This window comes from Camelus dromedarius, unplaced genomic scaffold (genome assembly GCF_036321535.1).
Source record: "Camelus dromedarius isolate mCamDro1 unplaced genomic scaffold, mCamDro1.pat HAP1_SCAFFOLD_37, whole genome shotgun sequence".
NCBI lineage: Eukaryota > Metazoa > Chordata > Mammalia > Artiodactyla > Camelidae > Camelus > Camelus dromedarius.
In genome coordinates this window covers 1,028,904-1,100,992 of record NW_026989785.1, presented here as the reverse complement: position 1 = coordinate 1,100,992, position 72,089 = coordinate 1,028,904, and the positions used below count along the sequence as shown (strand labels likewise).

Here is a 72,089-nt window from a genome sequence, read left to right as displayed (position 1 = left end):
CCTGGGTTCACATTATGTTTCCTAGTGCCGCTTGGAAATTAATGCAGTTTCCCTGTAAAACCGAGTTGGAGCTATACCTCCCCACATGTATGCATGTAGTGTAGATACCCAATGAAATCAAAATGTGTTCCAAACAAGTAAGGTTTTTGATGGCTTGCAAAATCATTTATGTCTCAGAATAGAGCATGTGGTGAGACGATGTTTCATCTAGCAATAATGGAATGGATTGTAGCAGAAAAAATTACACTGGTTTCTCAGAATCTTTCCCTAATGCCCTTTAGAAATTCATGAAGTTTACTCTGTAAAGCCGAGTTGGAGATAGTAATTCCACATATGTATTTATGCAGTGCATTTACCCACTGAAAAGAAAATGTGTTCCAAAAGAGCTAGAATATAGAAGACTTCCCACACACTTAACACTGAGTATTAAACATATAGACAGACGTTCGTTCATTTAGCTTAAAGGGAGTGGTTTCTAGAAGAAAGAAATATTCTGGTTTCTCAGTCTGTCTCCTAGTGCCTGTTTGAAGTTCATGCGATTTTCAATGTAAAACCGAGTTGGAGCTAGTACCTCCCCATATATATCTATGGAGAATAGATTGCAAGTGTAAAGAATCTTTGTGTTTCCACCAAGCTATGGGAAGGACGGCTTTCACACACCATTATCTGAGAAATGAGCATGTGGAGAGAAGTTCTTTCATCTAGAACAAAGGGGACGGATTGCAGGACAAACAACTACTCTGGTTTCTCAGACTGTTTTGTAGTGCCGGAATGAAATTCCTGCAGATTTCACTGTAAATCTGAGTTTGAGCTATTAACTCCCCATATATATGTATGTAGTGTAGTTTCCAACTAAAAAGAACCTTTGTGTTACCGACAAGCTAGGTGAAGGACGGCTTTCCCATACACTTATCTCTCAGAAATGAGCATTTGGAGAGACGTTCGTTCATCTAGCACAAAGGGAAGTGGATGCAGGAGGAACACTTACTCTGCTTTCTCAGTCTGTTTCCTAGTTCCGGTTTGATGTTCCTGCAGTTTTCACTGTAAATCCGAGTTTGAGCTATTACATCCCCATATATATGTATGTAGTGTATTCTCCAACTGAAAAGAATATTTGTCTTCCCAACAAGCTAGGTGAAGGATGGATTACACACACAAATATCTCTCAGAAATGAGCATGTCGAGAGACCTTATTTCATATAGTACAAACAGGACAGGTGCACAAGAAACACCCACTGTGGATTGTCAGTCAGTTTCCTAGTGCCGGTTTGAGGTTCCTGCAGTATTCACTGTAAAACCGAGTTGGAGCTAGTGCCTCAAGATATATATGTATATAGTGTAGTTTCCGAATGAAAGGAAACATTAAGTTCCCAACAAGTTATGTGAAGGACGGCTTCCACACACAATTATCTCTCACAACTGAGCATGTGGAGAGATGTTCTTTCACCGAGAACAAAGGGAAAGGTTTGCAGGTGAAACACTTTCTCTGGTTTCTCAGTTTCCTAGTGCCTGTTTCAAGTTCCTGCAGTTTTCACTGAAAACAGAGTTGAAGCTAGTACCTCCACAAATATAAATATATGTAGTGTAATTTCTAACTGTAAAGAACCTTTGTCTTCCCAACAACTTATGTAAAGTGCGCATTTCACACATACTTATCTCACAGAACTGAGCATTTTGAGAGACTTTCGTTCATCTAGCACGAAGGGAACGTGTTATAGGAGAAACACTTTGCTTTCTAAGTTTTTTCATTCTGTCAGTTTGAAATTCCTGCAGTTTTCACTGTAAAACCGAGTTGGAACTACTACCTCCCCATATATGTGTAAGTAGTGTAGTTTTCAAATGAAAAGAAACATTGTGTTGCCAACAAGTTATGTGAAGGGCGGCTTTCACATGCACTTATCTCTACGAAAAGACCATGTGGAGAGACGTTCGTTCATCTAGCACAAAGGGAACCATTTACAGAAGAAATAATTACTCTGGTATCTCAGTCTGTTTCATATTGTCGGTTTAAAATCCCTGCAGTTTTCACTTTAAAACTGAGTTGGGTGTAGTACTTCCTCATATATATGTGTATAGTGTATTTAGCAACTGAAAAGAAACTTTGTGTTCCCAACAAGATAGATGAAGGACGGCTTTCACACACAGTTATCTTTCAGAACTGAGCATGTGGAGAGACGTTCGCTCATGTAGTAGAAATGGAACTGTTTTCAGGATAAACACTTACTCTGTTTTCTCAGTCTGTTTCCTACTGCCGGTTTGATGTTCCTGCAGTTTTCACTGTAAACCCGTGTTGGAGCTAATACAACATATTTATGTATATAATGTAGTTTCTTACTGAAATAAACTTTATGTTCCCAACAAGATAGTTGAAGGACGGCTTTCACCCACAATTATCTCTCAGAACTGAGTATGTTGAGAGACTTTCTTTCATGTAGCACAATGCGAACGGTTTGCAGGAGAAGGAAATACTCTGGTTTCTCAGGCTGTTTCCTAGTGCCGGTTTGAATTTCCTGCAGTTTTCACTGTAAAACAGAGATCTAGCTAGTACCTCCCCATATATATGTATGGATTGGAATTTGCAACTGAAAAGAATCTGTGTGTTCCCACCAAGCTAGGTGAAGTTCGGCTTTCACACACACTTAACTCTTACAAGTGAGCATGTGTAGAAACGTTCGTTCATCTAGCACAGAGGGAACGGTTTGATTGAGAAACACTTACTCTGGTTACTCAGTCTGTTTCCTATTTCCGGTTTGAACTTTAAATTTTTCACTGTAATACCGTGTTGGAGGTAGAAACACCCCATATATAGCTATGGAGTGTAATTTCCAACTGAAATGGAGCTGTATGTTCCCTATAGTCTACGTGAAGGACGGCTTTCACACAAATTTACCTTTCGAAACTGAGCTTGTGGAGTGACGTTCGATAATTTAGCTGAAATGGAAGTGGTTGCCATAGAAACACTTACTCTGCTTTCTCAGTATGTTTCCTAGTGCTGGTTTGAAATTAATGCAGTTTTCACCTTAAAACCCTGTTGGATCTTGTACCTCCGCACATATATATATTTTGTTTTTTCCAACTGAAAAGAAACTTTTTTTTTCCATCCAACTATGTGAATGTCGTCTTTCACACATACTTATCTCTTAGAACTGATCATGTGGCGAGACGTTCTTTCATCTAGCTCAAAGGAAATGGGTTGCTGTAAAATCACTTACTGTGGTTTCTCAGTATTTTTCCTAGTGCCGTTTTGAAGTTCATGCAGTTTTCAGTGTAAAACCGAGTTGGAGCTTGCACCTCCCCACATATATCTCTGTCGTGTAGCTTCCAAATTAAAGAAAAATTATGTTCCCAACAAGCTAGATGATGGACGGCGACACACACAATTATACCTGAGAACTGAGCATTTGTAGAGATGTTCTTTCATGTAGCACAAACGGAATTGGATGCTGTAGGATCACTTACTCTATTTTCTCATTCTGTTTCCAAATTCCGTTTCTTAATTCATGCAATTTTCACTGTAAACCCGAGTTCGAGGTAGTAACGATAAATATATGTTTATGTAGTGTAGAATCCAACTGAAAAGAAATTTGTGTTCCTAACGAGCTAAGTGAATATCGGCTTTCACACACACTTATATCTCAGACCATAGCATGTGGAGAGACATTCGTTCATCTAGCTGAAATGAAGTGAGATTCAGTAGAATCACTTACACTGGTTTCAGTATGTTTCCTAGTGCCTGTTGGAAGTTCATGCAGTTTTTACTGTAAAACAGATTTCCAGCTAGAACTTCCTCATATATATGTATGTAGTGTATTTTCCCACTGAAAAGAAGCTGTGTTCCCAACAAGCTACGTGATTGACTTTTTTCACACACACTTAAATCTCAGAATTGATCATGTGGAAAGACGTTCGTTCATCTAGCTTAAGGGAAGTGGGTTGCAGTTAAAACACTTACTCTGGATTCTCAGTATGTTTCCTCTGCCGATTTTAAGTTCCTGCAGTTTTCACTGTAATTCCCAGTTGGAACTTGTCCCTCCCCATATGTATGTATGTAGTGTTGTTTCCCACTTAAATGAAACTGTGTTTTCCCAATAAGGTAGGTGACTGACGGCTTTCACACACACTTAACTCTCAGAATTGAGCATGTGGGGAGACGTTCGTTCATCTAGCATAAATGGAATTTGAAAGTGATGATCATGACCTGTGCTTGTAAAAAAACAATTAAGGGAGCATTAATTTAGAGCTTTTATAGTTATGGCCATGAGACATTACAGAATTTCGTTTTCAGCAGTTGATTTCTTTTTTTTTAAACCTCAGAAAACTTAAGTCTTTCCTGTAACTGGATATAGATATTGAATATCTTAAAATCTTTAGTGACCGCTTCAAAGTAGACTAGTTACTTTGCTTTTGGTCTTTAACCTAAAGGAATATCCAGAAGTCCAGTGGCAGTTCGTAAGCAAGGGCATTATCCTTGCCTTTTCATTTTTTATGTGGAATAGGTATAACTGTATACTAGGGTACAGTGTTTATCTCAAGAGCTGCTTGGATATGTATATGTAAGTTATATTTTGAAAAATTATAATATTATGAAAATCAATTAACCTTGGAGATATATTGCATATATTTTATTCTTTAATAATATAGATTTAGATAGCCCCATTTTATGTAACACTTATGAAAATAAGTTGGCTTTATATAACTCCTTTTTCGATAAATCATTTAAAAATTGTGTATTTTTTATCATTTGCTTCTTAAAAATAAGATATTAATTGCACAATATGTATTTTCCTTCGTTTATACTTTTTCTCTATACTATCTTGAGTTGCTTAGATAATTTTTCCCATAGTATTATTTATTTTAAACACTCAGTATGTGCTTCTGTCTGTTGCTTTATTAGAGAGCAAGAATTCTTTATTATTTTTAATAAAATATACTTTCAGGAAACTATACTGGGATTCTTTCATTCACAGTGTTGAGCAATGATACCTGTTCTGTTATATCAATTGTCTAAGCCTCTCAACTTCCAAAAGATTACATGGACAAAGTATAAAACGTCATAAATGATCGACTAAAAAAGTTTATTGTGTTCCTTGATTAAAAGTACAAGTATGGGTCAGTCTTAAATTCGGAAGTAAACATCTTATAAATTACATGAGTCTTCTCCAAAATTCTTTAATTTGGGCTTTAAACCCTCCAGTAAAAAACTGGTTTGAAGAAGAAGGAAGTCGAGAATAGATTCAATCCAAATTCTATGGGAATAAACAAAGCTAAATGTTTCAGTCATCTTTTGAAGCAGAATAGATATGTTTTCTGCACCATATGATTTTAATAGTACTCATCTTAACATACGGTTTTGACACCATGAGACCACAAGCCAACAAACAAGATCTCAGGCAAAGCAAGAAAAACAACTGAGGGGATTTTCTGCTGCAAAATTTCCCCTAACTAAAACTGTAATTGAGAACAAATCTGACGCCATATTGGATCTGTTCCTTCAGTTTGAAGCCCTGTGACCTGTTTTCCAGGCTTAATCTTGCTGGCTCTGAACCTTTTGTAAAACAACGTTTCCTTTAGCCTAAAACCTACAGGAAAGCCTATTCTCGGGGCTCTGACCCTTAAGGATGTTAGCACTTCTGCACTTACGCAGAGATGGCAAGTTGCAAAATAGAGAATAACCTTTGTTTTGTTGCAGGCTTACAGGGACACAATAGCCTGAGCCACATGGATGGCTGCAAGAACAAAGAATGTCGGCAGCAAGAAGTTTGCACAACCAACCACACCCCTTCCCCTTTTTAGTTCAAAAGGAGCCTTAATTCTGACTTGGGAAAGATGATTCTCCAGGATATTAGTCCCCCATCTTCTTGGTCTGCCAGTTTTCTGAATAAAGTTACTATTCCTTGCCCCAAAACCTTGTCTCCGGATTTATTTATTTATCACTGTTGTGCAGTGAGCAGAACAAGTTTGGCCTCGGTAACAGAACCAGCTTTGTTATTCCCTCTGATGTGAAATCTCTCTGGGTGTACAAGTGCTTGCCTGGTGGTGGTGGTTGTAGTGGTGGTGGTAGGCAAAAACATTTCACTTCTCCTGATTTCAATAGGCTAAAATTTCCTGCTATTTAAGTCAACTCTAGACTTTTACAGAATCACCTGCTGATGTGCTTCTGGAAGCTACAATAATTCCAAAAATGAAAATAATTCGATTGTCTCCAGAAAAGATAATTTTCCTCAAAATTGAGCAGCTCTGAAACACACTTCAGGAGTACAGATAGATGCAGTGTTCTTCATTTCCCATGCTGTTCTGACACAATTTTCCACTTATATCAAAGTAAATTAAAATTGGTCTTCAATTTCAGATGCTCTTCCATGATACAACAATGTCAATTCCACTTATTTATTGAGCCAGAGCAGCTTTAGAATAAATGACTTTATACCAAACTCCTGCTTGATAACCTGTCTTCTCCCTGGTGGCTAATTCCTTCTTCTTACTTCCTAAAAGTTCTCCTGTTATGGGAAGTTAGCCTTTACTGTGCACATTCAATTGGGAAGGCACAAATTAAATATGTGAGGGGATGACATACATATTTAATTCTTACTTATACATATATACAAACACATAGGACCTGTGTCTTGGAAGATGTCAATTCCTAATGTGGGCAAGAGGATGGTCTATAGTTCAATCAATGATCTAAAAGCAGTTTTCTAGGATATAATAAAGCAATGCTTGAGTTATAAGACAGAACAACTCCTGGATATGAATCAGTGGCACCATTCAGTGGGTGCACATGTGTGCACTCACACGCCCATGCACACGGAGCAGCCTTGGAGACACTCCATCTGTGCTGATGGAGCCAAATCATGCTGGGGAGATGAGGAAAAAGTGCCTAATACAATCAAACCAGGACATCTGAGTAATGGGTAATAGGAGTCAATTGAATATTCTGGTTGGCTGAAGGTCAAACAAAAACACTTTTAGTTTCAAACGTCATTGTTAAAAACTTTCTTAAAGCACAGGAGCCTGTTTTCCTGCCTTGCTTAGTGTCACATGGCATATTAAACATGACAGATTCGTAGTTCTCTGACTGTGGAACGGGAAAGGCCTTGCTGTCATATTTCTGAACATTAGTCTATGTTTTGCAGCACAGTGGATACTGAAAATGGGGCAATTTGAGTGAATGGGAATGGACATAACCTAGCAGCCATTGACTGTGATTTGCCAACTTTCTCCAAAATGTAGGGGTAGCAAGCAAATCAGATAAATTGAGGGATCCTGGGGTGGGGAGTCGGGTGGGCTGACAGCTGGGTGGTCCCAGGTAGCTTGTTTCACTGTGTAAAATTGTGACTATGATCCAGACAGTAAAACATTGTCAAATTCCTGTGCCTGTAGCTTTGATACCTGGCCGAGTCTGTGAGCCAAATTTATCGATGGTGCATAATGAAGATAACTAACATTTCCTGAGGACCAGGTTATGTGACTTCTATGCATTGACTCACTGAATTCCCTAAGCACCCTTTGTGGTACATAACAGTCTTAAAATATGCAGCAGGGAATTATTCTGTTTGCAGATGATAAAATGAAACTCTGAACTGTTGAAGCCTGGCCCGAAATAATGCAGATGGGAAGACGCCGTGCTGGGAGCTCAGCTCGGGCCAGGCTACAGAACCAAGTCCCCTCACCCAGGAACCTGGCCCACAGCCACTGCCAGGCCCTGTTCTATTTCTATGAGTGCTCATGTGAAAATGCCAGGTACTCAGGGTCAATGCGACTTGATTAAGAAATTCAAACTGGGATAGCCTTTTGTTGGGGACTGTAACTTGGGAGTGAAACTGGCAGTGAAGTAAGGGAGGAAACAGCCCTGGTTGTAAGAATATTTCTAGGGAAAAAGGTTCCCTGATGGGCTGGCATGGGAATCGCTGTGGTTGTGAGCCCCCTGTTGCCCTGTGGGGTTGTGGGCAGGGAAGGAGAGAGGCTGTTCAGACTATTTATAGTCAATAGAGTTTGTAAACAGCTGAGTTCTGTTCCCTCAGAGCTCAGACACATGCAGAACATGAGGATGCTTAGCTAATGACCAACAGTGGGTAGCAAAGGCCAAGAGTGGGGTGGGGAGGAGAGATGGGGCCACCTTATGGAAGAAACTCTGCCCCAGGGGACAGGAAGGTAATGAACGATTGGGGAGGCACAAAGGGTTTCTATGGCCTCATCAGGTAGTTCCTACTTTAAACTGATAGTCTGGAATATATGGTCAAATGCGGTGGAATGACTGCTCTTATTTTAGGTTCTACAAACAATTAAACGGATAGATTTCTATCTCCATTATACAAGCACTGCTGGGTGACTTTTAGAGTCATGTGAGGATCAAAAGAGTGAGTACTTATTAATGCTATTACCATGCTTCTACTGAATTAACACTTCAGCAAGAGTATAACGGCCACGCTCCTTAACAACTTCCTCTGTAAGGGTCTTGTAAGTCACAAATAATAATTATAAAGAAAATATATTAAAAATAATAACAATTACAGTTACAACAACTATGTTGTTTATAACGATGATAGTGTTAGCATCTCCCTCTCATATTAAACAGTACCCAACACTGGATTCCGTAGGAAGCAACGCCAATGCATTTTTCGACTTTTCTAAGTCTTCACCCAATGAAGCCTTTTTATTCACATTGGTCCACCACAGCCAGAATTGCTGTTCCTTGCATGGTTGGCTGCCATGCTGAGATGTTCTGGGCTTTTTCTGGCACCATACGTCTATACTGGGTAGTCAAGGTTCCACGTACCCACTCTGATTTCCAATATATTGTTCTCCAGAGCCAACAGAGGGGCCACTGGAAAGAGGCCACATATACTGTGGTGAATCCAAACTGAATACCTGTTGAAGGAATGGACACACAACATGGAGTGGTGGAAGGATGGAAGGACAAAATAACTTCTTTTACTCCTGTAAAGAGAGAGGGGGAAATGGTGAACTAAATCCCAAAGAGAAAAGACATTCATGGTAATAATAATGTTCAACAGTGAAAGAATCCAAACAAAAGGCAAATATAAAATCTCTGGGAAGAAGACTCATTACAACCTGTTTCTTTCACATATATAACCTTAGTAGGAATAACATACTTAAAAATCTTCAACCAACCATAGTTATTTGCTGATAATAAACTTGGGAATCTTGAAGCATATTATTCACTCTCAGTGTGGAAATAATACAATCTTGGAAGATGATTTTTATTTGAGGATTAAAAAAAGAATATTGTGGATGTATCTAACAATTTAAATAGAAATAAGAAATGTACCTTTGGGAAAGGTATGCATAGAGAACGTTGGAAGAAATACACTGAATATAGGCAAGTGAGCAAGCTCCCTTGAGTCTGGGAAGGTGAGTGCAGCACATTCAGAGGGTCTATGAAGTTATTACAAGTCACAGAAATTTATGCAATTAAAGTGTCTTCCTAAGCAAAATATTCTTCTTCAGGAATTTTTATCTTGATATTTCTATGGTCTGTGAGGTCACAGGAAGTCAAAGTTATGGTGGTGGCTTAGAAGTTCTTTTCTCTCTGTGTGTAATTTACAGGGCAATGCTACAGATGGGGCAGCAGAGATCTGTGGTAAGCTGTTCCATAGGGTGGTGGAGCAGTTAGAAATGATAAGGTCAGAGAGCTAAAAGACTTTTAGACCCTCCCCTACTAACTGGCAGACCTTTAAAGCAAACTAGCACATGTATGTAACTAAGAGAGTGGATGAGAGGCAAATTTATAGTCCCTTTAGTGTTAGTGCTCAGTCAAGGGGTAGGGACCACTCTGGCCAGGAACGGCAAGACCGTGGATGTTGTGGATGGGTAGGAGAAGCTGACATTTGCTTCTGACCTGAGAGGCAGGGTTGTGTTGCAGAAAAGCCGATAGTGCTGGAAAGATGCAGCAGGTCCACAGCCCAAAAGGAGCTGTCATATTCAGGGAGGTCAGAGAGCAAGAACCAGAGTTAGTGACGCCACAGGGTCAGTAGCGTGGCAGCTGTGATGTCAGTATCTGCGTCCCATAACCCACCTAACCCTACATGAGTTCACCTGCCTAAGGGGGCAGGTAAGTAGCAGAAATGTGTGGAGTGGGTGCAGCCACTGGCAAATTGGCAAGTGGGCATCCAAAGGAAACGCAATGCTCACCGTCACCATATTGGAAATAGGGCCTCATGGTGTCAGATCTCCTTCTTATTCAAGAGAAACAAGAAATTAAGAGTTTATTAGCAATCAACCCAGATCAAAACCCAGAAAAGATATCATTTTATAATGACAAAGAATGCACAGACTATTCAGAAATAAATTAATGAAAATATTAAGAAGATTCTGATAAATGATTTAAAAAAAGAAAAAAAAAGATGATTGAATGAACAGTAGAATGCACCACCCTCTTCAGTGGGCAGACTCAAATTTGGGGGACATAGAACATTTTTTCTCCAAAATAAATTTAGTATCTGAATGCAAATTTAGTTAATAATCCCAAATGGATTTAAGAAAAAAATCTGAAAGGTGATCCTAAATGTATTCCAGAAATATACCCATATATACAAATAAAATAATGAGGAGGGATGTTTGAATTTGTAGTATTAGAGACATTCTGGAAAAGGATAAAACAGGACCAACTCTAGGAGGTATTAATCTATGTTCATGGAAACAGTATAGAAATAGTGCACTGAGAGTATGAATGAAATAGATTACATTTCAAGAATAGACGTGGATATTTATGAGATTTTAGTAATATTATAAAACTGACACTTCAAATCAGTGGATTCAAGTACTGCAGTAATTAGCTAAATCATTGGAAGCCCTGGTACAGTGTCCTCATTTATGACATTAAAATAAATTCCAGATAATTTTTTAATTAAAAAATAAAACACCAGAAATAACCCAACATGATTTAATCTGTTCAGATTTTCAAGCGAGAAGAACTTTCTAAAAAGCTTTTGGAACAAAGACCAAAAAGAGCAAAGGCCCAGCAACTCAGCAAGGCCAGAAACGCCCACTGTAAAACAAAACTAACCCTCGCCCAACCATCTCTCACGGTCCTGTGTTGCTGTCTGATACTTTCTACACTTTCTTCTTCCCTTTAAAGTCCAGTTTCTTGGAGAAGTACCTGCGCTGAAGACTTCTCCAGGGCTCAGAGCCCTGCATCCCCCACGGCCCTCATCGCAGCACTGAGACAGGAGTTGCACTGCCGGTGGCTGCGTGTTTCAAACTAGTCGGCACTTTCAGCTCCTATTTATTTGATTACCAGTTAGCTTTTGCCGTGGACAAATATTTTCCTCTCAGTGGAATATTTTCCCCCCTTAATTTTTGTTTTACTTAAATAAATTTAAAAAGCCCAGACAGAAAATTGTGTGTGCACATATGCACACACACAGATACACACAGATCTGTTTTTAAAGTCTACCTAAGTATAGTCCTCCTCTGCCTTTTCCCCAGTCTTGGCAATTAAAGCTGGGTTTTAGCTCTTGCTTTTTTGCCCCACACACACACCCTTTCTCACTATGCTCCTTTTAGTCAGTGTTCAAATCCCTCTGAAGCCAGGTTACAGCCTTCTCTGTGTTGCCTCAACTAGTTTCTCCCAACTGCTCTGATATTATTCTTTCTCTTGCTGGATTTCTCTTCTCCCATGTGCCATGTACATGGCCCTTTTCCCCAGGGCCTCGTCCTCAATCCTTCACTTGGCAGGAATGAATCGCCCCCACGGCCTCACCCGCAGCTCCTCTGAGCTCCTGACTGTTGAATCCAGCTTAACAACGGGCATCACTCCTCAGATGTCCCATAGACACTTTGCAATCAAAATGCCACACACAGAACAATCTCCTTGAAACCATCTCCTCCCCTTACACTCCCCCTGCAGATCCGCTCTCCAGATGGGTCACTGGAAATTCACCTCAGCAGCTCTGCGGCCCGCCGCCGCGGCCCTGCAGTCCCCTCTGCAGCAGTCACCACTTCTGCCGCCCACGTCTCTCTCCCTCTGCCCAGGGCCTCTCTGCAGGCATGTGCCACTTGTCTGGATTACCTGGAGTGGCCCCCGAAATATCCTTTCCCACCAAAATATGGGCCTCCCCCCAAAAATATTATTTTCCATTCTGCTGCCAGTATAACCAGATCTTCTTTAACATAATCATTATGCAATTCTCTTGCTTACATATATTCCAATATAGCGCTGTTTCTTTAAGGATACATTCAAGTCTAAGCACACAAGACCCATCATGACAGAGGCCTTGTGCACCTGATATTCCCACCTGTGGATACTTTGTTCTAACCCTACTTGTTGTTCTTCAGTCTGGCCAAGCCGCTTCATGCCGTGTACTCTTATATGTCTCTACCTCTCTGCATGAAGTGTCCACTCCCTCTACCACACATTAGAGAGCTAACTTCCTTTCACCTTTCAAAATTCAGTTCAAATATTTCCAGCTCTATGAAGTCCAATGTGTGTTCACCTGCTTAGCAATCCATCAACTACTCGCCAAGTCTCGCCTGCCCTGCGGAGTGCAAACACCATGTCTTACCTGTCTTGGTCTCCCCAGCAGTTGATACAGTGTTTGGCATAGCAGGTGCTCAGTGTTTGTTGGATAGATAAACGAATGAATCAGTAAAGAGATGAGAGGTCTACAATCCCCCCCAGTTACTCAGCTGCCATTTTGGAAAGTTCATTCTGCGGAGTTAAGGAAATGTCAGTGCAGGTGGTGAGCAGACAGAACAGAGGTGAGGGCGTGGGGGAGAAAGGCGGTCCTGTAGAGCGCAGGAGAGGCGTGGGTGGGAGAGCACTGGAGAGAGAGGGAATGGAGGGGGCGGGTGCAAGGAGATGTTGAAGAACAACTGATATTAAATGCAGTAAATTAAATAGAGAACATAATAAATAAAGGGAAGATCAAGTTAACACAGCAAGGATGGAAAAGGCAGTACCAGAGACGAAGAGCTCTCACTTCATCACTCACTGCATTTCACTTAGGGCACCCGCCCTCTGGGAAGGCAGTGCCAAGTTCTTGAGAGACTGGTGTTTGTGCTGTGGGTGCTCTAAGTACAAAACTGTATATTATGGCTTCCAGATTTTAAGACTGATAGATTATTTCTCTTATGTCCCGTGTCTGAGTTCTCAAACAGCAGGATCTTTTGCTTCTGGGGGTGAGCTATTGTGGTTAATAACTCAGGGTTACTCTAATAATCTAAAAGGACAGTGGGAAAATCACTAAAACAAATAAAAGAGAAATTTCACTCAGAAAAAAACATATGCCCTATAGAACCTTGTGGGGGCCTTGGGGGTAATGTTACCGCCAACTCATCTAACAGTTGTATGTGAGTGTGTTGAAACTCCATGCTCAAGTCACTTAAACACGTATGACAAACAGGGTCCAGGCTGTGGTGCTCCAGACATGCACGGGAAGATGAAAAGCCTGACTACTGCCTCCGACAGGATCAGTCCAGCCGGGGAGCGCAATGGACATGGACACGATCACGCACCATCAAGGCAAGAATCAACTGCAATTCATGTTTAGAGAGGAGAGCAGAAAATCTCTAAAAAGTGGAGGGTTTCCTGCCAAGGCTTGGCAAGATTCCTTCCAGGCAGAAAAGCAGAGAAAGATACTTCTGGCGAAGGAGACTAGGGATGGTGGCTGGGTGTGAGGCCTAAAGAAGCAAGGGTGGAGGGCTCCAGGGTCATCTGTCAGAAGCTGTTCCCCTTCAGCAGCTAAGAGGCGTAACTAAAAAGGCAGGTGGGGTGTCATTAATGATCATGGGGAAAACTGGGAGGAGGAAACTAAGGTCAGGAGATCACCATCAAAGGCACTTTATTTGAGAGGAACAAAAATAATTCAAAAAGCACTTGGAAATTCTATCTCCCATGAATGAAAAGAACACAAAATAAATTTCACTCCAGCGTTGAATATAGAATAACAGACTGCCTACTCTCAGAAATGGATTGAATTTTCTAATTCGTTAGGGATTATTTAGAGAATAGGAAAACGAATAAATCTGAACAATCTCTCTAGAATAGCTGTTACTCCATCCTGTTATGTAGGGTAGAGTTAGGCTGAATTATTTAATTAGTATTTTAATGAGACTATAAAGTTCTAAAAGTCCTATCAATTTCTCCCAAAAGCGTACAACTTTTCCTTTCAATGACCTTTATTTGACTTAACTAGAACAATAACTATTTTCCAAGGCATTTTTCGTGTGTGTTAAAATACCAAATGATATGCTGCCCTCAGAATGTTGTTGTTATTATTAATGCTGATAATAGCCCCAATAAGAAATATTTACAATTACGACTCATTTTGGAATAACAGGTCATTGGCTTAAAGTCCTTTTGAAAATAAGCAGAAAAAACGAACATAATTTCTACACCAGCTGCACCCTTAATCGAACCTGGTCACTAAGCACAATAAAAGCAAAGATGAAACTCAAATCAGACACCAGACCACAAAGCATAGCTGACTGAAGATGCCACAAAATGACCTTTCATTCACCGAGGGAATCAGATGCTTTTCCATGTATATTATATGTTTTAAAACAATTATTATATATATAGAATGTAATTTAGGAAAAAGAAAACTCCCTCTTTCTGTAGACTTATAAACAGGAAGCACAAAGGGGTGTCTTGCAGACATGAACCCGCATGCATAAATGCAAAGCCTATTGACCAAACTCCTTTCCTGTCTCCTAAGCTTAAAAAAAAAAAAAAAAAAAAGTAATTCAAGGCAGTGGTGAGCTGAAAGGGCTCAGATACAAAACGTGCACATCATCAGCCTTCTAGTAGATAAAAGGGCGCCATACATAGTAGAAAAGATGATGTTTCCTATGGAAATCTATTTTGAGATGCAACAATTTAAAGGCAACCGAGAGCTCAAAACCAAGTTCAAACAAAGAGAAACAAAGGCCAAGCAAACTTACAGAAATGGACAAAGACATTGGAGAAGGAGGGGATCTGTGTTCTACCAATATCCAGATCAGCAAATTCATCCTGAATTCAAGCCAGTGATGTGCCATGAGGTCACTCAAGGAACCAGGCAGAAACCATCGGCCAGAAGAAATAGGAAAAATTTCAAAGGCAGGTGTGATGTGTGGAAGGGGTGACCCTGTGACCCTTGCTGCCATGAGGCAGGATGCTCTTGCGGGCTTTCTGCACAGGCTGGCGGGCTCACATGACTCTGTTTAGAAGGATATCAGCCAACAGCTGTGCCACACGGGCTGCAGCCCGAGCTGAGTCACATCTAGTAACGGTTCTGAGTTCATCCTTAGACGACATGACCAGTAGGATCTGAGAATCAATGGTGGAGATGTACCTGAATGAATATTCCATTTCATTCCTTGGCAGTAAATCTTCAGCTTTGTACAACATAAATATTGACAGAGATACACACAGGCACCCTAGTTGAAAGCCTGACTGCATAATTGCATCTAATTGAAAAAAGCGGGTCCCGTTTCGGTATGCTAGGTCTTTGTTTGGCTCAGTAACCGATGCTTCTGAGACCCAAAGCATATTCTAGTATAACCGACAGTACAGAAATCTCCACTGATGACTTACTCATATCAAGGTATTCATAAAATAGCACCAGTTTGCCCATGGGATACAGATGGTTGTCCCATTCCCATCGTGGGGTGGTCTGTTTTGTTCCCGAAACTGTGGCACCATTAGATTCATGACCCAGCTGCCAAACAGATCAAATTATAAGGCAGGATATTATCAGACCAAGGTCATAAAAGTATTACTGACATTTCAAGCTGAACACATCATCTTCCTAAGAAATTAATTTCTTGTTTTCAGGATAAATTTCTTTATATTGCTGCATCCCTACCCTCAAGTATTGTGAAAACTAGTCGTGACTACGTACCTTGGGTTTACCAAAATTGTAACGACTACTACTACTTTATCTCCTACCTCCCTTTCAGGTAGGCATTTTAGCTTTTAGAAGATACCTACCCTCATTTGTTTTGTCCCCCCATTTCTCTGCTATTATTCACCATGGCCTTTCCAGTCTGTAAATTGTCAGAGAAAATAAGTAAAAGAAAGAATTACAGGGTCTGTGAGCTGGTGATAATGCTGCAGAGGAAAATAAAGGAGGGCGAGGAATGTGTGGTATGGAGGAGTGTGGATGTGGAAGTGACCTTTGAATAAGGCAAAGACGGAGGCAAAGGGGTGGGCAGAGGGAACAGTGATCACAGGCCTGGAGGTCCCTCACGCTGGACAGACAGCATGGAGACTGGTGTGGGCCAGAGAGAATAGGAAATAAGTGGTGGTTTTGGGGGTGGAGCCTTAGAGGCTGCCTTGAGGATGTGGGCATTTTTCCCTCTGAAGGAATTGCGGAGCCATGGAGGGTCACCAAGCAGAAAAGTGATACTCTAATGTTGGATCAAACAGGTCCAAGACCCTAATTAAAGCTGAACAAATCATGGGCCAAAGAAGTGACATGCCGCCTCAAATTCAGTGCAGAGCTTGAAAGAAACACAGCCTCGACTCGCAGCCCAGTGCTCTGCCCCCTCCTGGATGCTGTCCCACAGAGCTGTCTATAAGGTTATATTTTTTCCTCACTCAGAGGCTTGTGGGACAACTGAATTCTTCCCCCTTTTTCAAATGGCAATTTGTCCTGAAAGGAATTCGGAGTTGGCAGTGAAACAAGGCATGGATCTGTAGCCTACAGAGCTGTTGTCCCTGAAAACAACAGCTGGCGCGTGGTTTACTCGTTGAGCTCAGCAGAAGAGACAGAGCAACAACAGACAACTTAGCGTCTGGCTGAGGTTCGGCTGACTACACTGCACGTTTGGATGGATTTCAAATTTGGACAGTGAGGCGGCTTCACACGAAATGCAGGTGTATACATCATACATGCCCACATGTCTGTATGCACACACACGTGGACACACACAGAGTATATGATTTGACTTGTAAAGAGATTCCCCTGCTAGGTTTCCCACTGCCTCTGATCTCAGCGTTAACCTTTCCCTGGCCATGCTCCCAGGTTTGCTACGAGATTTCTTTGCAATGGAACATGCCCTTCGCTTCACAAACTTTCCCCACTTCTTTCAATGACATTAGGGGAAGAGCAGGGAGCTCTGGGAAGGGGTGGGGATATGGACTCGAGATACTCCTGAATCTGAATCCACACTTCATGGCTTATTTTTTATTTAACTTTATTTACATTCAAAATGCAATTTTTGCAGATCTCAGAAGTTGATTTACACTCACTGCTGTGGCAGAATGTTGCGGTCAGTAGACCCACCACTGGATCCTCTTATTCAACACGTCCTTCCAATAATTCAGATAATACTGTATCACAAATGCCCATTTCTATATTTTGATATCTGCTTTTCAGTATAATTATCTTCCTTCTTTATTCTCTAAATCTTATGATTTTTAAACATTTTTCTGAGAAGTGTTCCACAGGCACTATACATATGATAAGTTGATAAAGAGATCCTGGAGATCAAAACCACATTTAAATCCTGAGATAAACTCAACTGTGCTTTATACATGGCTAGGTTTAGTCTGCTTCCTTTGTTACTTTGTTTAGTAATTTTTGTTTCAAACAACAAGATCCTACTGTATAGCACAGGGAACTACATTCAATAACTTTTAATAGCCTATAGTGGAAAAGTATATGACAAGGAATATATATATATATATATATGTATGTATATGTGAATCACTATGCTGTATACCAAGAATTAACACAATATTGTACACCAACTATACTTTCAACAAAAAATGTTGAAATAAAATTGGGAGGTGAAACTTCGACTGCCCAGGCTGCTGTCAAGATGAAACGATTCAAAGCAGGCCAGGTATTAGCAAACCCCCTAACACATCAAAACCCCATATGGGATCTTCTTTTTGAGCAGCACAGGCTAACCAGCTGTGGTCACCTGTAAATAAGGTTGAAGTCACTTAGACCCTTGGCTTGGGAACGCCGTGGCCACCGGGGTGGGGGTCACTGCAGCACCTACGAGAATGACGGGGACAGCCTGCTCCTGACGCCGCTCCCCAGGCCGCAGCCCGGAGCACTGCAGTCAGGTCTGAGGTCCGGCCGGGAGCGCGCAGCTCCACAGCCACTCGGAGCCCTGCGGTGCGGGTGGAGCTGGGACCGCGCTCGTCCATCACCCTTCCAGGCACCCAGACTCGGGAGTTCCCTGGGGGAATTTTTCTCTGCCTCATAATTCCTGTCTCAGCCTCTTGTGGAATGCGGTACATGCCCAACGGAAGCAGGGCTTTAACCCTCCGGGACCCAAATCCATCACGGCTTGGATCCAGGATGTAACTTCCATGTTAACTCATCTGGTGCTCCCTTCTTGTGCTGAACTGCCCTCCCCCGTCGATGGCATTAGGTCGTATTAGAAGTCCCGACTTGTTTGTCCTTAGCTAAGACTCTGAGCCTCTTGCTCAGTCTTCCTGACTGGAACCACTCTTCTGTGGCAGAAAAGCTTGGGCTGTCGGCAACCCATCATTGCCCTCGGTCTTTTGGGTTTTCTGTTGGTTTATGGTTCTCATGCAGGGATACCAATTTGCACATGAGAAACACCTGTAGACATTTTAAAAAATACAGACACTGGATCCTCCCCACTCTCCAGCCAAGGCTGGAAGCTTTCTCCCTCTAGCAGGGGTTACACAATAATTTGCTTGGGAATTGACCACACATATTGGCATAATCATGGTAAATTGCCCTTTATTCAGTGCTTCCCACGTGGCATTTTCTACTTCATGTTGTCTTTGTACGTTCATTATCACATTTAATCCCTGAATTATAGATAATCACCATTTCTTTTGAGGACACTCCTACTTGCTAATCTTGAATACAAGTATCTTTGATTCTCTTAATCTATTTCATTCCTGAGTTTCCTGTTCCTGGATTTAAAGAGTGAATTATGGACACATGTATTTAAGATTCTCTTAATATATCTATCTGACTCATCCTCTAACCAAATCATATCTGGAGAAGAGAGATTTTCTCTTTTAAATATTTGCATTTTCTTACTATATAGTAGTGCGTACACACGGTGGAAAATGTAGAAAGCATATAAAGTAAGAAAATTACAGCCATACATTATCTAAACACCAAAGGACAGTGCTAAGTCATGTTGGGCATTTAACCATTTTTCTTAATATTTTATCATAAAATTTCCCTAGGGAAAGTTACTTAACCCTGGAATTGTACTAGACTTTTGTCAAGTACAGAATAACATTCCCAGAAATGACCCCAACATCAAAATAGTACGTGAGGCTGGGAAGGCCATAGGGCACTCAGCTTATTCTCTGAGTCCTACAAAGAATGCTGTTAATTCACTGATGTTACTCATTCGATGCCTGTGAGTCACTCACTCACTCAGCTGGCTCGGACTGAGACCTACTTTATACCAAGTGCCGATCCAAGTGCTGGGGAGACCCCAGAGAGAGCCTGGATCATGGCATCACTGTCCTTCTTCATTTGCTCCCAGAATCCTACTCAACAAACCCACATGGGATTGGGGGGTGGAGGCAGGTGAGATATGGTAAAATTCATTTCATTATGTTCCTTTAGACATATTTAAATAGCATGAAAATAGTCACTAACTTTGATAAGTTTTCTTTTCCCTTCCTATGTATTTTTGAGGATGGGTATAGTTTTGGGGCAGCAAGAGTAATTGATAGATCCTTAGTATGTTAGGATTTTATATGAAAAATTAAGAAGGAAACTGGCACCTTATACAAAGAGAAGAGGCAGTGAGGAAAACACAAGCCACCCTCGAACTTGGCTAACATTCAGAATTTCTGGTATTCAAAAAAGGGAAACATAATTCAAAATATTTTCCCTAAATATTTTAGCCCAGAGTAGAAATACATGTAGGCAAAGTTCAGCTCACTGGAACCTACAATAATGTGCTTACTTAAGCGAAGGTATAAACAGACCACAGATACTATAATGCATCCTTTACTTTAAACTAGTTCATGTGAGCAAGTTTCATTTCACATGAATTGCTCAGTACCAATTTAGGAAATATATCCTTCTTGATTGGTAAAAATAGCTCACTGATAACCAGATTCAACAAAATTTAGTGTTAAATAATTAACCTATTTCCTTCAGGAAATGCTTTTGAGTAATCTGAGTTAAGTATTTCCTCTATCTGATCTATTTCTTTTCACAGAGAAAAGTAGTATTATTTGCACATGAGCTACTTTTACTCCTCTGGAGAAATCTGACTGTGAGCTCAGGGTAAGAGTTGTCTACTGCACAGTAGAGAAAAAAAAGATTCATTTCACAGCAAAGATCAGAATCTTTTTTTTGAGGGGCATGGTGAGCTGGGGGACAAGGGAAATGCCTTTGTTTAGAGACAGACCACAGTAATCCATCCTGAAGCTGAAAGATGAAGACCTTGTGAAGAAATGTGGAAGGACACACTGACACCCAAATGTGTTCACTCTGCAAAAACAGAAAGAAGGAAAGAAAAAATAATTTAACTGCCCTATAAAGAGAATGGACAGAAAATTGGTAATAAGGGAGAGTGAAGGAAAGTTAGGGAAGGGAGGAGAAACAGTGAAAGGGAACTTGGATGCGGTGGGCAGAATAGCAGGTTTCTGGAGCTTACAATGAAGGATGATAAGAAAAAAGTAAAGTTGAAAAAAGTTACAAAGTTTAAAATAGTTTAAAAATTAAAAAATGAAGTTAAAAAATAATTTTTTTATAGTGACATGGAAGATTGTAAAATGATGGAGGATTTTATTTCAAAATTCAAGTTGTTTGAGTTTCTCCTCCATGCTCCAAACAACAGTAAGACCTGCTTGTGTAACTGGTTTTGGGGGACACCACAGAGAGGGGTGAGCAATGCAGTTCGGTTGGCCAGGAGCAGAATGCTTTTGTGGAAGGCAAGACAGAAGAGAGATCAACAGTTTCATGAGGACAGAAACTCAAAGCCAGAAATTATCTTAAAAAGCTTATTGTGGTGGGCAGAAAAATGTTCCTCCCCCAATATGTCTATATCCTTATCCCCAGAACATAGGAAGAGGTAAGATTCCCTGGCAAAGGGGGCCTATGGTTGCAGATGTGGTTAACGTTGCTAACCAGCCTACTCTAAGAGAGATGAGCTGGATTATATAGGTGGGCCCATTGTAATCACCAGGGTAGTTAAATGAGGAAGAGGGAGACAGAAGAGGGGAGAGAGGAGAGGAGATTTGACCACAGGATCAGAGTCAGAGGCACACAACCATGCTGACCTTGAAAGAAGGAAAAGAGGTCACAGGCCAAGAGATGTAGGTGGCCTCTGGAAGCCAGAAAAGTCAAAGATACAGTTTCCCCTGAGGCCTTCAGAAACAGCCGTGCCAATATTTTGACTTCAGCAGGCTCCTGCGTTCAAGAACCCTACAAGGTTAAATTTGTGTTGTTTAGTGGAGACTATTTCTTTTTTCTTCCTACTACCATGTCATTTGGGGATACTTGTTACAACAGAAAGCGAATACACTAAGCTTCTTGAAATGTTCAGAAATTGCAGATAACACTGGACTGTCCACTTTGATATGGGATTGGGCTTATGTGAAAATCCAAAGGACAGTGTGACCTTTGCTAACATCTGCTTTTCTCATTTTTAGGAAGAGAACAGTAAGTCAAAACCTCTGTAGTTATTATTTTAGACAAGTGTCTCTTAAAACATTATGTAACCCTTTGCCTTAGGACCCCAAGAGAGTCTCTGTTCTTAGAAGAACATGGATTCCGTGAGATAGGGTCTTACATCTGAGTCCCACAGTGGTCTCTTATTGGCAATGAGAACTTGGGCAAATCATTTACCTTCTTTAAGCCACAGGATCTTCATTTGAAAAGGAAGAAAAGAATAAGGATTGTTTGGGTGATTAAATTCTACTCACAAACACACGCACACACACATATATGTACAACATTTAATACAGTGACTAACACATACTAGGCACTCAACAAATTCCTGTTATGGATTTTTAAATGCATGTATAAAAGGAGGAGAAAGTTGTGGGAAGTTGTGGGAAAACTTAGTTCACGGCCCCAAAAAGGGCCATCTCTCAACGGGCTCTGATCAGTCAGTCCCCAGTGATGGGCTAATAAGCAGAAACTATAGCACTTGAGGATTTAATTTAAACATAAAAAGGGAGGAATTTAAACATAATTATTAAACAGGAGGTATGTTTACACTGTTGGCTGGATCATCTTATCTGGAGAGCTTTAATAAGCAGAGAGTCTCCCCTGTTTTAGAGATGGGCATGCAGGAAAATTACTTGGATGGGTGGGCCGTTCTCACCCCAAGATCACATGACTTAGTACTCACGGAAGTAACACCTCTTGTATGTTATTCCAGATGGACTGTCCTCCCATGATTATTGTCAGCTGCATCATCAGTTCAAGGAGACAGCCACCTGGGTCACACTGGGATATTAGACAGAAAATCTCATTTAAATTTTAGATAGCTCTAACATGAAATAAAGTCATTATTTTATGCCTAAAAAAATCTAAGGAACAGAGAGTAAAGACACTCTTCATTGGGCAACTAAGAGAAAACATGAAACAGGTTAGACTGTCCGAACACAAAGCTGTATTCACACGTCTTCATTTCTGTATTTTCACAGCCAATACACCAGATCTCCAGGATAAGTCACAAATCTGCCCTTAAAGAATGTGATGTAGAAACACGAGGAGTAGTAGTTGACAAACTGGAAGAAGAACACCTTCATGGCTAGGTTGTTCTCATAGTCAGTCTGGTCCTTGGGATCTCTGCAGCTAGAATAAAGAAAAGTTAAGTCTGTAAAACAGTGAACAGCCTTGAGACCCTAATCAAAGCCACGGACACATGAGTTAACACGCTAAATATGTATATATATTTATATATATATATATACACAATTCACACTTTTTTCCATATAAGCTGTTTTGAATTCCTTAACATAGCTACTATATTAATTTCAACTGTACACACTGTTGTAAGAGTTTCTCCCACTATGAATGCAATATCACACAAGGCAAAAAAAAAAAAAAAAGTCACCCGTTCCTTAAAATTTATAAGCACAACCGTATCCAATGGGCAAGAACTGTCCTCTGTCAGGTGAAAGTTGAAAGAAAGCTACTTCTATACATCCTGCTAAATGAAATTCTCTTGTCTCCCTGAACAGCAGGAAGGTAGGACTATTGAAGAAAACAAACAAAACACGGGGCAACTTGCTAGAAGCATTTGGGGAACATAAAACATCCTCCTAGTTCAAAATTTGAATTGGTCTTAGTGTTTTCAGAAGATGACCACTGAGCAGACAACTGGGAGAATGAGCCAGCCACATGCAGTGTATGGGAAGCAGTTAACTTGGGCCGCTAAGCTGCTGGCTGGGATACAAGCCAGAGAGAAGAAACATTTGTTATAGAAGCCACAGCTGATGAGAATGGAGCTACACTAACAAGAACAGCATGGGGGGAGGACACATAAAAGTGTGATTACTTGTCCTCTCCGTAACGCACAAGCAAATTTGCCACTGGAACCACGACCCTCTTCCACTTATTTGCAATAGAGGGACTATTTACTTTCAACAATAGGGTACATGATCTAATGTAATTGAAATTATTATTAAGCACTGACATATTTACACAGAGCTTGGACATTCTAAAGCTTTCTTTATCCCTTTTACTAATGCAAAGCTGCAGCTAATTCACTTCTCATATAGGCTAGAGAAAATACGTTTACACTTGAAGTTTTCTAAAGACTGTAATGTACTGGAATTGAAGTGCCTAAAAGATAAAGTCTCTGTTTTGACCTGGTTCTAAAACTGGTGTAGAAATGACCTCAGCTGCAGAAGGAGCTTAACAGACTCAGTCATCTTGATTGCCACTTTCTCATATATGGCGTTCAGGGTCACGATGATGATAAAACTGATGAGGGAAGCAGTGATGGGCGTGGCCCAGCTGCACAGTCAGGTACTTCTGGATTGGGTCTCTTCCATTCAGGTTCTAGGGAAGTTCTGCTGAAAATACAATGAACACTGAAAGTCCGTAGACAATGATCCCAATAACTGAAGCAATGGTCAACAAGACCTGACAACCCAAAAACCTAGCAGCATAAGGTTCACTAATGATCGTATTTTTACACAGAAAACTTGCCCCCAATCCACGCTTAAACAGAAAACATGCACATGCTGTAAACCTCACATAAAAGTGAAAAGTGATGTAAATCGCATGTAAATGCCACAAGAGACGTGAATATCAGGCATGTTAAATTTTAGGGGAGGAGGAATGAAGGATGTCAAAAAGAATGAGTGCATCCACTAATGTAACATGCTGACAGCAGGAGCAGCTGTGTGCAGGGCATAGGGAATATATGGGAACTCCACTTTCTGTGAATTTTTCTGTAAACCTAAAACTGCACTAAAGAAGGAAGCCTGTTAAGTATATCATTAAATGGCTGAAAATGGAGTAACTGGTGGCATGTTCTTTTGGAGACAATTCTGTGATAGCAGAACCAATGAAAGTATCCCTTCTACATCTATAGAATTACTTAGGTTATGAACTAGTTGTAACCCATGAAGGGGATATGCTTCCTTTCAAGGGAGAACCTATCACTGATTCAGGGGTCAGCAGGTGCTAGCTGTCATCTTCATTCTTAATAGGACAAGTGAAGCTGTGGACATGCCCTGAGGGAAATAGTGGAAGTGACAGCAGGTCTCTGCTGATGAAAGCTTCACATGCTTTTCATACTCCTTGAGATCTTAAAATGGCAGGTATTCCTACTCCCTGCATTTGCACAAGATTCATGTCCCTGATCCATTGTAGTTCTGACTGTGTGGACCCAAGGACAACGGGAGTGTCTGAAGCATAATTTGCACGTGGCTTTTAGGGCTTCAGTTCCTCACTAGGCAGGTATTTTTCTGCCCACTGAAGAATGCACATTAAAGGTCCCATTTTTAATCTGTTTTCCTTCCATCTACCTTCTTGGTCATAGTCCAGAAGCATGTACTCAGGGTCCCTGGCTGCTCCTGATGGCTGCTCCAGAGAGAAAGCTACAAAGAATGTGAATTTCAAGACTAAGTGAACCACATCATTTTATTTACAGTAACAGCGGGAAGCTGGCTTGCACCTGCAAGGGAGAGCAGATGGAGTGTTTACAAGCCCCTCCTGGAGCCACACTCCTGCATCTGGATCCCAGTTCCGATGCTAGCTGTGGGGCCTTGTGCAAATTTCTTATCTTCTAGGGGCTTCAATCTCCTCACCCATATAATGGGGGGATAATAATAGCAATTTATAAGACTATTGTGATGAGTCAATGATTTACTTATTGTGAAAACAATTAGAACATTAACCACAGGCATGTGAAAAACTCTACCTAAGTATTAGCTATGAATATGGTGACCAAAGTCTTAAAAAGTTGTTTTTCTTAGTTTTTAAGCCATCAGTTTGTAGAGAAAGCATTTTATTTTCTCCTCTACTCTCTTTCATCATCCTTTTCTTCACAGAAAGTCTTCATGATTGTGAAAGGAATAACTTTTTGGTGTGTGTGTGATTAAATGTGAAAATTAGTTAAGGCTGAGAAAAATGTATTATAGAAGGTATATAAAGCCTTTCCCACTTGTACAGCACATATAGGCCATTTAAATGTTATGCATTTTTAAAAAGTCTGCATAATATTTTTTTAATTATTTATTAAGTAATCTTAATAGTTAAGACTCTTTAAATGCTTACTATTGCTTCAGCACACGTCTGTTTTTCTAAATCCTCACAATCACCCTGTTGGGAAGGTAATATTATATCTCTTTTACAGATGAGGAAATAGAGCCACGTGGAGATGATGCAATTTCCCCAAATGAAGCAACTATTAAGTGAAAGAACTGAAATACTCAAAGAGCCCAAAGACACACAAACTGTATAGCACTGTCTCCAACATGGTCTGTGAAATTAATTGTAATTCATTTCAGAACTTTTACAAACTTGACACATTTCCATTTTTCTTCCAAGCACTTAATGGGTTCAATATTTTTTATGAAACAGGAAAGCTTTCCATTCTCCTTCCTCAAGTTTCTTCGTATTTATCATCTTTTCTGATCATAACTTTAACATTTGCTCATTAAAGAAAATTTGAAAGTACTCAGTAATGGACAGAACTGTTGTCCTGGATCTGTCCCCAGTCTTAGAAGGGGACCCAGATTTTGCTTTAGGATAAATAACCTCCCTTTTGTTTTTAGTCCTGTGATTTCAGCTCGATTAACCCACTCTTTCTGAAGCACCAGAGGTAGATCTCAGTTGGTTTAAGACAAATAATACCCCTCATTGTATTGGCCTCGCACATGATTGGAGAATTGGCAAATAAGCCAGTAAGAGCCACTATTATGTGAGGAGATACGTGCTTGTGCCCATGTGAATGATAAGCTTCCTCTATCAAGAGAGGAAGCTGCCAAAAGAGACCTCTCTTGGTTTGGATGGATGATCTGGGATGCTGAGTGCCTAGAAGCAGCATGCTGAGACATCATTGGACACAGAATGAAGACAGGACAAGACCAGCCCTTGACATCATCTGGGCTACAGTATCTCTCCTTGACTGAAGCCAGACCTCAGATCTGAGGTTTTCATTTACAGGAACCAATAAATCCCATGCATCCCCATTTTTTGGGTGTTGTTTAAACACATTGGAAATTGATTTTGTCACCTACAATGAAAAGAATCCAACTCTGAAAATGAATAAAAAATAAAATAAGAAAAATGCTTCTACCTATAGACATAATTCCTTCAGAAGGGTTCATTGTATATTACAAATCATTTTATATATTAATTTTATTCTCAAGCCTATAGTAAGCATAACATTTTGACATGTCATAAAATATATTCATGGACACACTTTTTCATGGCTGCGTATTGTTCTACTTTGTGAAGGGTTGGAAGAATATTTTGGCTGAGATTTTATATATATATATATATATATATATACATATAAAAGTATGTCTGTGACTTGCATCCATACTGACTTTTCCCTGCCATTTTGAAATACTTCCTGATTAAAAGTTTTTCAAAGCTGAATTAGTGGATTAAAGCATAGGAATATTTTTGACTCTTGATATCAACTGCCAGACTGCTTTCTAAGAAGGCTTGAGGAGTACACCAGAAATTAACACAGCATTGTAAATCAACCATACTTCACAAAAAATATCCAGTAACCTAGGCATGGGATTGGTGATCACTGGCATTTCATCCTCATAAACAGAGCTGTGTCACTTGAGAGGTGGAAAACTACTTCATTTTGATGTGCACTGAGTGAATTACCATTGGAGTGTGACATCTATTTTTTCTTTGTGAATGTGTGTTCCTTTTCTCTGCCTTCTACTCTCCTGAGATTTTTTGATGTTACCTTTGAAGTGATCTGAACTCTCTATGTATTGAAGGAATTAGCCCCTTGTTGGATTTGTAAACAAATAACATCCTCTGGTGTTTTGTTTAAAATTAGGATGCTTCTGATGCATGGAAATCTTTGTATACTTTCCTCAGAAACTTACTGCTCATCTAGAGTTTGTGTAAACATCCATATTTATTTCTAGTTTTTTTCTAATTGTGTTACTTTTTAAATGTTTCTGGAATTTATCACAATATATGGTTCACTGTATGATTTCAATCTTTTCTTTTCCCCCCAAGTAGCTAACGAGTGTTCCATTCACTGAATAACCTTTATTTATCTCCCTGATTTGTAATGCTTTCCATCTCTTATATTAAATTATTATTGATATCAGAGCCCATATCTGGACTTCCTGTCCTATTTTCTAATCTGGCTATTCTTGAACTACTAAAAGTCTAATTATCTTATTAATTATTATATTACTAATATGATTTTATTCACAATAAACCCCAAATCAATTTTATAACTTCTGATATTTTGGAGTTATGATATTTTAATCTAGAATCATGTGATTAAAGCTTCTTTTATATCTTTCAGTAGTTTTTACTTTTATTTTATGATAGTTCCTACTATCCTTTTCTTAGGTTATTCTTAAGACATTTTACCTTGGTTGTTACTCTTGGAAAATTTTAGAAATCTTAATGCCTCCATCTGGTCTCTTAATCAGACCCTGGAGAATCCTAAACCACTGATCTGATTTGAACAAATGAGGTGAAAAGAATTGGGGGAAGCACTGTGAGCAGAAGAGCCTGTGGAACCTCCAGAGTGGCGCCCTGCATTGGCTCAGATGTTCTCTGGAAAAAGTTTTCTCTATGAGACTTCATAGTTCCCAGCTTGATTTTCAGTTTTCTCAGGATTTCACATTAGATTTTAAAAAGTCTGTGACAGGTTCTTACCCAGAAAAAGAGCACTTGCACAAAGGGTTATATGTATACACTTTCCCCGGGTGGTAAATGGAACACGCTCTTCTTCCTAATTAAAAAAACAAGTTAAGTCAATCAAGGGATTACACCAATGAAATGACTTTTCTCCTAACTGGTCAATAAATCCTAAACATAATTTAAAAAAATAATTTTCAGACCTAGCCTCATTATTTGTAATTGCATGGGTTTTTTCCTGTTTTTTTTTCTTTTCTTTTCTGTTAACGATGTCAAACAAACAACAAAATACGTACAGTGTTCATTTTAATACTCTTTTTTGAAAATGCATATGTGAACAGTAAACTGTTTCCCTGCCATTGTCTGAGCTTGGGGATCTGGGTACCTGACGAGGCCAAGCTGTAAAGCTCTACTCCTGAGCTGGCCTTAGATTTCAGAAGTGACGCTAGTGACAGCAGAGTCCGTGCAGGACAGAATGTTTCACAGGTGTCGGCAGCTAACTGGTCTCCACTGTGTGTTCCTTTGTTGAGCTTTATGTGTTTATTGGCAAAAACTATGAAGTTTTAGAGTTTCCATTTTAGAGTTTATATTTATATTTCATTTTTAGAGATGAAATCAGTAAGACTCAAGTTTTACCTGGATAATGAAAGCAGATATAGTATAATAATAGCTGTCACTAAGTACATGGCCTTTCCTCTGTGCCAGGAAGTCTTCCAAGTATATTCTGCACATAAATTCAACCCGTCCTTACCATAGTCATGAGGAAGCAACTCTCTTATTCTGATTTTATAGGAAACTATGGTACAGAGAAATTAAGTTGTCCAAGATCACTCAGGAAGCAAGCTGCTGTGTTCAAATATGAATTTAGGCAACTTCATTTCCAAGCTTTCACTACCACAACGCTGGCCTCTCTAAACAATGGAGCATACTTTCGCAAGTAAAGTAAAATGCTTCAATTAAAAAACTAAACAAAAAAAATTAGGCAATTTTTTAAATAAGGAAGAACAATAAAGTGAAATGAGTTTTCATCTTCAATTTTTCAACAAGCATGTTCTACTGAAAATTTAAACTTATTAGCTGGCAATTTTAAATTTAAAATTGGCAGTTTAAATGACCAAAAAACTTTTCTTCAGTATTTTTTTGTATGCTGCCAATATGATACGTTTTTGTTTTTCAGGACTCAAAAGCATTATGAACATCTAATTTTGTCTAAGTTTCAGCTTTCAACTCTGAATGTACAGTCTTTTACCAACATATGCTTTGACTCCCATCTTCAGTTGTAAACAATGGGAAATATTCATAATGGGGATTATTAGAAGCTTATTACATTGTAAAAGACAAATGTCACATTCTATTGGTAGCTGAACCTCATTTCTTTCCATTTATAAAAAGAAGAGTTTGACCTGCTCCTTCCAGAACTTTTCAGTGCCAACATTCTGTAGATCTGTGATTCAATTTAATAAATCTATAGTTGGAGACATTTTCAGATGCTCCTAGTAAAAGCATTTTCTTTCCAAGAGTTATTCATGCTCACAACCTACTGTCCTGCTGCTGCTGACTGCAAGTACCATTAGCTCTAAATTATCTCAGCTGATGGAAAGAAGCAATAATACAGATGACTCAAAAAATCATCTTTTCATAGCTCTGGAATGTTGATACAAAGATATAGTTTTATTTTTTTAATTTTGCAGCAGGAGTGGCAGCAATAAATTTACATTTCCAATTATGTAAAATGCCTAGCTCAAACACTGCTCAAACACTGATGGCACCTCAACAAATGTTTCCCTGCTTGTTCTACCCTTTCTCTGACTTTAGGATGAGAGCCATGCTGCTTTGTGCACATCCCAACTGGAAGGGGGAGCAGTGACCGCGACTTAGTTAAAGACAAAGGGGCACCTAGTGTACGATGAAAAGGAGGCGGCAATAATGAAGGCACATGTGAAAAAATGGGAGTCAACTATAAAAACCAATGTGTCTTTCCTCCTACATCTATGTCATAGCAGCTAATTTATATTTTGCATCTATTTATTGGTGTTATGAAAGGATACAAGCCAATGCCTCTTTTCTCATACACTTATACCAGACCTTTTCTTTTCCCCCTTTTTACTGTTAATATGAATGAAGGACCTCAGTTCTCTTCTGTGTCCACCATTCCAGGCAGTGCTCCTTCACCTTGGCTGCACATTATAATAACAAGAGGAACTTTAAAAACTTCCCTATGCCAGAATGTACCCCAGGCCACTAAGTACCATCAGAGTTAGCAGTGATCGAATCCAGGCACCAACATTTTTTAAGATCCCTTGGTGATTCCAAAATGCAGCCAAGGCTGACAAGCCCAGAAGTAAACAGACTAAAGTGCATCTAAACAGCGCCCGCTTTTCCTGGGTAATCTCATCTGTCTCCACGTGGGGACACCGCGCCTCCTATTCTGGCTGGACTTGTTCTTCCTGCTCAACCGTGTCCCATTTGTACTCAAGTTCTGCCTGGCGCCGCTTCCAGAACTCCAGAAGTAAGGTGACTAACAGAGAGAGAGAACAGCAGAATGTGGATCTTCAGTGATGACTGATGCTTCAGAAACCTGTACTTAATATTTATTACCCTTAACACTTTGGTAAACGGTTAATAAAATCACATTTATTTATAGGCGATACTAAAGAAAAACATGAGTTAATGCCTTTTTTTTAAGAAAAAAGAAAATGTAGATTATTTATTGAACTTTTGGAAACAGACTAGCTCTCTAGCTCATGAAAAAGGTATTAACGTGATGGTCAGACGCAGGTGACTGTGTCTGATGCTAAAGTACCTGCTACCAGCACATTATGCCCACTAAAAACACAAATATCAGGGGGATGGGTATAGCTCAGTGGTAGAGCACGTGCTAAGCATGTACAAGGTCCTGGGTTCAACCCCAGTACCTCCGTTAAAAAAGAAAATTAAAAAAAGTAAAAGTAACTGCCACAATTTAAAAGCAGTGCACGGTCCACCCTCCAAGCCTTCTCCTCACATCCCTGTCTCTTCTGTCCAAAGGACCTGAGGGTGGGGAAGGGGATAACAATGCTTTAGTAACCCTTGCATTTCTATTTTCCACCACCCCAGTCACACAAAATTAAAATAATATTCTTAAATATGGAAAACTGCCATTTTTCTCAATCTTCGGTAAAGTAATTTTTAGAAATCGTCAATCTGTTTTAAGACTCGTAACTTCAAATAGTAGACAAAAACAACATGAAATGTTTATTGAAAAATGTGGCTTCATGGTAAATCCCCTAAGCCCTTCTTCCAACCAGACTGTTACCTCTAGGCCCTAACTCTAGAGAAATTCCAGAATAACCACTGTTCCCTCCACCATTATACCTGAGTCTCTACCATGCTCTGAGAATAAAGAGAAAAAAGACACAGTCCCTGCTTCTGGGAGCTCCTAGGTGCACAGGACTCATCATGAAATGATGGCTGAGGAGGCGTGTTAAGAGGGCTTGGATAACGTTCAGCAGTGGGTGCTCGGGGCAGAGAGCCGGAACTGTAGCCAAGGCTCTCCCAGAGGAGGGAACCACTGTGGTGAGTTCTGAGATGCCCTAGAAGTGATCAGGTGAATGTATAATGTTAAGGCCATTTCTCCCTGGGGAGCTGCACATGCAAAGGAGGGAGGCCAAAGAGAGCCAGGTCACTTCCAGGAACTGCAAATAGTCTAGAAGTGAGCACAGGGTGTGGGAGGCAGGTGAGGCAACCAGGTGGAGAGATCACAGGTGCACATCACACAGGACTCTGTGTGCCTCCAAGGTAGAGGAGACATGCAAAGTGATCTAGAAAGAAAAAAGATAGAGGCAGGGAGAACTATTGGCAGGTTCATGTGAAGGCCTGCTGAGGCCCCGCCAGGAGGAGAGAGAAGAAAACATTTCAGCAGGTGGACGGATTGGCCACAGATGTGATGGAAGGGCAGGAAGAGGTCAAACATGCCGGCCAGCTTTCTGGCTTTGGCAGTGTCCTAAATTATAGTGCCATTTCCTAAAACAAGAAGGGCAGGAAGAGGAGCAAGTCATGAGAGGAGACAACTGATTCAGTTCTGGCTGGGTGCCTGTGGGCTCCAGGAGAGATGTCCAGTAGGCAAATAAAAGTCTAGAAATCGGGAGAAAGTTCTAGGCTGAGCCAAGTAGTTTTCCTGCTTCAAGAGGCTAATGGGTGTGAGTGGACAAGCTCACGAGAAGAGATGTAGAGGGGTAGCTCTCACCGTCCTGCACATGGGAAGCATCTGGGAGCCTTTAAAACATAGTGCGCCCCAGCCTGGTGTGGGGCCTTTGTACTGTTTATTGTTTTTTAAATACTTTCCTTTTTTGGGGGAGTAGTTAGCTTTATTTATTTTAATGGAGGTACTTGGAATTGAACCCAGGACCTCTTGCATGCTAAGCAAGTGCTCAGCCACTGAGCCATACCCTCCCCACCTTTTTTGTGTTTTTAGACATTAGCTCTACTGAGCAGTCAGGGTTGAGGATCAACCTGTAGAGAGCAGAGAGCCTTGGGGTAGAGATCAAGGAGAAGCTTCCCAGAGCCCTGCAGACCCCAGCAGGGGCAGCCGGAGATGCAGGGAGCCTCGGATGGGCTGTGAGGAACGTGAACTCAACACTCCCCAATGACAAACATGTTTCAAGCACCCACTTCCCAGCAGTGTTTCTTCTGAGTTTACTACTTTTCCAGTAATACTGGGTGAGAATAGAAATAATCTGGACACAGGGATCAAATTCAAATGCTGGTTCTGACCATTCTTAGCTGCGTGATTACTGATTAAAAGGTTACCGGTCTGCCACGTGTAAACTGGGGGACCTAGAACCGTGCTAGTGGGCTGCTGTGAGCGTAATGAAATGACAACTATAAAGGCACTCCTGACTCTCAGAGGTAATTGCTACTATTGTCCCCATTTGGGACACCAAGAAACAGAGTCACAGAAAGCTTCAAACATTTGCCCAAGATGAAGGTTAGGGTCAGGAATCAAGCCAATGACTTCGTGGATCCAGAGCCCAGGATCTTCTTACGAATAACACGGCACTGCCCAGGTTCCCTGCTCCAAAACCCGCCTCCCTTTGGCTCAGTTCCATGGGGCCTGCACTGCAAAGATGTCGTCACTGCCTGCCTGCCCGCCCGGTGTCTGACCCCGGCACTGCTCCCTCCATCTCACACACCGCTTCCTTGGGCACACCAACCCTCACGAGGCCATTGCTGTGGGTACTCGGATGTTTACACGGAAACGCAGGTGGCAGCCCAGCTTTTTGCTATAGATGCTGCTGTCAATGGAGGCAAAGAGCTCACAGTTGGTTGCGGAGGCCACTTCTGGTATCCTCCTTGGCTGGAGAGCTGGATGGAATCCAGTTTCCCTCTGCAACTTAGACATCCAGCATGAGAGTTATGTAAGGCCATCTGGCCTCTCAACATAGAAATGATGCCCCCGCAGTCGTACTTAACATTGCAATTTCCTGGCTCCACCAGGGAGCAGAGGCCATGGCCTGTTGTCCACCAAGTTTTGTTTCCTTGCACAACAGCTACAAAGGGGTGAGTTAACACCAGACCAGAAAATCTACAAAGCCCTCGTGTACTATTTCCTGACACTTGCAGGTCACCGAAATACCCCAGATCCTCCAAGTAAACAACTAGAAAGAGGAACTGAGCTGGCTCGTCTGTCAGATCCCTGATGGCAGGACGGATTTGTCCTCTCCTGCTCTCGGGATCATCCGTTCTCCTTCTGTGTGCCCTTCCCCGATTGAAGGAGACTGTTCTTTGTTTATGGGCTATGGAGTATTTGTGGCTGTCTGACGAGAACCTTCAAAACTAGAGCTCTTGGTGAGAATGGAAGCATGGCACCCACGTCTCATGAGCTCAGCTAACGAACAGCCTCATCTAGCCAAGACTGTGGCCAAAACCAGGGGTCCACGCTGTGGAGTGTTGGGTCTGGAGAGCAATGCCTCCACCACTGAGAAGCTGCCCCACCACTTCTGCCCTTGTCCCCATCCAGGGGGAGGTGATGCATCCATGGGGTGAAAGCCTCGAGGGCACTAGGTGACTGTGGACCAAGCTGTGACTGGCTGGTCCTGCCCCCCAAGTGACCCATGTTATCCTCACATGCAGAAAATCCCCAAAGAGACCCCTGCTTGAGGGAATGGGTCACCTATAAGCCAACTGTCCTCGGGCCGCCTAAGAAGCAACACAGTATACACAGTGAGCCACCCACTCACTACAGTATCCAAGGCTCACAGTTCCCTCATGTGACACCATGTACCCCCAGCAAAAAGAAGACCCTTACTTTGTAATTGACTTGAGAATTCTACTGCCAACACTGCCTTCCACCTTCCACTTATGAAGTTCTTTCCACTGTGTCCCCTGCTCTGCAATTGTGCAATCAGTCCAGAGCTCCCTCATGAGACAGGAAGGAAGGCGCCGGGCAAATCCAATAAAGGAATGGCACAGCCTTTAGCACCAAGATGGTGGAAAAGTCAACTCCCAGTAGATCTTGAGCTTCAATACACACTCACCGAAATACAGCAGGATGCTAAATGGCACTCCCACAGGTCCCAGGACAGGTTCAAGGCTGACCATAAAATGTCAAAGGGTGAGTGGTGGCCCAATTTCTGGGAATCCCAACACCTTTCCCAAAGCAGTTGGAATATTCCTCCCACTTATTAGCATATGAAGATACTGAGTGCATAAAATCTAACAATCCCACACCTCGTGGTTGCTCTCTCTGCTGAGAGAGACAGCCCACACACTGTGGAGTGTGTATCTACTTTTACTTTAAACTGGAGCACCCAACCCCCACGCCTCATGGCCTTTCTGTTGCCTTCTGAAACAGCCCACTCTGTCTATGGTGTATATATCTCTCTGAATAAATCTACTTTTACTGAACTGTGGCTCTCGAATTCGTTGCTGGGCAAACCAAGGACCCACACTTGGTGAGGTGCATCCCAGGGACCCAAATACGACCTGGGATATGGCCATCCTCTCCCCCACATTTTCCTGTATCATACATTCCTTCCCAAAGTATCTCACCTTGTGCACTCCAAAATAGACAGCACTTATGTGTCCTGACCAGGATCTGCTCCTGCGTGTATCATTTCTTATTTCCACTAGAACATCAACTTCAGGAGGACAGGGATTTGGTTCTGTTCACAAAGGAAGCACCAGCACATCACAGGTGCTGGAGAAGTATTAGCTGAATGAATGAGCTGTGGGAAGTCCTGGGATTTCCACCTGGAACTCCTAGCCTCTTGGGTCCCAGCTGACTACAGGTGCTCCCTGCTACTCATGGCTGACCTCTTGCCACCACTCTCTGCTCTGCCATCACCTGAGCTGGGATGAGCTGAGATGGGCACACACCCCGGAGAGCATGGCGCATGGTTCATGCCGTTGCAACACTCGCCCCTTGACTGTTAGAGGTTACTTAGGATGGAAAAACTGAAGGCAGCACCATGTGCACCGCCCTACCCCACAACTCACTTGAAGCACCAGGACTGCACACAGGGGAAACGCTGGCCCTTTGCAACCTAAGGAGAGGGACTATGGGTGAGAAGAGGGTCTCTGTCAACTAACAGTCTCTTTACAAGCCCAGTCTTAGGAAAGCTCTTTAAAGATACTTTTTGTATCTTCCTTGTGTTTCTGTAATCCCTCTAGATTTTGTCATTTTAATCTACACATCAGAAATACAGATATTCTTGAAATCTCTATTGATTTTCAATGAAGAAAATCCTCAATTTCCTACACTGCTAAGAAAATTACTGCATTTTATTTAAAAAAAGCAGCTTCCTTTCATGACTTCCTATCTTCAAACACCTAATTTCACAAGAATCAGTGAAGCAGGACATGAAAATCATGCTGTGCTTTATCACCTACAGGTGGGCAGGGATGAAATGAATGAGTACTGATCTCATGAGACGGGAAGGCTGGGGCTGTATTATTCCAGCTACAGATGGAAGGGTCCGTATCTGTGAGGGTGAGGAAGGACCAAGGATGAGAAACCAACATTTTCTAACCCATTTCTCTTTTTCAGAGTCCCAGACAAAGCAGTGTGATTGTATCAACTAAAACAAGAACATCTGCACCCTTCTAAATGCACGCTACAACTTTACTACTACACACGGCACTCTGTCACTGACCTAAAGGCTGATGACAGCCAAGAAATTTGCAGGGATCTTATTCTGTGCTCATCCCTTTTTGTCTTTGGAACCTCAGGATATTTGCCTCCTCTCCCTGAGTGTCATTTTCCTCATCCTTCAAATGGGAGTGTAACAGTCATTCATTTGCTCAGGGTCTATTCGACAACTGGAGACGGCTTATGAAAACAACAACAACAAAAAAAGCAAAACAGCAATTCTGATCTGTGCTGTCTTCCTCCTCCTCCCTGAACATGAATGGCATCTTTCACTGAATCCCGAACTTAAGGAGTAGTTCTGATGAGGAAGTCACAGGACTGCTGTGTAACAGAGAAATGACCTGGTGAAAAAGAATGAGTTGCCAGCAAATCCTCAAAACCCATAAGGGTGCAAACCCTGGGAGCTACAGGCATGGGTGGGGGTTCCTTGGTTCCCCATTTCACAAATGGGGAGAACTTTGCAGGGTCCATGAAAGACACAGATAGCCCAGTAAAACCACACCATGTTTTGGAGTACACCAGGGCCACGTCGCTGCTGACCTGTACTTCTTTGTGTCCCAGAGCAAGAGCCCTGGGCAGGGGTGACTGTGTTTGAGGCTGGAAAAGAACTTTCTGTTCTGTCTCTATTGCTTTATCTCTTCCTGCAATAAAACAACTGGTAGGACTCTGGTGGGGAGCAATATACCCACATTCTCTGGCAAACCACACACCAGGCAGCTCTAGCTGATCTGAGAGAGGACTCTTCAATGAACATATATACACCAAAGTCAGGCAGAAGGCTGCCTGTGACCTTGGGAATCCAAGCCAGCTTGTCCTCTTAATCAGGATATTCGACATCTAAAGAAAGTGTGCACCAGATGAAGACGATGCATTAGACAGCGTTGGTGGATATGGCCAGCAGTATCTAAGGACAAGTCATGCTCTGGCAGATGGGAGCATTTTGGTTGCTTTCAGAGTTTGCTACTGAAGGGCTGGGACATTTCATTGGGCCTTGAAACTCCAGACCTCTTTACTCACAAAGGCAGACAAGTTAGGTGAGCCAGCTCAGCCTTTATTCCAACTTCCTAACCAAAATGCTATGAGGTTGAAAATATATTTCTCTGACTCTTCTGCAGCAAGGGTTCCAGATGTGGCTTTAAAAATGCCCATCAGAGATTGAAATTTGCAAATATTAACTACTATATATAAAAATAGCTAAAAAAACTAAATTTCTTCTGTATAGCACAGGGAACTATATTTAATATCTTGTAATAACTTTTAATGAAAAATAATATGGAAAGGAATTCATACATATATATGTGTATATGAATGACCAGAACATTGTGCTGTACATCAGAAATTGACACATTGTAACTGACTATACTTCAATTAAAATATATATATATGTATATATATATATATAATGCCCATCAGCAGCATCTGAGTGTCACTGAAAGCAGAAACCCAGATGAGTAGAGGCAGAGGTGGTTGGAGGAGCTACGTTATTTTGCTGGGATGGATGCAGCTGGCATGGCAGAGATCTAGAAGGAATGCTCACAACAGCCACTTACTGATCTGCAAGTGAGTTAGGGTAATAGCTTCCTGAAATCCTCCCCACCCCTCCTGATGAGCCAGGTGTCTGGCGTTTCTCTGGAAATCACTAGGCACAGCCTGGGACTCAAAGGTAAAAATTAAAAACTGCAGTCAGGCAGTGAAGAGACTGGCAGGACGTGTTGGACAAAAGTAGGTCAGAATCAACAAAGAATGAGGAGGGGATACAACGTGTGCTGAGGACCCTGACTACAGTGGTGGATTGTCTGTGTTAAGGACTCTGAGTTAGTATGAGTAGATGGATTGGTGTGGACTAAAATGGTGGCCATTGTTCAGATAAATATGTGATTTGGACTATATTTATTAAAGGAGGGCTTTTTTTCCCCCTTCAACGTTGATCATTTCTAGGGAGCAGAAAAATACTCTGCCATACAACATCTAAGTGCAAAAGAGATGCTACGGGATGGTGGTGGTGTGAAAAATTTCAGTTCTGCAGTTCCAAGGTTTCCTTAATGAGGTTCACAGCAGTTGGTACTTAAAATAAAATAAGGTACTTATAATAAAGACATCATCATATGTACATATCCTTAAAGATACACATACGGTGCTATACGTGGGCCTGAAATGTGTTCTGCATTCTAAAATCCGATGAAATAAAATCAGTAGCTCAATATGCCTGTTGGCTCTATAAACATGATGTAGCTAATGATCACAGAAAACAAGATCAGCTAGTAAATTTGAAATTTGTCTTTTCCAGTGTCAAAGATAATATTTTTTGCTTTACTTAAAAAGCATTTTTTTAATTAGGACTGTCAGTGTCCATTGGTATATGGGGTTCAGTAGATGTGTTCAGATATTCTAGACAGTGAATCAGAGCAAAGACTGAGGTTTAGACAGTAGTTAAATGCCTCACCCTTGTAATCAGCATCCACATATTGCTATTCTGAATATCCTTAAAACTGAGAACTTCATTAAAGCAACTAAAAGAAAGGGAAAAATTAGCCACAGACTATTGGAAGATTTGTAACGTGTAAAAATGACAAAGGGCTATTCATGAGCATATTCTTAAAAACCCCTACAATTTAATAAGTAAAACAACAAATGGACAACAGGTTGCACACTGATCCCTTTAGGAGAAGCCATGAAGATGAACTCTTATGTGAATGCGGCTGGAGCTGTAGAATTAGTTACTCTTGCAAGTAACTCAGTTAAAAACAAATGCAAATGGGATACACTTCTACAATATCTGTGTAAAAATCTTGGAAAATTTACTCCTCTGTTAAGCAATGACAATGGCAAAATTTGTCAAAATTAACCTCTGCAGAACTCTGGAAATTTAACCAAGGCTTCCAGCAATCCGGGGAGTGTTTATTTGAGAAAAAATAACAGCTAAATCTCCATAAAGATAATCAGTTTTGTCATATTGTAACTTGATCTACCACATCCGAGAATCCTCACCTAAATGGTGGCCTTTAAAAGCAACAGTCTCACAATCAAGGAAGGGGCAGAAGTGATTTGAAGTTACCCAAAAAATCCGCCCCCTGAGAGCTGTCACTATTTCACCTATCTCAAACTCATGCTGTGCAAACAGCCTGTCCCCAGAGTGTTTGTGGAAAACAATCAGCAGTGAGTAACATTACAACTGCCTGAGGCAGTGGTACCAGTACAGGCTAACTAGATGCTGACTAGGAAACTTAGAAGGCAAAATTGAGTATTGAGACTTTCTGGGGGTGGAGGTAGGGTTAAATAGCTCCAAAAAATTCTGAGAATTGTAGAAGGCCGTACACATGTGTGGCATATGGCAAGGAAAGATCTGAGAAAATCTTAAGCCTTCAACTCTGGCTGAACTTGAGGTTCTGCATAAGCAAGAACTAAAGGCTACAAAATAGCTGCAGACTGCCTGCCGGTGCTGAGGGCATCCGTCAGCATGCAGGCACACAGCCACCTGGCAACAGCTCAAACGATTGGCTCCAGGCATTGAAAGAAATCACTGTCCAATCATTATTACAGTGACGACAACTAGGCTTTCTGCACACATACAGATCTCATGGCCATGCATGATAAAGAATACAGACTTTACAGAATTTGTTCAGGAAAGTAACTACATAAATAGCTGCAGCAGCAATGACAATGGAAGCAACGATAAACCCTGGAGATGAGGAAAATCTGGCTTTCAGTTCTGCCATATTGTAATATTTTATATGTCCAGTTTTCAACAGAAAATTACAAGATGTACAAAGAAACAGAAAAGTTTGGCCATAACACAGGGGAAAAAGTAGTCAATAGAAACTCCCTGAGGAAACGCAGACACTGGACTTACTAGACAAAGACTGAAATAAGGAATTACACATATGATCAAAGAGCTAAACGAAACCATGCCTAAAGAATTTAAGTATGTGAACATCTCATTGTACAGAGAATATCAATAGATAAAATTTATATTAAAAACCAACTGGACATTCTAGAGATACAAAAATAATGACTACAATGAAAAATTCAATACGAGATTTCTCTGTAGATATGAAATTGTTGAAGAAAAAGTCAGTTAACTTAAAACTACTGAGATTATCCAGTCTGTGGAACAGAAAGGAAAAGGAATGAAAAAAAATGAACACTGTGTCAGAGATAGGTTGGACACCATCAACAATACCAATACACACATAATTTGAGAGCCAGAAAGGAGAGAAAAGAAGGGGTAGAAAAAATATATAAAGAAATAATGGCTGAAAACTTCCCAAATTTGATGAAAACATTAATTTGTACATCCCAGCAGCTCAACAAACTCCACGTGGTATAAATGTAGAGACATCGAAAATAGGCACAACAGACTCAGTGTGTCAAAAGAGAAGAACAAATAATCTTGACAGCAGAAAGAGAAAAGAGGCTCAACATATTCAAGGCTCCTCAGTAAGACAGTTGATTTCTCATCAAAAACCATGGAGACCAGAAGGCAGTGGGAAGGTATCGTCAAAGTGATAAAAGGAAAAGACTGTCACCAAGTATTTTATAGCCAGCAAAATGATTCTTCAAAAAAATTAAAGGAGAAATTAAGACACTCCTATAAAAACAAAATCTGAAAGAATCCATTGCTAGCAGGCCTGTTTTACAAGAAATATTAAGGATAGTCCAGCAGCTGTAAATGAAAGGACACTCACCTGAAAAATAAAGAGCACTGGTAGAGGTAACTACATGAGCAAAAAAATAAAACAGTATAAATACAGTATTACATGTAAGTGTTTTCTTCTAATTGATGTAAAGGACAACTGCATAAAACAATACTTATGAAACTGTGTAGATGCACTTATAAATGCATAAAGGTGTAATTTGTATGACAGTGACAGCATGAGGAGGGGGAGGGAAAAGATTGATACCAAAGCAAAGATTTTGTGTACTATTGAAATTAAGTTGGCATTCATGTGAACTAGATTGCTTTAAAACAAGATGTTAATAGTAATCTCCAGGGCAATGGAGGAGAATGAGGAGGAGGAAGAGGAGGAGGAGAAGAAAAAGATAAAATAAACAACAAATTAAAATGCCACACTTGAAAATGCCTATTTTGTACAAAAAAGTGTAGTAATAGAGCATTGGGGAAATAAAAAGACATATAGAAAGCAGATAGCAGATGTAACTTCAACCTGATAAGAAATTACATTAATGTAAATGAATTAAATATTCTAATCAAAATAGTAAAGGCAGAAATAAATGGAATAGAGAATAGATGAAGAATAGAGAATAATCAACAAAAAGAAAAGTTGGTTCTTTGAAAAGATCAAGAAAACTGACAAATTTTTAGCTAGTACTGAAGAAAAAAAGAGAGAAGATTCAAATTACTAAGATGAGAAATGAAAGGAAGGATGTCATTACTGCCCTTACAAAAATAACAAGGAATATAAGGGAATACCATGAATACTTGTATAGCCAATAAATGAGATAATCTAGATGAAATGGATAAATTCCTTGAAGGATATAAGTGACTAAATCTAATTCAAGGAGAGATAGAAAACTCAAATAATCCTACAATAAGTAGTGACTGAAACAGTAATCCAAAACATTCCCACAAGGAAATGCTAGGCCAGTATGGCTTTGCTGGTGAATTCCATCAACTACTTAAAGAAAAAACAAAAACAAAAAACAAACAAACAAAAAAATGCTTCACAAACTCGTCTAAAAATAAAGAGGTGGGCACACTTCCCAATTCATTCAATGACACGAGTATCACACTGATACCAAAACCAGACAAAGGCATCACAAGAAAACTAAAGACTATCTCTTATGGATATAAATGTAAAAGTCCTCAACAGAATACAAGCAAATCCAATCCAGTAACATATATAATAGACCACAATTCAGTGGAATGTATCCAGGTATGCAAAGGCATTTCAACATACAAAAGTCAATTCATGTAATATGCCATATTAATAGAATAATAGATAAAAACTAGGAATAGAAGAGAACTTCCTCAACTTGACAGAGAACATCTATGAAAAACCTGGAGCAAAGATCATACATAATGGTGAAAGACTGAATTATTTCCTCCCAAAATCGACATTGTACTAGAGGTTCTAGTCAAAGCAAACAGACAAAGAAAATAAAGCCTCTAGATTAGAAAGAAAGAAATAAAACTATTTCAATTCCAGATGAGATGATATTATACATTGAATTCACAAGGAATCCACAAAGAAAAAAAAGAGAGAGAGAGAAAAAAAAACTATTAGAATTAACAACATAGTTTTACCAACATTGTAAGACACAAATCAATATATAAAAAAGTAATTATATTTCTATACAACAGCAGTGAATAATCTAAAAATAAAATGAAGGAAACATTTTCATTTACAATAGCATCAAAAAGAATAAAATACTTAGGAATATTAAGAAAAATATGTGGAATACTGAGAAAAATGTCTGAAACTTGTAAATTGAAAACTAAAATACTACTGATAGAAGTTAAAAATGACCTAAAATAAATGGAAAGCTCTTCTGTGTTCATGGATCGGAAGCCTTATTATTGTTAGGAAGGCATTTGTCCTCAAAATGACATATAGATTCAGTGCAACTCTGGCTTTTTGGGAGAAATGAACAAGCTGATCCTAAAACTAATATGGAAATGCAAGATACCCAGAATAGTCAAAACAATCTTGAAAAAGAACAAAGTTTTGAAGTTTCCAAATTCAAAACTCAGTAACAAAATGGTAATCCATACAGTGTGGTACTTGCATAAAGGACAGACAAATAGATTGAGAGAAAAGAACTGAGAGTCCATAAACAAACTCTTACACGTAGCCAGTTAATTTTTCATAAAGGTTCCATGGCAATCCAATGGGGAAAAAGTAATCTTTACAAAAATGATGCTGGGACACCTGAACATACACCTGGAAAGAAAGAAAACTGAACTTTTACCTTAACACCATTTATTAAATTTAACTCAAAATAAATCACAGACCTGAAACTATAAATCTTTTAGATAATGAACAATGAGAAAATCTTCAGGATTTTGAAGTACAAATACTTCTAAGATATGACAGCAAAAGCAAAAACAACAAAAGAAAAAAAATCAAGTAAACTGGACTTCAGTAAAATTAAACACTTCTGTGCTTCAAAGGGCTTCATCAAGAAAGTAAGAAGACAATCCACAGAATGGGTGAAAATATTTCCAATATTTTCCCTGATAAGGGAATTTTTATCCAGAATAGACAAAGGAGACTTAACACATGACAATACAAAGACAAATACAATTAAAATTGGCAAAGAATTTGAATAGATGTTTCTCCAAAGAAGACATATGAATGGGAAATAAGCACATAAAAAGATGTTCAACATCAGTAGGCATTAGGGAAACTGAAATCAAAAGCACAATGACATGCCACTTCATACCAAATAGGATGACAAATATATATGATATATGATATATAAATATGTATCTATAAACCCAGTAATAAAAAGTGTTGATGAGGATGTGGAGAAACTGGACTCCTCATACATTACTACTGGAAATATAAAATGGTGCAGTCACTTTAAAAACTACTTTAGCAATTCCTCAAAATGTTAAAAGTAGAATACATCCCAGCAATTCCATTTTTTGATATATCCTGAGAAGAACTGAAAATATGTGTTCACACAAAAACTTGTCCATGAGCATTTACAGCAGAATTATTCATCATCAACTGATGGATGGATAAGCAAAGTGGTGTATTTATAACAATGGCATATTATTTGAACACAAAAAGGACTTTGGGTACTGATATATGCTACACCATGGATGAGCCTTGACAACGTCACACTAAATGAAAGACGACAATCAAAAAAGGCAGCATACTGTATGGTTCTACTTATATGAAATGCCCAGAACAGGCAAATCCGTAGAGACAGAAAGTAGAGTGGTGGCTGCTGGGGTCTAAGGGAATGGAAGTTTAGGGAGTGACTTACTAAAGGGTACTGGTTCCTTTTGGGAGTGATGACTACAAAACCCTGAAATGTACTTAAAACCCTAATGCACAATTTCAAAGGCTGCATTTTATGGTTTGTGAATTATATCTCCATAAAGCTGTTACTTTTGAAGCTGAGCCCACATATGGAGCAACTGGCCCAGCACTGACTGCAGCATCTGGACGGGGAGTGACCCACCCACTCACCACAAAGGAGAGGATCACCTGACCCAGTGTTGGAGGGGTGCAATCTTCTTGCCGACAGACACTGTGAGCAGAACAGACAAGGGGGCAAACAGAGCAAGGTGAGTTTGTGAAACAGGGCGAAGACACAAAGGCCTCTCAATAAAACCATTAAGAGCACAGTCTCTAGGAGAACACATCTTTGTTTTTAAAATCTTTTTATATCTGTTTTATTCCTATTACATTTTTAATCTTTATTTTTAAACAGTTCTATATGTTTACAATTCTCATTTCATTTTTAATTCTCTTGGTTTTGATCTGTTATTTATTAGTCACAGGTTTCAAATATTGTATTTTGAATTTTCTCTTCTTTTTATTAAGATTCTTAAAAGATATCTCAACTCGATTCCTATTCTGCTTCAACTTGCTCTTCTATTATTGATTATACAGTGTTTTCAAACCTTCTTTTCCTCCATTCTTTTAAAATTCTCTCTCTCTCTAAGTATTATTCCCACATAGGCTTTAGATAGATAAATAAATAGATAAATAAACTCCTTTAAGGACCACAATAGATAACTGATACTCCTTAAGCCACAGGGCCAGAGAGATATGAGCAGAATGAAGAAGCAGAGGAAGTCCTGCCAATTAAAATAGCAAGAGAAATCCCCTCAAAGAACGATCAATAAAATAGACATTGATGGCCTACTAGATCAAGATTTCAAAAAAGAAGTGATCAAATTACTGAAGGAACTAAAAGAGATAGTCTTTAGAGACATAAAATATATCAAAAACAAAATAGAAGCTATAAAGAAGAGCCAAGTAGAATTGGTAAATTCATTGGCTGAAATGAGATCTGACCTAAAGGCTGTACAAAGCAGGCTAGATAATGCAGCAGAACGAATAAGTGACCTAGAAGACAGGACAACAGAAAGCACCCAATCAGAACAGCTGAGAGAAAAACAAATATAAAACAATGAAAACAATATAAGGAACCTATGGGATAATATAAAGCATGCCAATCTATGCATAATAGGGGTTCCAGAAGGGGAAGAAAGAACAAAGGGGATGGAAGAGGTAATTAAAGAAATCATGACTGAAAACTTCCCAAACCTAAAGAAGGAATCAAACACCCAAGCACAGGAGGCTCAGAGGGTCCCAAACAGGAAGAGCCCAAAGAGAAACACGCCAAGATATATCATAAATCAAGATGGCCAGACTGAAGGATAAAGAAATGATCCTAAAGGCAGCAAGAGAAAAACAAAGAGTGAGTTACAAGAGAAGGCTCTCAGCTGATTTCTCTACAGAAACACTACAGGCCAGAAGGGAGTGGCAAGATATATTCAAAGTCCTGAATGAAAAAAAAAAGATGCAGCCTAGGATACTTGCTCCAGCAAGGCTATCCTTTAGAATAGAAGGAGAGAGAAAGAATTTCACAGAGAAGCAAATACTAAAAGAATTTAGCAACACTAAACCCATGCTAAAAGAAATATTGAAAGGTCTACTCTAAATAGAAAAGAAGCAGGATGCTACAGAAATGAGAATTCATGACTGTGAGAGTATTTTTCCTTTCTTTTTTTTTTTTTAAATCTTGTTCTCAGTAGGATGGGTTTGAGATTACATTAATATCTGTTTAGTACACACAGTTACAGTAATTGGTTAACAGACTTACAAAAAAGTGTAATCACAAGCCAAAATCTTACAAGTGAGTCACAAAAACTAAATACAATACAAAGGAAAATTACCATACCACAAAAGGAAGAAGAAAGGAACCAAGAAGAAATACAAAATCAACTGCAAAAATAAGTTCAAAATAGCAATAAACTCTCATCTATCATTAATTACTGTAAATGTTAATGGTCTAAATGCTCCAGTCAAAGACAGAGTAGCAGACTGGATAATAAAACAAGAACCTTCAATACACTGCATACAAGAGACACACTTTAGGGAGAAGGACACATATAGATTGGGAGTGAATGGACGGAAAAGGATATTCCATGCAAATGGAAATGCCATAAAAGCAGGTGTAGCAGTATTGATTTCAGACAAAATAGACTTTAAAACAAGTGCCATAAAGAAAGATAAATAAAGACATTTTATAATGATTAAAGGATCAATACAAGATGAAGATATTACAATCATTAATATATATGCACCCAACATGAGCACCTAAGTACATTAAACAACTACTAACAGAGATAAAGGGGGAAATTGATGGGAATACAATCATTGTCAGAAATTTTAACACCACATTAACATCACTAGACAGATCTTCCAGACAGAAAATAAATAAGGCAACAGAGAAATTAAATGATACAAGAGAATAATTGGATTTAGTGGATATTTTCAGAGCATTACAATCCCCCATAACAGAATAAACAATCTCTTAAAATATGTGTGGAACATTTTCTAGGATTGATCATGTACTTAGTCACAAAAGAAGCCTCAACAATTTTAAGAAGATAGAAATTATCTCAAGCATCTTTACTGACCACAATGCCATGGAAACTAGAAATCAACTTCAGAGAAACAAAGGAGAAAGAAAGGAAAGCATTGAGATTAAACAACATGCTATTAGAAAACCATTGGGTCAATGATGTAATCAAAGTTGAAATTAAAAAATACCTTGAGACAAATGAAAATGAAAACACAACCACACAAAACATATGGGACACAGCAAAAGCAGTGCTAAGAGGAAAGTTTAGGGTAATGCAGGCCTTCCTCCAGAAAGAAGAACAATACCAAATAAACAATCTAACCCACCAGCTGAAAGAACTAGAAACAGAAGAGCAAAAACACACAAAAGTCAGCAGAAGGAAGGAAATAATAAAGATCATGGAGGAAATAAATAAAATAAAGATTAAAAAAATAGAGAAAATAATCAATCAAACCAAAAGCTAGTTTTTTGAAAGAATAAATAAAATCGACAATCCTCTGGCCAAACTCACAAAGAAGAATAAAGAGAGAGCACAAATTTGCAAAATAAGAAAGGAAAATGGAGAAATTACAACAAATAACAGAAATACAGTATATCATATGAGAATATCATGATGAACTACATGGAAAAAAATGGATAACCTAGTGGAGATGGACAAGTTTCTGGAAACATACAGTCCACTAAGACTGAATCAAGAAGAAAGTATCCACTTGAACAAATGGATCACTAGGAATGAAATTGAATTAACAATAAAAAACCTCCCTACAAATAAAAGTCCAGGACTGGACAGCTTCACCGGGGAGTTCTACCACACATACAAAGAAGAACTCATACCAGTCCTTCTCAAACTCTTCCAGAAGATTGAAAAGAAGGAATATTCCCAAACTCATTCTATGAAGCCACTATTACCCTGACACCAAAACCAGGCAAAGACACCACCAAAAAAGAGAATTACAGACCAATATCACTGATGAACACAGATGAAAAAAGTCCTTACCAAAATACTAGTAAATAAAATCCAACAGCACATAAAAAAGATAATATATCATGCTCAAGTGGGGTTCATCTCAGGGACACAAGGGTGGTTCAACATATGAAAATCAATCAATGTAATACTTCACATCAACAAGAGAAAGGACAAAAACCACATGATCATCTCAATAGATGCAGAAAACTTTTGATAAAATTCAACACCAATTTATGATAAAAATTCTCACCAAAGTGGGTATTGAGGGAACAAATCTCAAGATCATAAAAGCTATATATGACAAACCTAGAGCCAGCATAGCACTCAACGGTGAAAACCTCAAAAGATTCCCACTAAATTCTGGGACAAGTCAAGGATGACCACTATCACCACTCCTATTCAACATAGTCTTGGAAGTCCTGGCCACAGCAATCAGGAAAGTAACAGAAGTAAAAGGGGTCTAAATTGGAAAAGAAGAGGTAAAAGTGTCACTATATGCAGATGACACGACAATATATATAGAAAACCCTAAAAGGTCCACACAAAAACTACTAGAGCTGATCGAAGAATTTAGCAAAGTAGCAGGTTACAAGATTAATGTTCAAAAATCAGTTGCATTTCTTTACACAAATGATGAGTCAACAGAAAAAGAAAGTAAAGAAACAATCCCCTTTAAAATAGCACCCAAAGTAATAAAATATCTAGGAATAAATCTAACCACAGACGTGAGAGAATTATACACAGAAAACTATAAACCATTGGTGAAGGAAATTAAAGAAGACTTTAAAAAATGGAAAGGTATCCCATGCCCTTGGATTGCAAGAATCAATATTGTTAAAATGGTCACACTGCCCAAGGCAATCTACAGATTTAATGCAATCCCTACCAAATTATCCTGGACATATTCCATAGAACTAGAACAAATCACAATAAAATTTATATGGAACCATCAAAGACATAGAATTTCCAGGGCATTACTGAAGAAAAAAAGAAAGAGGCTGGAAAAATAACTGTCGCAGACTTGAGACAATACTATAGAGTTACAGTCGTCAAGACAGCATGGTATTAGTACAAAAACAGACATACAGCCAAATGGAACAGAATAGAGAGCCCAGAAATGAGCCCAAATACTTTTGGTCAACTAATATTCAACAAAGGAGGCAAGAATATACAATGGAATAAAGATAGTCTCTTCAGCAAGATAAACATAAGACAAGATACAATAAAACTCCTAGGAGAAAATACAGGCAAAATATCTGACATACATCTCAGAAATCTTCCCCTAGGGCAGTCTACCCAAGCAATAGAAATAAAAGCAAGAATAAACAAATGGGACCTAATGAAACTTACAAGATTCTGCACAGCAAAGGACACCTTAAGTAAAACAAAAAGACAACCTACAGAATGGGAGAACATTTTTGCAAATGAAACTAACAAAGGCTTGATCTCCAGAATATATAAGCAGCTCATATGACTTACTAAGAAACAACCAAATAACCCAATCCAAACATGGGCAGAAGACCAAAACAAGCAATTCTCCAAGGAAGATATACAAATGATCAATGGGCACATGAAAAAATGCTCAATATCACTAATTATCAGAGAAATGCAAATCAAAATTACAATGAGGTATCACCTCAAACCAGTCAGAATGGCCATCATTCAAAAATCCACAAATGACATATGCTAGAGAGGCTGTGGACAAAGGGAAACCTCCGACACTTCTGGTGGGAATGCAGTTTGGTGCAGCCACTGTGGAATAGGTATTGAGTTTCCTCAAAAGACTAGGAATAGAATTGCCATATGACACAGGAATCCCACTCCTGTGCATATATCCTGAAGGAACCCTACTTCAGGATGACAGCTGCACCCCAATATACATAGCAGCACTATTTACAATAGCCAAGACATGGAGATAGCCTAAATGTCCATCAACGGATGACTGGCTAAAGAAGTGGTATATTTATACAATGGAAAACTACTCGGCTATAAAAACTGACAATATAGGGCCATTTGCAGCAACGGGGATGCTCCTGGAGAATGTCATTCTAAGTTAAGTAAGCACCGTAACAAGGAATAAAGAGAAGTTACCTCTAAGTACAGTTATTTTGATTAAAATATAAATACAGAAAGCAAGTCACCCCCACGACTGCTGCCAGGAGGAGCATCTGAATGTAATAGCCCAGCCCAGGCAAAGTAGATTCCGACCTTCTCTCCGTAGAATTTCCTGCAGAAAGACAGAAGGTATTTTCAGAAGACACACATATTCACTCTGTAGCTTCATCCTCATGTTAATTTCTTTTTTCTTTGTTTTTTGGTGGGGCATAATTAGGTTTATTTATTTGTTTTTTAAATGGAGGCATTGGGGATTGAACCCAGTACCTCATGCATGCTAGGCATTCACTCTACCACTGAGTTATACCCTCCTTCCATCATACTAATTTCTGATTCTAAATCAAGGGGGCTTTAAGTTTAAACCTCTGACTAAATTCACACTTAAAACATATGCGTTTTCACAGCAGCCCCCAAATTCTACCGTGAAATAAGAAGTATTTTACGTATCATAGAAATACAGATCACTGGTTCACCTGCTGAAGAGAGATAAATGAGAACAGAGCAAAGGAGGGGACGAGGCCGACTCCGGAGCAGATGCAGGGGATCATCACCACTCACTGGACAGTCTGGCACATTCAACAAATCCCACCAAAGATCATTCTTAACAGGCTTGACACAAGTGGACTTCAACTACTGGCTCAGTCATCTGCGTCTGCCTTATCTCGGGAACTTCCCTGGAGCAAATGCATCGTAAACCACAGATAATAAGGAAATGGCTGATAATGATAACAACTGGGAGTGCAATGTCTCTCTGACAAAATATTTATAAAACTCATGTGGGAATGGGAGAGGGCAGGAGGGATGTGGCTGAGTAAGGAACTGCCCTGTATTCTTTGTATCTAGCACATCGGCTGTTCCTAGGTTTCAAAAACCCTTCAATGTTACTCAGTTAATCTGGAGTAGACGGAACAGGCCAGGGAGGCAAGATTAGAAGAAAGGAGGCAGGGCACGAAGCGGTGCCAGGCTGGTCCTGAAAGGGAGACAGACACAGACAGGCAGACACAGAGGGCTTAGGGATGAGGCGGAACAATGAGGCGGCGGCTCAGGTGTGTTTGCTGCTGCTGCTACTTCCCTCAGCTGGAGCACTGCTGACACAGCAGTGCTGGTTAAAACCTGTGTCTTTCCTCAGCTCTGAGTTCTCTCGGAAGCTTCCGGCTCAGTCTGGAGCTGAGATGAGCTCCGAGGGCTTAGCCTAGGGGGGACTCAGCTCTGAGAACAGCCTGGAGTCCTGAGAAACTTCACGCAGGAACCCCTAGGGCTGGACCAGCGCTCACAGGGCTGCTGTGAGACCAGCTCCATCGTCAGAGACCTGGGCGTGGACCATTCCATGGGGGAAATGGCTGAGCCCGATGCCAAATCAGATAGGAGGGACAAAGTGTGTTCATTCTCATGTGACTGGTCTTTGTGGCCTGGCTCACAGATGGCAGGCTCAGGATGGTGTCTGGCAGAGAAAACCCTGGCAATGGGTTTGAGATGTCTTGGACTCTTTCTTGTTAAGCTTTTTGTAATACATTCTTATCAACTATCCATCCTGAAAATGCCACATTCAAAACTGAAAGAATGTTAGAAGTTGCTTGCTCCAACTGGCCAATGGTAAACACACCCTGCTACAGTTAGAGAGCTGGTCAGGCAGCCTCTGCCTGCATATTTACAATGACGGAGAGTTCATTACTTCCAAAAGTTACATGTCGGCAAGAATGTCAGAAAGAATTTTTGAACCTTAAACAGATGTCTGCCCCTTAGTCCTTGCTGAAAGGCTAGAAATAATGAGGATCCCTTCAAATGTAGTTTTGTCTGATTGTTATCTCTGTCAAAAACACCCCAATTCTTAACATCAATTTTTCAAAATTCAGCTTTGATTTCTTTTTATCAAACTTATACCATACATTCATTAAAGAGTCAAACAGTTCTCGAACACCGATTGTAAAAAGGAGCAGTTCCCAACAACCGCCCCATTTCCTGGTCAGAAGCAACAATGTTCAGCTCCTACTGCTGACTCTTGGAATAAAAACTCCCTATCTCTGACTAATATCCTTGTAACACAGCCTACTGACTTTTTCAGCTTTATGTATCACCTATTTAACTTTCTATTTTGGAAAATGAATATTAAGCTCTCTTTCAAACCACATCTCTTCTACACACCCAAACCTTCATTCTTCCAACCTTTTGATACAAATACATTATAATTTTGATCAGCTCAGTATCCTTGCTTTACATTATTAGGACTCTGTACAGACTGTTCACAGCTGTAGCAAGTTGTCTGCTAGGCTTACTTTTTTATTCCCTACTTTGTTTTTCCTGGAGTTAATAATTGTCTTGGTGGTTCATAGCTTAGATTTCTCTGCGCTTAACAATTCAACCCCATACCTTCTCTTAATGAATAACTTTCTCAATACTTTCCAATTCATTGTCTACAAATTTCATCTCCTTGAATAAATCTCTTCAGATCTCCTTCAACCTGGATTAACGACATGCTAGTCTTGTCACAGAGCTCAAGGGGCCACTAGTGGGAAGCAACAAGGGAATACATGGACCAGGAGAAGGGAACAGATCAACATAATTTCCTTTACAAAACATACTTAAAACAGTGGGAAAATTGTTTTCTTTACAAACACAAACACACACACCAACCCCAAAAGCCCATAAAGAATGATTAAATAGCCATCAAACCCATTGCCCTGCCATCAAATTCTGTATAACATAAAACAAAAATAACAGAAGGAATATATCATATAAATATGAATCTCAAGGGGGATGGGGTACACTCAGTGGCAGAGTGTGTGCTCAGCAAGCATAAGGTCCTAGATTCAATCTTCAGTACCTCCATTAGAAAAAAACATTAGAAACAATAGAAAAATGTATCAATTTTAAATATTTACAAATATATAAACTTCCTCTTTTAAAACTGTTCTACAGGATAATCTGGGTTAATGAGAAAGTGCCTCTTCATGACTGTGATCCTGCTGATAATTGTGGGAGGAAATTAGAGTATGACCACATGAAATAAAACCCCTTATGAAATAATGATCCCGGGTGACAATCATTATTGGCTGCTGTCATCACAAAAAAGAGAGTCAACTGGACATTATGTACCTTATGACAGGAGTACAAAACTTCATATAACAAATATTCTTGCACAGAGTTGAACCTCAATCAGATCAAGCTTTTAGGGGAGGATCAAATCACTTAGCTAAAGCCAATACATAGGATGGAGAAATAAGTCTAACCACAGGGGAGATTGAAATCAACCAAACAGGAAATAGAGAAATCCCTCAGCAATTTCAAGGAAAATGAGAAACAGGAAAATTATAGATTAGAACCCACTTGAGAGATATGCTAGCTGCAATGTGTGAACTTAGTCTGGATCCTGATTTCAACCCCAAAACTGCTTAAAAGTGTATTTTTGTGACAATCAGGGAATTATTTTGTAACCCTAAAAAAAAATGAATATTCCAATTGTATTTGAAAGAGACCTTGTCATTTCACTAATGAAAGGTTAAGCTATGTAGGATTGCCTTCAAAATGATCCCGAAGTGGGCGAGGGGAAGAGGTGGAGATGAAAGATGCAACAACAGTGACTCTGAGTTGATAATTCTGGAGATGGGTGACTGATACAGACAGGCTGGCTGTGCTGTTCTCTCTACTTCTGTACGTGTTTGAATCTTTCCATAAAATGTGAAACAAACAAAAAGACTTCAGTGATTTAAAACCCTCACTTGGAAGGTTAAGCGGTTTGCCCAAGTAGGTGGGCATCTGAATGGGGCACTGAGATTAGGAAGATCAGGCACCTGGCTCCAGGCCGACCTGGGGCTACCTTGACCCTTCTCTTCTCCTCACCATCCACAGCCAGCCCATAACTGCATCCTGTCAGCTCCACTCCCCAAACGCATTCTCCCTGGCTCCCACCATCTCTCATCTGGCCCACTCCAAGAGCCTCCGACCAGGCCTCCCTGCTTCCTGGGTCCCTGCAATTCATTCTCCACATTATCTTTGCAAAATGTGAGAGAAAATTACCTTAGTGCTTAAACTATCATGACTGCTTCTCACTGCACTTAGAGTCTACACTACTTTCCGTGCTCCTGATGCCCTTCTAAACCTCGCGTCTCATCACTCTCACCAGCGCTGGCTCCAGGATCTCCTCAAACTTGCTGAGCACATTTGTGCCTCGGGGCAATGGACAAGCTGCCTCTATTCCTGGGGTGACTTATCCCAGATCCTCAAAGTCCAGCCTCCTTATCACCATCTCAGCTCACATGTAACCTACTCAAAGATAGCTTTCTTGACTCACTTCCCCCCAAGTCTCCCATCTCAACACTGTATTATTTCCTTCATTTCAATCTGAAATTGTTTCCTTATTAGCCCGATTATTTTTGTTTGCTCAGTTGTCCTTGGCCTCCCTCCTCCCAGCAGCCTTGCACAAATAGCATAAGCTCCCGGGGAGCAGCCGGCGCTGATGCTCTGAGAATACACATGCTGAGCGCGACATTACAGTCACGTGGTGTAGTGAAACGGTGTTGAACAGCAGATACAGCTAAGCAGTGAGAATACTTCTCTTATTTTATAATTTAAGTGAAACCTAACATTTACTCCTGTTTAATGAAGAATTTGGTAGGTCTTTGTTCCCAGTTCCTGAACAGCAACCCCTAAAGCCTTGAAATTTCCCAAGATAGGGGTGTCTTTACTATTCATGGTGGACCCTTGGATGGCTTGTGTTCATGAGATGACTCAGGATGGGGACTGGCCAGCCAGAGACACCAACCATGTGATTAGAGGAGTGGGGCTTTGAGCTTTGTGACAAGTGACTGACCATCAGGAGAGGTAGGGGCTCAAATGTTAGGGCTTTGACTTACAGTTAGTGTTTGGGGTAGCCATGTCAGTAGTGACCCAATAAATCATGTCTTTGTAATAAAGCCTCCAGTAACAACTTGGGGCAACAAAGCTCAGAGCTCCTGTGAGCTTCCTGGTTGGTAACACTCTTGGAGGACTGTCACACTCAGAAGCCATGAGGGCAACCCTGAGCCCTTCCCACTGGAGTGCTCTCCACAACAGCTCACCTGATGAGATCTAAGGGCTGCTTCTTGTCTATGCTTCGAGGAGGAGCACATTCCCTGTACAGAAGGCCCTGTTCGCTGGGGCAGCTGAGGTCCTCTGATGGAGGCTGAAGTTGCACTGGGAAGCAGAAGCAAACAGGTGAGTGTCACTGTCACCACATGTTCACATGTTCTGCTAATAAAATGTGGTGCTAACACTTTGTGGTCATTTGTAAATAAGGGGCCCTCCTTTGCCAGAAGGGATGGAGGTACCATATAATTTTTCATAATTCTCACCGAGGATTAATACTAACCCCTTGAGGGTCATTTGCAAACGTGGCTGGAAAGGAACACTTGGATGTTACAGTCCTGGGACCACCGTGGGTACCGGGTGAGGGCTTTGCAGATGCTTAATGTCCTACAACCGGGCCAGTCTTCCACAGCAAAAAAAACTAGGCCACCCAAGTGCCCAAACTGCTTCAGTGGAGGCAGCAGCCCCCTCCTTGGACACCCAGAGGAACCTGGACTCTGGATGTTTAGGGGCAGGGTCAATTCTAAAACCCAGGCTATTTTGTCCCCACAATTCAGTAGTTATTCGGTGACAGCACATGGAATATAAACAATAAAGAAACTTGACATGATGTTATATATTTAGCTTACTCAAGAAACAAAATTTAAATCCAGTCATTCTCCTTCCCACCTGACCTACTTTCCTTTCTCCTGTACTAGAACCAGATTATTACCCACACAGCCTTAGCATGTGTCCTGACTCCACTTACCTCCCTCCCAAACACCACATGAGATGATTCCTCAGCCTGGATGTGGAACCAGCATTTACAACAGGCTTTAGTGGAAAAGAAATGGTTGTGTGCAGATGCCAACTAAACACTGTAGAATCCTGGTGTCCCACATTAGTAATCATGACAGCTGTTTGCAAGTGTCCCCAAAGTTCATTTCAGACTCTCACTGCTAATTTTGCTGGGATATAAATATAAAACATGTGGACTGCTGGGCTGGACTGCTATGCTGAGTCTCTGATCCAGGAAGCTCAGTGTCTGCTCCCTGCAACCAGCTCCCTGTTCTGTTCATGCATGTGCATCAAGCAGCTGTTTAGTGTCCATTTTAATATCTTAGACAGTGCATTTCAGTATGGTCTTCATCCACAAATACGTGTACCACACAGTAGTAATGATCAATCTCAGTCTTTGTTTTCTTTTGTCTTAGAGAGTCAGATAAACCGATAGCAAGGTAACAAAGTCATAGAGCGCTATAATATAGTATTTCCTTTATCTCAATGACAGGATTTATTTAAAGAGCTTAGATATAACATCTTTGCATTTATGGTATCATTTAGCGTCTGAAGCTCTTACATTTTACAAACTTCATTTCATGTGAGATGTTGTCAGTTAGAGAAGTGCTTCTGAATTTGAGGGGTTGCTGTCATCTCAGATGGAGTCCCTAAAAAATGTCAAAACTCTGCAGTATTGTCATCATGACAAGAACTCAGACAGATGAAATTTGGAAAGCCATGTGATTTACTAGTGCACAGATAGAAAATGGTATTTCAGAGGGAAAAAGCCTGAATTACAGAAAATGATAAATGAAATTGTCTAACATGCATTTCCCTTACAAAGAACTAATACTTCTTTGGTTGATAATAACATCTGTCAGTAATTATGAAAAGAGCTGGCAGATGCATAGTACTTACTATTAGCCAGGGCTGTTCTAAAATTCAAGCAGATTCATTAATCCCCATAGCATCTCTACGAGGTGGGTACTATTATTATCCCCATTTTATTGATGAGGAACTTGATAAACACAGAGGCTAAATGACTTTTACAAGGTAGACAGCGAGAAACCAGCACAAGTGTTCCAGCCTGAGTCTACGCTCTTGGCCACTTCTAACTTTTTTTTTTTTTGGTGGCAGGGAGATAATAAGTTAATTCTGGTGGGGGGTGGGGAGGTAATTAGGGTTATTTGTCTATTTTAGAGGTGGTGTTGGGGGCTGAACCCAGGACTTTATGCGTGCTAAGCATGCGCCCCATCACTTGAGCTGTACCCTCACCTCTCGAGTCTATGCTCTTAGCTGCTAATCCACACTGCCCCACATGGTAACTCTGGGGGAACTACAGTTCATTCATTCACTCACTTGTTAAACTCAGCCTTCCTGGTGCCTGGGATTCAGCAGTGAACAAGACAACATGTTTCCTGCCCTAAATGGGCTTGTCGACTCCTGACATATTATCTTCATTTTACCCAGGAAGAAACAAGGTCAAGAAGACTCACCTTTTCCTGTTAACACCGGAGGATACATGAAGTGCTTTATTTCATTTCTGCCATTTGACTTACACCATGGGAAGGGAAAGCTGCCTTGCAGATCCCGGAGCTCACAAGCCTGTTAATCCTGAATTTTTTTTTAAAACTGTCCCTTACTTGATACTTGATTTGAGAAAGGATGAAGTAAACCTAAATAGATTCTAAGAGAGCGTGTGGTTTATACAGGGTAAATAACCAGCCACTGTTTACTATCCTAACAGGAATCTGTAGGCATATTTCTTTTCTTTCTCTTTTTTCCTTTTTATGGGCAGCTTTTAAAAACCAAACCAAACCAACAAAACCAAATCACTTATAATTCAACAGCAGGTTCTAAATCACCCCCAAGACAGCAGCTAAACTCGGTTTAGACTTACAGTGCGGCTCCTGGTGGTTGGATTGATGAATGTATCTCTATCCTGAATATAAAAGTCGTTCACGCAGCTCTTCTCAAATAGGGCAATGAAAAACTCTTGTTCCGGTTGTTGATACTTTCATCCACTTGGAGGACTTTCATAAAACAGCTGAAGGTATCAAAGGCTGAGGACAGGTTTTTCAGATGATTGGGATTCAGAGGCAATTTTATGTACAGTATCTCAGCGTATGTACAGAGCACATCCCACAGGGTGTGTATTTTTGCAAATACAAGCTTGTCATCCAAAACCTATATTGGGAGAATGAAAACACAAACCAGGAAACTATTTTCACATTTTTAGTACACAGATTTTTCTTACATTGCTGGTAGTTAAAGCACTTGTGCAAACACACACAGATACGACACTGGTAAAAGTGAAGATATAATAAAAATAGATTTGCAAACCATCATACATTTTTTGCCTTAAAGTTAATTTCTTTGTTGAAATTACTGAAAAGTTATTTAAAATCCTTACAATTCATTCATAAAATAACCAATGTTTTAGATGAAGAAAAGAAAACTTGTTAACTTTCAGTCCAAATTAGTAACTAAAAATAGAAACACGAAAATATTCTTTGCAGGGGCATTGTAATGACAATTTTTTAAATTTCTTAAACCTAGGTCTATTTACATATCTGTTCAATATAATGTTAAACAGCCATTAAAAGGGATTTAAAAGAATTATATTTATTGATATGGAATATATAATAAAAGGAAAAAGAAAAAAATGTGAAATAATAATTTTCATTTTTGGAAGAGAAAAAATCTACATTTCAACAAAAAAAAATGTTTAGAAGGATTTTAAGATTCTTTATGTATAACTAAGGTACAGATGATTTTTAATTCCACTGTTTTTAATTCCACTGGATTTTAATTCCAATGTTCTTTCATTTTCAATTTTGGGAGGAAATTTTTATAATAAAAAAACCTTAAAATTGTTCTTGCATAAATACTTTAATAGATATATTTATGACTATATTCTCTGGCTATTAAAAAAAGATCTCCTAGCTTTGGATCTGAAACATACATTCCATAATACAGATTCTGACTGACTCGCCTCCCAGTCCAGAGTGAAGGCACGGCTAGGGTGACATGTTTCAAATATCATTCCAGGGAACATACAGGCTCCCAGCCAACGGCTGCAAAGGGACTGACACTGATCTGCTTGCTCTCAGCTGCAGGCCATCACAGATGAGTTTAGATTCATAGGCTCAAGTTTTCTCTGTCAAAAGAAATCAGAAAATTTTAGGCTTTTACTTTCACCAAGGGAACAAGAAGTTGTTTGATTTTCTTTTATAAAAAAAAAAAAAAACAAACCAATTTGAACCTGAAGAAAAGACATTTGCTCAAAATACCACAGTAGCAATGAAGGTGCTCTGGCTGGCAGGGACTTGTTGGATTACTGTGAGTGCTGGACTCCTCACATGGAATTCCCTTGGCACTCCAGAAGGCCTGTGGTTGTCCCCATGGGTTTGTGGCCATATGTGGTGCACAAAAGTCTCTGGCTTTGCCACAATTTCAAAGCCTTTTTTGGCTTATGAAAGGCTTTGCACTCAAATGGAGTTTTCTTGAGTCCACTCACTGATGTCATTCACCAGAGTTATAGTCCAGATCTGACATTCTAGACTCTTAAAATCTTGCAGACATTCAAATGGTTCAGGTTTGGATGTGTATTCACCTCTGTAGGCCTGGACCAAATTCGATAAAGCCACCCGGACAAGTTCAGAAAAATGCAAAGACATTTTTCTTTCTGCAAGACTGAAATGTCTGTGAAGCTATAAAAACTTCTGCATCTACAAAAATAGGGAACCAACTCATCAATAACATATCTATCCATAATGCATGGACATTTGAAAAAATACTGTATTTACTCCTATTAAATTCTATCTGGCTTTTGCCAAATTGTGTCCTAAACTGTAAGGAAAGTATATAAATGTAGAGAATTTTTGACCTTTTAAGAGAAAAAGGAACCCTCCTACTCGGTTGGTGGGAATGTAAATGTTGCAGCCACCATGGAGGACAGTATAGAGTTTCCTTAAAAAACTGAAAATATACTTCCGTGTGATCCAGCAATCCCATTCATGGGTATATGTCTGGAGAAAAATATAATTCAAAAAGACACATGCACCCCAGTGTTCACAGCAGCACTATTTACAATAGCCAACACACTGAAACAACCCAAATGTTCACTGGCAGATGACTGGATAAAGAAGTTGTGGTATATTATATATATATGTATATTTACATATATACACACATATACACACACATATATACACATGAACACACACACACAATGGAATACTGCTCAGCCATTAAAAAATTAAATAATGTCTTTTGCAATAACATGGATGGACCTACAGGGTATTATGCTAAGTGAAATAAGTCAGAGAAAGAAAAACAAATATTCTATGTACTAACTTATATGTATATCTAAAAAATAAAACAAATTAATTACTATAATAAAACAGAAATAGACTCACAGGTACACAGAACAGACTGGTGTTTACCAATGGGGAGAAGGAGGAGAGGGAGGCAGGAAGGGGGTAAGGGATTGAGAAGTAAAAAGTACTATGTATAAAATGGATAGGTTATAGGGCTGTATCATACAGCACAGGGAAATATAGCCATTATTTTATGGTGACATTAAATGGAATATAATATATAAAGATGTTGAGCCTCTGTGTTGTACACCTGAAAATAATATGATGGAAATCAACTACTCAATTATAAAATATTTAATCAAAGTTTTTTTCATATTATTTGCAATAAGTTAGAAGCCAGCACTGTCAATAGAAACATAGTGCAAGTCACAATTTTCCAGTAATCCCATTTAGACAATAAAAAGGAACAAGTGTACTTAATTCCAGGAATAATTATATTTATCCCAAAATATCCAATATACTATCATTTCAAAAGTGTGATTAACACTTTTAAAACTTATTAATAAATATTTTACATTATTTTTGTTGTACAAAGTCTTGAAAATCTATTATGTATTTTCCACTTATACAACATCTCATTTCACAATAGCCACATGTGGCTGGTGGCTACCATACTAGACAGAGCAGATTACACCATTCACACTTCTCATAAATTACCTGCTCTTACTTATTTAAAAAACTTGCAGAAAAGGCTTTAGATATTCCCTATATCTAACAAAGCAACCTTGACGGGTGAGGAATATCTTCATTATAAAGTGAAAAATAAAGGTAAGAGAGCCATGGTTACATGTAAGTTAATGTAACAATTCCTTCTTAATTCATTCAGGACTTTACAATCTTTCTTCATATTCCAAGGATTCACTGTCACTGTGCAATGTTTTTCACTATAATCATCTTTGGAATTGAGAGGCTTCTGATGACCCTGCTTTGTGCATCTGTACATAAAAGAAAATAACAAAACAGAGAAAAAGACCTTATTAAAGATAATTTAGGGGGTATAGCTCAAGTGAAAGATCATATTCTTAGCATGCACAAGGGCCTGGGTTCAATCCCCAGAACTTCTTATAAAAATAAAATAAATAAAAACCTAATTACCACACCCTGCAAAAAATTAATTAATTATTTTAATTAAAATTTAACAAAAGATAATTTAGTGAAGACTTATCAGGCTACAAGAGCTACAATGAATGCCCCTCCCCCATTAATTTAGAAGAAGTTTCACAATATTTCCCAACATAAAGGCTAAAATATAATTTGGAACACTTCCTGATGGTCAGCATTATTTTAACAAAAATGTAGATAATTACTTCCCTGGTGTCAAAGCTCTGTCAGAGATGGGCACAGAAAATTTAGTAAAAATTATTTTGCAACTACCTTTGAAAGAAATGCTGAGAAATGATCTTTTCTGTTGGAAATTAGCCTGCTTTTATATTCTGCAGTAGGCATACGTGTTTACAAACCAGGCAGGAACTGGATCATATTTTACACATACTTTAGAAACTGATTTGAATTTTGCTCTCTACCTGCAAGGCTATTTCTTAGGTAATAACATAAGCTGGCCACTATACTAAATTTTGTTTCCCTGTTTGCTTAATCCTCACAACAACTCTGTAAGCTGCTATTATTACCCCCATATAACAGATAAAGAGCTTGAGGCAGAAAATAATTTGGGTAACTTGGTAAATGGTGGAGCTGGGTAATATCGCAGCCAGTCTGACACTCAAGTCCATTCTTCTCACCGATGTCTGATACTGCTGCCTACATTCAGCAATGACCGCTGATTTCATATTTAAGTGTGTAATTTCTAAAAGTGCAAAGCTATATTAGTACTGCTGTGTAAATTATTCTTTTGAGATGTGATTGCCAAAAAAACAAAAACAAATAAAATCAGGGTGCCACTGAGGGGAGGGCGAACTGCATATGGATGGACACAAGGGGACTTTTTGAGGACACAGTTGCACAACTCTAGAAATAGCTAAAATGGCTGACTTGTACAATTATAATATGTGAATTGTATGGCCTGTAAATTACACCTTAATACAGCTATTAAATTAAGAAACTGAGATACCAAATTAAGACTAAAACACATATATATATCACACATAGTACAACAGGCAAATATCATTATTTACTGCACCATTTTCCTTCATGCAGCTTCCTTTCCTCACCTGTTCCTGAAAGGATGATTCATTTTTAAAATAGCCTTTTAATTTATTCAGCAAATAATTTTTGACGGCCTACTATGTACCCAGGACTACTCTAGGCACTTGGAATATATCAATAAACAAAACAAAAGTCCTGTCCTCACGGAGCTTGGTTGGAGTCTAGCTGGGGTGGGGGGTGGAGATGACAATTCACACAACAGAGCAGCAGAGGAGGTGGCATGCTAGGAAAGAGGAACCATGGAAAAAAGTAAAAAGGGCAAAGTAAAGAGAGTTGAGGGTATAGGATGAGGGTGATGTTGTATTAAATACCAGAGCAGGGCACACTGTGAACTGAGGTTAGAATTAAGACTAGGAGGTGAGAAGTCCCAGGTGGACGGAATAACCATCACCAAGGCCAGCGTGACCTCGCATGTTCCAGAATGGGGGCACAGCTGGAGCTGCGGAGAAGGGTCAGTGCAGATCCTGTATGGCCTTGGAGGACATTGTAAGGACTGTGGCTTTTACCCGGAGTGAAATGGGGAGGCACTGCAGAAGGACGACACAATCTAACTTAGGTTTTCAAGGCTCACTTGACTGCCGGGTGAGAATAGTGCAAACGGGTCAGAGATGAAAGGTGGGAAGCTACTGAGAAGGGCTATGGAGGAGGAGAGGACAGTGGCTCAGGGAAGGGAAGCAGCAGTGGAGGCAGGAGCCATGGTGAGAAGTGGCTGGGTTCTGGATATGTTTTAAAGGCAGTGTTAAACCAGATCTATTGACAGAATTCATGTGGTATGTCAGTGAAAGTCAAAATAACTCCAAGTTTTTTGACCCAAGCAGCTGGAAGGATTAAGTTTCCACTAACTGAATGGGGGAGGCTTCATAAAGAACCAGTTTGGGTGGTAGGAGGACCAAGAGCTCAGTTTTTACACACGTTGGTTTTAAGATATCAGAGTTCCAAGTGAAGATGTCAAATCAGCAGAATATTATAAGAGTCCAGAGTTGGAGAGAAAAAGTCTAACGGGAGACAGAACTGTGGGAATCATGGGTCACACAGGTGGTACAGGAAGCCATGAAACCCAGGTACTCAAACATTAAGATAACCTTGCATTAACCATAGAAGTTATCCTTGAGGGCCTGCCTACTAGGTGTGGATATCAGTCCTATTTCCCGACCACTCGAGTTTTAAAAAGGAACTTAGAAATGAATTCGTGCAAGACACTGCCTCCAGTGGGTGGGATCAGAGCTGGAGTCGGAGAATGGGATGGTGCACACTACTCCCTACGGCAGATTGTGTGTGTGTGTGTGTGTGTGTGTGTGTGTACGCATGTTTGTGTGAGCAGGGGGATGAGTTACACCTGTCATAAGAAAAAGAGCTAGAAATTCTAGAAGCCGAAAGATGAAAGAACATCCAGATCTGGTAGAGGGAACAGGGGAAACACTGTGTACTGTAATACATATCCCCATAATGCCATTTCCCACCATCCTTTCATCAGGAACACAGTTGGAAACTGGGGAATTATGTAGATACGTGTGAAGTACACAAACTTTCTGACTATGTAACACTAAATATCTACATATGTAGCAAGTTAATGATATTTATATCTGCTTCAAGTTTAATAACAAGTTCACAACAGAGGGAAAATAAAATATTGAGGACTGGTAGAATTATCCTAGAAGGCCTTTCAATGCTCAGAATGGAAGCAAAAGCGGCTTCACCCCACAAAGAATGTCATTATGAGTCAAGAATGTTTATATTTGCTTAAGAAATTGAGAGTTACAACTTCCTGCTTTAAAGAGTTAACTTTAAGACAGATACCATACTATAAGCAACATCTATACTGGTGCTTTCTTAAAGCTATTTTTAGTTCCTGCTTGTTCTGATGTACTCCAGAAACTCTGCAAAGAAAACCTTCTATTCAAAGGCTTAAAGGAATAAAAAAAGAAATAACACTGCATTCTTTTAAGTGTTCTCTGTACTGAAAGTCATTTGCAAATGCAGCACCCTGCCACATATCTACATTTTTAACGATAAAGACTTTTGTGCAATTTTTCAATTGCTATGTGACTTTGCATCAGTCTCTCACTCAGAAGCAGAATGGAGTACCAGAAAATGACACATCATGTCTAAAACTACAGATGTGGAATATGAACTTACACCAGGAAACAGCTAAGTGGGAGGGTAAGGTTTACCTTTTAAGTTACCGTAAGTGCAGTTACACCTTCTCCCTGCTTCCCCTGTGAAGTGAAGAACTAGTCTTTTCCAGAAAAGCTCTCATTCTGAGTATTGTTTTCTTTAAAATATTTGGAGATTCTTTTTTAAGGTTCTTTCACTTTTAAGTCTTTCCCCAACTCTACATCCCATAACAAGTGTTAAAATTATCCAATAGCCTATTGTTACAGAACATACTCTACAAAAGCTGAGGTTTCCCAGGGCTTGGATCCCACAACTCTGCTACCAGATAATCCTAAAGCCTTCCTTCCATAACTGACTCTTCTGCCAATTCCCAGCTGAGGGCAAATTTGGCTTCTCAGCACAGTTAACTTTCTAACTCTGCCTACGAACACTCTACTGCCAGTAAGGGAAATCTAAGGGAGCCAACAAAGCCCCTAGTGAGGGTTGCCTCCTTGAAACAATCAAGAGGCCATCACCAAGCAAATATTTAAACCTACTGCAAAACTTCTGAAGACATCTTACAAACAATATAGTTTATATAGATTCATACTACTTGCTCTGGAATAGTGATTTCTAATGGAGGGAACAAAGGACCACATGACCCAAGCAATTATTTAAAACTGCACATAACTATCCCTCCTCACGTGAGGATTCAGGCAAGCCTGTCTTATAGGTCTAGGTGTAACAGAATGGCAGCACCTCTAGCAGTAGGGTGAAAAGCAGCGAGGTAGACTTTTAGTGAAAGAGAGTGATGTAATAGGACCCACCGCCCACTTACCTCCCACCACAGGACAATCATCTCAGATCGAGAACAAACACTTTGGGAAACAGAGGTTGTTTACGTTTTTATGGTTTTCTGGTGGAAATAATGCCCTGAGTCACGTGAAGTTGTGGCTGCAAAATTGAACAGGAGACCAGACATTTTCACATTCAGGACACAAATAATCAGCCCCCGAGTGGTCACCATATCTGCTCTCCCCTTTGCCTGTTCACCCCAAAAGCTGCAGGACTCTCCTGCTTGCAGTGACACCCACCATTTCTCACAAATTCCTGCCAAGTTCACGTCAGCAGCTGGTGGTGTCAAAGTCACCATTTGTACTGCTCTGAAGTCTCTCCATTACTTTATATCCTTCTATTTTCTCTGTTGTCTTCCTAGCTACACTTGCATTCAGATGCTGGTTAACGCACTAACATTGACTCTGTAATCAGTCCAGGATATAGGAAGCAGAGATTCAACTGTAACCAGTCCCAGAATACTTGTCATGCCACTCTAGTGTCCCAACAAAATACTCTGGCATCCCTCATCTCACCCAAAGAACCACCGCATTACTTAGAGGTTGTAAAAGTAGAGGGTTTCTCTACTGGGAAACATTGGCTTGTGGTAGAGTCTTGAATTCAGTTTTTGCAACTAGTTACAGGCAAAAAGACATGGCCCGCAAATTTTCTTCAAGCGTTTGGAATTTAAACTTTTATTAGATACAGAGCCGGCGGACTAACCGTAATCTATGAACATATGGTCATATTATAAAATAATGTCCATGTCTGCCTTACAGCCATGTAAGAACTTGAATTACACCTGCATCCTGTAGGCCTTTAGAATTGGATGTGAAGCATCCTGCGTTAAAAACCTCCTATCCAGTCACAGAACACCTTAAAGACAACATCACATTAATGCCACTGAATACATTAGTATAGAACTTGTATGGTTAAGTTACATCTCCAATTTCCCAGAGCTGGAAAGCAGATGCCTAGAAAGGCTGGAAAAGCCCAACTACCAAAACAGCTCAAAAGTTGAAGCAGACTCCTGCACCTCCCAGGGCGGAAGGCGGAGGGTGGAGGGGGCATTGCCAAACACACTGTCCTCCCCCAGGACGTGGCATGTGGGGAAGCAGGCAGGAGTGGGTGGCTGGGACTCAGATGTGGAGAGGTGATGAAAGCAGGAGTGGAACTGCTCTGGTCCTAGAACAACAGAGCTGTAAAAAGCTCGGCTTCAGTTCAACCCGCTTCCTCTCCCACTTCCCCTCCCACCTACGTGACAAACAGAGCACAGTCAGGCACTTTCTGCCCATGACGGTGACTACTAGCAGGAAAGGGACCAGGATAAAAGCATGTCCTACAAAAGATCAGTCTGATTTTAAAGACTGTGTTATAATCAATGAACAGCAGTGTCAGAGTGGGACACTTTTGAGGCGCTCAAATAGGGAGGAAGAGGTTGAGGATCCATTTCCAGCACTTCCATGTCTTTTATCACTCCTATTTCTGACCTTTCCTTTGCCACGTTTTGTAACACTGCCATCACTGGCAGGTAAAGGGGCAGCAATGAGACTTGGCCGTTTGGCTGATGGGGCTACATTTCCCAGCACTGGAATGAAAAGGAACTGGAAGAGGAGCAGCTGGAAGATGTGAACCGCGGTCCTGGCCTGTGCCAAACACTAACCAGGTGACCCTGGGTTAGGCTGTTAGTCTCTCTGGGCTTCCGGCTGTTTACTTATAAAAGAAGGTTCTGTCATTGCACAAATATATCCAATATGAAATGTAACATGAAAGTCAAACATAATGACATCTCACCTGCTTGCCTCAGGGAACTGTACAAGCACTGAACACTATGTGAATGTAAACACAGAGTTAAGAAAACTGTTGAGGTAAAGCGCTAAACTGAACATGGAGATAAAGTTTTATGGATTTTCTTGGCTTTCTTTTTTAATTGCAACACTGAATTAATAGTTATTAGCTATACTCCACACCACCACCCCTGCGAATAAATAAAGTAGGTTAGCACTGCCTGGATGCCTGCTATTGCCCGATGCTAAGCAGGGTGAGGGTATAAAGGAGGCTGAACAAGGGAGTCTTCTCCAGTTACCAGCTAAGTGAGGAGACACATTGGAAATCAACCGGCAATGGTACCAAGTCAGTACTCAAAGCCTAGATTACAGGCTACCGATCATGAACAGTGCAGAAATACAAAGAGGAGCTAGAAGTATTTGGAGTAAATAGGGAAGACTCAATGAAGGGGATGGGGCTCCAACTAGTTCTCAGGGCAATTCTAAGCTGTTTTAACTGAGGACTGGATAGGAAAAAGCTGGTGACTCCTGGTTTTTAATAAGGCACAGGTTACCCTAGGAGGCTAAGTCACATAATGATTGGAACACATAAGGTAAAGCCAAAGTGATTAAGTGTCAAGACTACCTGGCTGAGATCTGGTTATGGTAAGTCTTTGACTTGACTCTAGATGTTGGAGGGTCAAAACTGAAGGTTGACTGAAAGGGGGGAGAGAATATCCAAGAATTCAACAGAAGGAAAAATTCATGTATCAGGGATGAACGCTCTTCATCAGAGTATCAGCAATCAGAATAGACATTTGAAACCAAAAACATACAGTTCCAGAAGCCAAGAATATGTGGAGGGTGGTGAGAGAAATATAAATCAAAGACCATTCCAAGCCTTTGGGTATTCAAGACCAGAAGAATGATTATGCCACTGAATAAATGGATACGCTGCAAGAAAAATGATTATGAAATCAGCTTTAGACATGTTGAATCTGACATATGATCTAAGAGTAGGTGTTCTCTAAGAAGCTCAAAATTCAAAACTGAAGCACAGATCTAGAGTACAGGCTTAAGCTGCAGATGGACAAGACTTGATAAATCTCCTAAAAGAAAACATAGGCAAAACATTATCTGACATAAATCTTAGCAACGTTCTCCTAGGGCAATCTACCCAGGCAATGGAAATAAGAGAAAAAAACAAACAAATGGGACGTAATTAAACTTATAATTTCCTTCACAGCAAAGGCAACCATAAGTAAAAGAAAACATAAACCTACGAATGGGAGAAAATATTTGCAAATGATACGACTAACAAAGGCTTAATTTTCAGAATATATAAACAGCTCATACAACTTAACAACAACAACAACAACAACAAAACTCAATCCAAAAATAGGCAGAAGACCTAAACAAGCATTTCTGCAATGAAGACACAAATGTCCAATAGATACATGAAAAAATGCTCAGTATCACTAATAAACTGAGAAATGCAAATCAAAACTACAATGAGGTATCAGCCCACACCAGTCAGAATGGCCATCACTCAGAATTTCATGAATGATAAATGCTAGAGAGGCAGAAGAGTGTAGGGTACCCTCTTACACTGCTGGTGGGAATCCAGTTTGGTGTACTCATTATGGAAAGCATGGAAATCCCTCAAAAAACTAAAAGTAGACTTACCCTATGACCCAGCAATCCCACTTCTGGGTATATAACTGGAAGGAACTCCAATGTGAAAAGATACCTGCACCCCAGTATTCATAGCACCACTGTATACAATAGCTGAGACATGGAGGCAAGCTAAATGTAGCAACAGATGACTGGATAAAGAAGTTGTGGTATATTTATATACTGGAATACTACTCTACCATGAAAAGGACAAAATAAAACCATTTGCAGCAACATGGATGGATCTAGAGATCGTCATTCTAAGTGAAAGCAGCCAGAAACAGAAAAATACCAAATGATACCACTCAGATGTGCAATCTAAAAAAAGAGAGAAAAAGACACTGTGAACACATTTACAAAACAGAAACAGACTTGCAGACTTAGTAAACAATCTTAAGGTTACCAGGGAAAGGGGATGGGAAGGGATAAATCTGGGAGATTTACAAATTTTAGCCACTATATATAAAAATAGATTTTAAATAAAGTTTCTTCTGTATAGCACAGAAACCTATGTTCATTATCCAGCAATAACCTATAATGAAAAAGCCGATACAGCCACCAACTGAGGAAGCAAGAAAGGAGTTAGTTATGCTGGGCTAGAGCCCTCTTCTAAAATCCTTCTCAGCCACTGAGGCTGCCCCGAGTAACCTGAACCCTCCTCCCAGGGACAGGCTGAAATGATATATGTCCTGCAAACCTGAGGCAGCAGAGGCCGTATCCAGGTCTGGCCCTGGGGGAGATGGGAGCAAGTCCACCTGCTCCCCCTGGGGCAGCACCCCTCCCCGCAGACCCCGCCTCCTGACTGCACCGCTCCTGCCTCTCAGGAACCCACTGACTTGAAAACAAGTGGTCCACGAACCTGGGGCAGCGGCAGGGAGATGGGCAGCGACCTGGCAAACTGGTCGATTTGCCCCCATCTCCCCCACGGCCTGTCCAGGGTTCGGCCTCTGCTGCTCCAGGCACGGTCCCCAGGTCAGCCTGCTCCCGGGAGGAGGGCGCGGTGTGGTCGAAGGCAGTGGCTGGTTATGGGGTCCGCCCATGTGTGCCTGTGGATTTGCTTCAAACTCCCCAGCACATGGCCTGAGCTTGGCCTCTGCTGCCCCAGGTTCGTGGAACTCAGGTTACAGGTCAGCCTGCTCCTGGAAGTCGGGTGCTGTGCTGTCAGGGAATGGCGGCGGCTGCGATGGCTGGATTGGGGCTGCCTTGTGAGAGCGCAGGGGTTGCAACCACTTCCCGCTGCTGCTGCAGCCATCCCAGCACACTGATCGCACCGCGCCCACCTCCCAGGAGCAGCCTGACCTGTAACCTGAGTCACAAGATCCTGGGGATTTAGAGGCCGCCCCCAAGGTCAGGCCGCGGGGAAGATGGGAGCAAATCCAGGGGCTCTCATGGGGCAGCCCCCATTCCATCCGAGGCCCCGCGACCGCACCGCACCCGCCTTCCAGGAGCAGGCCATTGTCTGAGGGCCAGTCGGAGATGCTCCAGAGCCGTCCGGTGCCCTCCCACCTCCCGGGGCTGTGCCTGCTCTCCTAAACACGGACATAAGCGGCGGCAAAAAACGCGGGGTTCAGGAACTACTAATAGCGGGATTACTACGAACTACAGCGGCGGCTGGGATCCGCCTCAGGGTCCTAACGGGACGCGAGGCCGGGACCTCACCTCCGCACCCCTCCCTGTACGCCTCCCCAGCCGCACAGCCCAGGTGTCACCCGCCGGCTCCCCGAGCAGCGCGCCCCCACCAGCGCCCCCTTAACTGCCCAGCAGCGGCAGCCGAACCGAGGGCAAGCGGCGGCCCAGAACCCAGGCCGTGTTCCTCTTCCAGGAGCTGGTCCAGGAACAACCGGCTCCCGCCAGCTTCCACGCGTTCTGGGCGGCTTCCGGCGTCTGCGCATCTGTGCGTCTGCGCGTGCGCGCGCCTCCTCCTCCCGCCTGCAGCGCAAACTGCTCGTGTGGGTCTCCTGCTTTACGGGACCAGGCCACTGGGGCCGGGAGGAACCAGGTGGGGCCCCTCCTGCTCGTCCCGCCGGGTCTCCATCCCCAGAGCCTTCACCCCGCCACCGACTGGGTCCTGGCACTGAAATAGAACCACGACTGCCCTGAGCCAGGCCACACCCCGCCAGCCCCACTTCCCCTGCTCACCTTCCCCTCCCTGTTACTACCCTCCCACCCCTGGCCAGGCCCAGTCTCCCACCAGACCTTGAAGACAGGGCTCCTTCTCCTCACACCGAGGTCCCTGCCCTGACACTCCAACCTGCTAGGTCCTAACCTATGGCCCCTACACCCACAAGCTTACCCCTCATGCCTCACCACAGGACCCACAACATCCTGAAATTGTCACCCTCACCTCTCAGCCAGGTCAGTTCCATTCTAAGCGGGCCCCACACCCCACAACCTGTACCCCCTCACCATGGGATCCCCTTCACTCTGAGCACACCCCTAACCTGAGCTCACTCCCTCACCCCTCACCCTGTGGTTGGGGTGGGGAAATCCGGGCTCCAGGAATGATGACTACTGCCACCATTGGGGGATCCAGCCTAGTGTGCACCTTCATATTTAATGTCTGAGGCTACAGGGAGAGGCAGGCTGGGCTGAAGGCGGTTCCAATTCCTGCCCTGGCACCCTGAACCCCGCACCCTGTGTCTCATCTGACCCGATGGGTCAAGGTGATCCCAGGCTGCCAGCCACTGGCCTGTGGGCCTTGGGTGGTTGATGGTCCTGATGGTGGTCTGGACCCCTAGGGCGGAGGCACTGGGCATGCGGACCTTTGGGGTGGGGGAGTTCAGAGGGTGCACTTGAGCCCAGGGGTAGACAGCAGATGGTGGGCTGTGTGCATGGAGCTGTGTGTGTGGCCTGGCCTCAGCCCAGGTGGGTGCAGGGATATTGTTCATTCACACCAGGCCAGAGGGAAGAGGGACTGGAGATTTTAAAGCGTCAAAGTTATTAAGCTAAGGCTGGAGAGAAAAGTAGGAAGGTGCACTGGCCTGGCCACCATGGAGCCCGCCGCGACGCTGGTCCCTTGCATCAGGGGAGACTGGCAGTTGACTGGCCAATGGGACATCCCCTGCTGTGGTATAGTTTACAGGCAATTGAAGGGATTTTGACAGGTAATTTTAATCCAATAATTGTCACTTTCTCTGCGGGAGATCAGGTCCAAAGTCATGGTGAATCTGGCAGGGTTCCTGCCTGAACTCCATCCTGGGACAGTAGAGGAACCACCCAGGAATCATACTCTTAGCTCTCACCCAAAGGCACTGTAATAAAGAAGAACAAATCTGACTCCATATTGGATCTGTGCCTTTTCCTTTAAACCTCTGCCGTGTTTTCTAGGCCTACTCTTGCTAG

The 72,089-nt window shown here is 40.8% G+C and overlaps 1 long non-coding RNA gene across 2 annotated transcripts; it reads right to left on the bottom strand.

Annotated features, from left to right (window-relative positions):
* Positions 1-18,184: 18,184 nt before the first annotated feature.
* On the bottom strand, positions 18,185-58,097 carry LOC135320653 (uncharacterized). 2 transcript variants are annotated; one of them, XR_010379909.1, is made up of 6 exons: positions 57,735-58,097; positions 55,069-55,183; positions 50,041-50,126; positions 28,251-28,326; positions 22,270-22,718; positions 18,185-18,527 (listed from the first exon to the last, which is right to left on the bottom strand). It is a non-coding gene; the product is annotated as an uncharacterized LOC135320653 (long non-coding RNA). The 2 variants fall into 2 exon arrangements; XR_010379908.1 differs by lacking the exons at positions 18,185-18,527; positions 28,251-28,326 and having other exon boundaries at positions 21,576-22,367; positions 50,027-50,126.
* Between the last annotated feature and the right edge of the window lie 13,992 nt (positions 58,098-72,089).